This window comes from Rhinopithecus roxellana, chromosome 4 (assembly GCF_007565055.1).
Source record: "Rhinopithecus roxellana isolate Shanxi Qingling chromosome 4, ASM756505v1, whole genome shotgun sequence".
In the NCBI taxonomy this organism is placed as follows: Eukaryota; Metazoa; Chordata; class Mammalia; order Primates; family Cercopithecidae; genus Rhinopithecus; species Rhinopithecus roxellana.
Genome location: NC_044552.1, coordinates 140,877,399 through 140,949,487, shown reverse-complemented (window position 1 = coordinate 140,949,487; position 72,089 = coordinate 140,877,399). Strand labels below are relative to the sequence as shown.

Here is a 72,089-nt window from a genome sequence, read left to right as displayed (position 1 = left end):
AAACCTGAAAAGAGAAAGCTTTATGATGGTATAATTTATGTGCTTTCTTTAAAAGTTAACAAAGCTTATTTGTTTAAGCAATCTGTTTACCATGTAAAATTGTCCTTAGTCTGGGAAAAAATCACTCTTCTGAAAGAAAGGCTGACAGGAGTGCTGGAACATGAACTTAACGTGATCCAAATGCATGCATCTGTTTAGGGTCATCTGAGCTATTAGGGGTCGTAGGAGCTTGGCTAAGACTTCTCAGTGAATGTCGAAACACTGAGAAGGGAGGTCAAAAGATGATTGTGATAAATGAATGGGGGAGGTGGGGGCTTTTGAGAATTATTACACTAAATGTCAAAATCTGATTTTACCTCAGGCAAGGCCTTCAGAGAAAGCTTTCAGCCAGCAGGAAGTTAAAGGGTAGCATGTGTCTTTATCTGTAGGGACATAGCTGGATTATCCAATTCTCTGGGATACAGTCCTGGATTAGAGGGGTCTGGGGTTTTGAAAATTGGCACCACCTGAGGAGTTTGACCCTGTGCATTCCCATTCTTCAGATGGATTTTGGGCTTCTCTCAGGGTTTTGCCTCTAGACCGCAGTGGATGGTCACACCAGTAACCGCAGGCTCCGCTCCATACAGCTCAAGGCCTGTCTGCTTCTGTTGCTGAAACTGAAGAAGCCGATCAACAGGGCCTCAGCCCCTTACAGTGGAGTGACGGCCCTTCCCACATCTCCAGGAGGGTCTCTCTGCTGAAGGCTGGAGGGGAGAATCCAAGCTGCCTTGATTGGTACTACAGATAACCCTAAGTCTCTCTCAGGCCATGGGGGAGTGCACAAGACATTGTCCGGGGAAATGGAGAACAAGAGGTTTCCAGGAGCCAGTCTGGACTTGAATAACATATGAATCAAGGAAAGTAGATACTCCTCTCCAATGCTTATTGAGGATTCCTCATTCCTGACTTAGGTTTCTGGCCACATACATTTCCTGGGAAACATCATTCTTAGTACCTGTTTCTTTAGTGCAGGGCTATATCTAATGCCTCAAATTCTTTCATATTAATGAAAGAAAAAAGTTCACTCCTCTGCTATTTTAAGCCAACAGAGTAGGAATTCTGGTAGAGGTTGGTGCTGCAAATTTTCAGGCTTGATAAGAAGTTTGAGTTGCGGTAGCTAAATAATGATCAATTTATGATGTTAAACAAAAGGCAAATATTTTATATCAAGCATCACTTGCAGCCTCCCTAATAAAAGATCTATGAATATTTTTCCTTTGCAAACAATGAAACACTCCAAAGCTCCTGAGTGTTTAGGAATTTGCCTCTCCTCTCACTAGCTGCTCAGAAGCTGAAGCACTGCCAATGGTTTCATGGGGAACAACAGGAGGGGCTTGGGCTGCCTGAGAGCCACACCTGTGCCTTGGCTTCAATAGACTAGAATAGGCCTCAGCTGGCTTAGGGGCCAGAGCTTGGCAATGCAACCGAAGTGAGCTGTGGGCAGGTGTTGAGTATTAAAGAGTAGAGAAAAGGGGATGATGCTGAGGAGCTGGAGTGGGATTGATTAATTCAACAATCCCAGTAGACTGTTGGCAGGAGAGCTGGTGTTCTGATACTTTTTGTAGGACTTCGTGGAGGTCTTTAGAAACAGGGTAAGTCCCCATGTGTCTGGAGGGTTAGTGGGAGGTCTTCCCATGGGCGTGGGTGTGGATTTGATGAACTCTCAAAGTCTTTTCAACATTCTGATTCTGTGGTCAAGATTAGACAGACACATGTGGCCACAAATGAAATAAAATAGGGATCTAATGGAATGTTTTATGTTCTGCATCTTTAGTTCCAAATGGGAGATAGTCTGTTAAGTGCTGCAAGATTGATCCTGTCCTGTTTCTGCTTCAAAAGCTGATTAGAATTGATTCTCTTCATCTTGGCCTTAACATTCTACTTTAAATACATGTAGAAACATGTATTCTGAATCTCTTTGGAAAACCCAAAGCAAAGGACCTGAGAGAATGTACCGTTCTAGGGTATTACAAATGTACTTACTTGAATCCATTTATTTAATGCCTCCTGACACCCAATTCCACCAAGCTAGTTTGGTTTTTCTGTTAACATTGAAAATTCACTCCACAAGAACTAACAAACCAAATATCCAAGTATCTTACAGAAACTGTCTTTTTCTTTGTAGGTGCTTCTTGCTTGAAACACGAGGATCTTGTGGCTTGGTAAAATGTTTGGAATATCTAAGGAGGGCCTCCTTTTGAAGGCTTGTGCAGGGCAGCCTCTCTCAAGATCTGAGTTTACTCAGAGAAGAAAGGTGAACTGCATTTGTTCCAAGTAAAATATACATCTGTATTATTCACCATCACACCCCTATTCCATTCCAAACAAATACTGACCTTGTTCTTCTGATGTGAAGCCAGAGGGAGTGTGAAATATAGCAAGGAGAACAGTCTGATGCAGAAATACGAAAGTTCCAAGCAATAGAAACACAGTACTTAAAAGGAATAGAGAAGGGCCCCAACTTGGTCTTTCTAATTCCTTCTCTGCAGCTGACCCTCGGGAAAGTAACTCAATAGTTATCAGTCGCTTTGGGGAAACTGCCTATATTAGTTCGAATTGCCAGTTGGATTTTTTCACTCTAGGATCCATGTCTTGGTAGTCTGCCTGTTTTTTCTTTTGGCCTTAAGAACTTCTCTTGAGAACTACGTGTGTGTGTGTGTGTGTGTGTGTGTGTGTGTGTGTGTATGTTTGCATGAACTTTTGACCTAAGTACTAGAAACCAGTTTCCATTTGGATGCCAAGCATGTTTCCTCCTTTTAGCAGGGCTGGGAGCTACCCCTCTGTGATTTCTCTCAGCATGATGTCCTAGGAACAGGCTTTTGAATGGTGGAGAAACTCAGCTAACATTACATTAGAAGAAAGATGGGGAACACAGTTTGGGAGAAGATGTACAAGATATGAGATTTTGATGTTCAGCGAAAACCATACTCAATGTTTTCTCGTGTAAAGTGGGGTAAGATGAGGATTAAATGAGATAATGTAGTTATTTCTCCTACAGTGCTATATACATCTTTCTAAAAAATTAATGCATTATAGAATTTCATGCAATAAAAATGATGAGGCTTCTGGGAAAAATTTCTTTGGGTGAAACACAACCCCTGTATAGTCTAGTAAGGAATACTCTTCTAAAACCCTAATAAAAGCTTTAAACATCTCAAGTCCCTAATAAAATTTAAAAAATACCATGGTACATAAGTGCTTCACCTTACAGAAAGGACAAGGTTTGCTTGGTGAGTCTTAAGTGCACAGTGGGGGATTCTGAGTTATGGAGAAGGAGGAAAATAGCAGGACAAAATGTTATTGCACTAAAGGTGCTGTCGTTTGTCCTGTTTACCTTTTACATTAATTTAAAATAGAAACACAGCATTTGTTGTTAGGCCATTTTCTCCTTTCTTTAAGAAGCTGCACGTTTGGCCTCAAGTGTGATGGGAGACTGCTAGGCACTAGGTGCTTTGCTCAGTGTGGTAAGTGTTTTCAATACCTGTGGGTGCCCATCAGCCCAATTCTAGTGGCATATTTCCCTCTGGTGACAGTTACTAGACTTTTGTCATCATGGTCTACATCATCATTAACATTATTTACTCCTTCCTCAGGCTTAATCAAGAGACGTTGCAGCTCTCACAGTTGTTCCTGCTGAATAGCTTTCTTTTATTTGTGATGTGTTGTCACCGAAGGTGCACAATATGGATTCTGTTAGATCTCTTGTTCTTGTGCTATCACAAGTTCTCTTGTATATTTGTAAATGTTTTAGTGTTTCAGAAAACTTTTTGTTGTTTTAAGCTTCTTCTCAAGACTTAAGGCTTTCCCTTCTCATTTGCTACTTGAATTCATCTACTCAAGATGCTTATTCCTGTTTGGGATGTTGCAGTAAATATTTTTAGCAAGAAAGTTTGAGAGGACAGCACTGTATACACACTCATAGGGCAAAGCCTGCAGGTCAAGTGGGGTAAGGGAGAAAAGATGAGGAGGTGTGTTTGTGTTCTCCCATGGTCATTGCATTCAAGGGGTCAGCATTTCTTCATTTACTTGGTGCTGCTAGGTGGTGTAAATCATAGTCACCTTGTAAAACATTGCATATGAGCTATCATTATTTTGTTTCTTGGGTACTGTATCTCTGATTTATCTACATAATACATTGCATGAATGAATATGCACATTACAGAGAATGTAATGGCTTGTCTTGTGTATTAGGCCATTCTTGCATTGCTATAAAGAAATACTTGAGACTGGATAATCTATAAGAAAAGAGATTTAATTGGCTCACAGTTTTGCAGGCTATACAGGAAGCATGGTGCTGGCATCTGCTTGGTTTCTAAAGAAGCCTCATGAAGTTTAAAATCGTGGCAACAGATAAAGTGGAAGCAGGCACTTCACATGGTGAAAGCAGGAGCAAGGGAGAAAGAACAGCTGGCCAGGGGGAGGTAACATGCTTTTAAACCAACAGATCTAGTGTGAACTGAGTGAAAGCTCACTTATCACCAAGGGGCCCAAGACATACATGAAGACTTACACCTCCATGATCTAAATATCTCCTGTCAGGTCCCCTCTGGTCCCCCACATTTAATGTCCTTCTCATATTGCAAAATACAATAATACCTTCCCAACAGTTTCCCAAAGTCTTAGCTAATTCCAGCATTAATTCAAAAGTCCAAAGTTCTAATTTTATATAGAGATGAGCTACTTCCACCTATGAGGCCATAAAATCAAAACAAGTTATTTACTTCTAAGATACAATGAGGGTGTAGGCATTGGGTAAACATTTTCATTCCAAAAGGGAGAAACTTTCCAAACGAAAGGGGCTAGAGGCCTGATGCAAGTTAAAAACCCAGCAGGGCAGTCATTAAATCTTAAAGCTTCAAAATAGTCTCCTTTGACTTCATGTCTCACATCTGGGGCACACTGGTGCAAGGGGTGGGTTCCAAGGCATTGGGCAGCTTCACCTCTGTGACTTTATAAGGTTCAGCCCCCAGAGCTGCCATCACAAATTAGAATTGTGTGTCTCTGGCTTTTTCAGGCACAGTGTACAAGTCACTGGTGGATCTACCATTTTGGGGTCTGGTGGAGGGTGGCCCCCTTCTCACAGCTCTACTAGTCAGTGCTCCAGTTGGGACTTTGTGTGGGGCCTCCAATCCTACATTTCACCCCCCTGCACTTCCATAGTAGAGGTTCTCTGTGAGAGCTTCACCCCTCCAGGAAGCTTCTGCCTGGACAAACAGGCTTTTTCATACATTCTCTGAAATCTAGGTAGAGGGTGCCAGGCCTTCATGCTTGCATTCTATGTGGCTTCAGGCTTAATGCAACATGGAAACCACCAAGGCTTATGGCTTGTACCCTCTGGAGCTGTGGCCTAAGCTATATTTGGGGTCCTTAAGCCACAGTTGGAGCTGGAGCAGCTAAGATGTGGGAGGCAGTGTCCTGAGGCCGTACAAGGTAGTGGAGGCCAGGGACCTGGCCCACAAAACCATTTTTCTCTCCTAGGCCGCTGGGTTTATGATAGGAGGGGCTGCTGGGAAGGTTTCTCAAATGATTTCGAGACATTTTCTCCATGGTCTTCGCTACTAGTGCTTGGCTCCCTTTTAGTTATGCATATTTCTCTAGCAAGTTGTTGCTCCATAGCCTGCCTGAATTCCTGTCTTGAAAAAAGTGTTTCTTTTCTCTGTCACATGAACAGGCTGCAAATTTTCCAGACTTTTATGCTCTGCTTCCCTTTTAAATATAAAAATCTCAACTTTAAGTCATTTCTTTGCTCCCACATCTGAACATAGGCTGTTAGAAGGAGCCAGGCCACCTCTTGAATGCTTTGCTACTTAGAAATAAATTTATTTGGCTAGATACCCTGAATCATCACTCTGAAGTTCAAACTTCCACAGATCTCTAGGGCATAAACAGAGTGCAGGCAAGCTCTTTGCTAAGGCATAACACAAATAACCTTTGTTCCAGTTCCCAATAAGTTCCTCATCTCCATGTGAGACCTCAGTAGCCTGGACTTCACTGTCCATATCACTATCAGCATTTTGGTCACAATTGTTTAACCAGTCTCTAAGGAGTTATGAACTTCCCTCATCTTCCTGTTATCTTCTGAACCCTCCAAACTCTTTCAACCTCTTCCTGTTATCCAGTTCCAAAGCTGCTTTCACATTTTCAGGTTTCTTTATACCAATGTCCCATTCCTTGCTACCAATTTTTTGCATTAGGCCATTCTTGCACTGCTATAAATAAAAACCTGAGACTGAGTAATTTATAAGAAATGATATTTAATTGGCCCATGGTTCTGTATGCTTTATAGGAAGTATGAGGCTGGCATCTACTCAGCTTCTGGAGAGTCCTCAGGAAGCTTACAATCATGGTGGAAGGTGTGAAAGCAGGCACATCACATGGTGAAAACAGGAGAAAGGGAGAGATAGTTTTGGGGGAAGGTGCCACACACTTTTGACCCACCAAATCTTGTGTGAACTCTGAGTGAGAGCTCACTTATCACCAAGGGATGGCTCAAGCCATCTGTGAGGGATCCACCCTTATGATCCAAACATCTCCCACCAGGTCCCACCTCCAACACTGGAGATTATAATTCAACATGAGATTTGGTGGGGACATACATTCAAACAATATCACCTTGTAATGAGAAGAGACAATATATGAAAAATATGATCATACCAGACATAAAATATAGTAAGTGCTCAATTAATGTAGGCTAATGGTATATTAATGAACAACCCTTTTAGATTGATAACTCAGAAGCTCTTAGTAGAATGGCTAAGGTGTGCAAGGGAAGACTTTCCATGGTGTAATTCATGAAGATAATTAGATGAACTCATGTGGAATGAAGTCTAAGGTGATGCACAAGAGCTCTGGCTTTGCCACACAGTAGCAGTGTGATTGCAAGCACACTGCTCCATATCTTCAACTCTGAAAAATGTGGAGATTTTAAAACCCACTAAAGGAATTTCTACCTGTGAATTCTAAGTAAGAAAGTGAATGGGAAAGCTCTCTGAAAACTATGAAGCACCATGGAAACATACAGAATGTTAATAGAATCTTTATTCTTAATAGAATCACTTACCTAAGAGATCACTATGTAGGAGGGTAAAAATTGTTTACAAGTACAAAAAAGCTTTTTTTTCTCATACTCACAGACACATGACTTGCTATCTCATTTCCAGCTTAGTGGGATAGCTGACCACAAGCCCTCCACAGGTTGATACGCAGTGCAAAATTTCTATGTGTGTGTGTGTGTGTGTTCCTTTTTGCTTGTGTCAGGAATGCAAAGGGGAAATCTCTACTTAGAGCCTGCTTTAAGCCAAAGCAGGGCAGATATGGTGAAACACTATAAGTTGTGTCCCCCATTTCCAAATTTAGTCCTTATAAGATTGTGGATAGTATCTGAAATTCCTCCATGAGGTTTGTTTGGTTTTTGCTTTTTAAATTTGGGCAATCAAGCAGAAGTGATGTAAGATTTTTTATCATAAAGATAGTAAAGTTTCTACATTGTCACGTGGAGCACTAACACTGGAGTGAGTGAGAAATTTGACAATCCTGAGGTTGCCATGCTGTTAGGAAGGCCCTAGCCATTAGAGAGGCTTTGTGAGGTGCTCTGGTTGACAGTCCCAGCTGAGTGCTGCATCCCAGCACAACTGCCAGGCATGTGAATAAGGGAGCTTCCAGATGATTCCTCCCCCAGCTGTCAGGTTATCCCTAGCTTTTGAGTTGCCCTAACTGAGGCCACAGACATGGAGAAAAGATAAGCATCCCTGCTGTCCCTTGTGTGAATTGCCCCTAGAATCTGTGAGCATAAACGAATGTTATTTTACACCCCCAATTTTGGAATGGTTTGTTATGTAGTAATATTAATCAGAACAGAAGGCAACCACAAGTATCCACCTCAGAAAAAGACCACCCCATCTTCTGAGCATTTTTACCTCACTCTACACACAGAAAAATTTAAAGTTGTATGTAAATAAAAATACATACATCTTTAGTCGTATATGAATGAAAATGTTAACTGAATCATGCTGTAAGGGATTAGTGCATTTATTCCTAAACCTATATGCAAACTGAACCCTGGGCAGCTATTTAAAAATAAGGATTCCAGAGGCGTCTGTTCCAAGACGGCTGAATAGGAACAGCTCTGGTCTGCAGCTCCCAGTGTGATCAATGTAGAAGACTGGTGATTTTGGCATTTCCAACTGAGGTACCTGGTTCATCTCATTGGGACTGGTTGGATGGTTGGTGCATCCCATGGAGGGTGAGAAGAAGCAGGGCAGTGCGTCGCCTCACTCGAGAAGCACAAGGGGTCAGGGAATTTCCCTTTCCTAGCCAAGGGAAGCTGTGACAGACTTGGAAAAATGGGACACTCCCACGCCTGGCTCGGTGGGTCCCACGCCCACTGAGCCTTGCTCACTGCTAGTGCAGTAATCTGAGATCAACCTGCAAGGCTGAAGTCTGGTGCGGGGAGGGGTGTCTGCCATTGCTGAGGCTTGAGTAGGTAAACAAAGTGGCCAGGAAGCTCAAACTGGGCAGAGCCCACCACAGTTCAGCAAGGCCTACTGCCTCTATAGACTCCACCTCTGTGGACAGGGCATAGCTGAACAAAAGGCAGCAGAAAATTCTGCAGACTTAAATGTCCCTGTCTGACAGCTCTGAAGAGAGCAGTGGTTCTCCTAGCATGGTGATTGAGCACTGAGAATGGGCAGACTGCCTCCTCAAGTGGGTTCCTGACCCCCGTGTAGCCTAACTGGGAGACACCTCCCAGTAGGGACTGACAGACACCTCATACAGGTGGGTACTCCTCTGAGATGAAGCTTCCAGAGGAAGGATCAGGCAGCAATGTTTGCTGTTCTACAATATTTGCTGTTCTGCAGCCACTGCTGTTCATACCCAAGAAAACAGGGTCTGGAGTGGACCTCCAGCAAACTCCAACAGACCTGCAGCTGAGGGACCTGATGGTTAGAAAGAAAACTAACAAAAAGAAAGGAATAGCATCAACATCAACAGAAAGGACATCCACACCAAACCCTATCTGTAGGTCACCAATATCAAAGATCAAAGGTAGATAAAACCACAAAGATGGAGAAAAATCAGAGCAGAAAAGCTGAAAGTTCTAAAAGCCTCAGCAATTCTTCTTCCTCTCAAGGATTGCAATTCCTCGCCAGCAACGGAACAAAGCTGGTTGAGCATGACTTTGATGAGTTGACAGAAGTAGGCTTCAGAAGGTTGGTAATAACAAACTTCTCTGAGCTAAAGGAGCATGTTCTAACCCCTCTCAAGGAAGCTAAAAACCTCGAAAAAAGGTTAGACAAATGGCTAACTAGAATTAACAGTGTAGAGAAGACCTTAAATGACCTGATGGAGCTGAAAACCATGGCATGAGAACTTTGTGACATATGCACAAGCTTCAATAGCCAATTTGATCAAGTGGAAGAAAGGGTATCAGTGATTGAAGTTCAAATTAATGAAAAAAAGTGAGAAGACAAGTTTAGAGAAAAAAGAGTAAAAGAAATGAACAAAGCCTCCAAGAAATTTGGGACTATGTGAAAAGAACAAATCTACGTTTGTTTGGTGTACCTGAAAGTGATGGGGAGAATGGAACCAAGTTGGAAAACACTCTTCAGGATATTATACAGAAGAACTTCCCCAACCTAGCAAGGCAGGCCAACATTCAAATTCAGGAAATACAGAGAACACCACAAAGATACTCCTCAAGAAGAGCAACTCCAAGACACATAATTGTCAGATTCACCAAAGTTGAAATGAAGGAAAAAACGTTAAGTGCAGTCAGAGAGAAAGGTCAGGTTATTCAGAAAGGCAAGCCCAGCAGATCTCTCGGCAGAAACTCTACAAGCCAGAAGACAGTGGGGGCCAATATTCATCATTCTTAAGAAAATATTTCAATATTATAGGCATAGCATTGTTGTTTTTCAGATGCAGTAAGTTTATTGCGGCACTATTCACAATAGCAAAGACTTGGAATCAACCCAAATGTCCATCAGTGACAGACTGGATTAAGAAAATGTGGCACATATACACCATGGAATACTATGCATCCATAAAAAAGGATGAGTTTATGTCCTTTGCAGGGACATGGATGCAGCTGGAAACCATGTTTCTGAGCAAACTATCACAAGGTCAGAAAACCAACCACCACATGTTCTCACTCACAGGTGGGAATTGAACAATGAGAATACTTGGACACAGGACGGGGAACATCACACACTGGGACTTGTCGGGGGGTGGGGGGCTTGGGGAGGGATAGCATTAGAATTACCTAATGTAAATGACAAGTTGATGGGTGCAGCAAACCAACATATCACGTGTATACCTATGTAACAAACCTACACATTTTGCACATGTACCCTAGAAGTTAACATATAATAAAAAATAAAAATAAAAAAATCATATAAGGATTCCAGAGCCCGCTCTCAGATCATGCTCACTTAGCTTGTCCTGGTGTAGGTATCAGTGTGTCAATGTTCAAAATCTCTCAGGCCACTCAAAGGCATGCTCCTGACTGAGCAACATTGAGTTAGGAATTCTACAAAAGCCATGAATATCAACATGCCGTTGGTGTCAGGCTAATAAATTATTGATGAAAATGAAAAGGTGTGAATCTTAAGGACTCATTAAAAGCTGATGTTGGCTTTGAATTCAAGCCTTTCAAAGCATATTTCAGAGATGTTCACAAATTATCATGATTCGTTGAAGTGGGAAGGAACAAGTGTGACTAATTTGGATATGTTTACTTTTCTAATGTATGCATTCTTCCTAATGTATTGAACTATTAGATTGTTATGTGTCAAAGGGTAATGGGCCCACAATCACCATAAGTAAATTGTCAACCCCCTTAAAAGATTTTGAAAATAACGTGTTAAAATTGAATTGACACAAACCACCAGTGGATCATTTGGAATCTCTCTGAGGCCCACGGCACAATCAAACACACACAGTGTAACTACTTGGAGTTGCTCTCTAAGATTCCTAATAGTTCCATCCTGAGCATTTCCTCTTCATTTGGTGGTGTGGCTGGTCACATGGAGTCCATTCACAACTGCACGTGGTCCTCATTAGCACTTCATTGCTCTCCATTGCAAAGTCTAATACTTGGTTGATTAATTGGATGCCATCAGCAGCCTTGGAGTGGACTTACTGAGAAGGTGAGACCACTAAATGAAGGTTGAAGGTGCCATGGTATAGTATAAAGGTCCTGTTTAGGATATTTCTATTTTATGATGACTAGAATTGAATGTGTGGACTTTCCCCTAGAGTAGTAGGTGCCTGTTTAATGACTCTCCCTGCTTAACATAATGGAAAAACACCTTCTCCATTTAAAATTTCACTTTTTGAGAATCGGTAGAGCCTATGGTGAAAAGGTAGAAGTTTACTTTCTTTGAGTGGTGAGTAGGGAGATGAACAAAACTATTTTTGCCATTTTTGCCACCTTCATCAATGACTTGACAGTTCATATAGATTATGAAAAATGAAGAGTTTGGAATTTGGTAAGTTTTAAATAATGTTATACAAAGGGATACTTCAGAGAGCCTATGTGGTTTAAAAGTATCTCTGGTACAGGCCGGGCGTGGTGGCTTATTCCTGTAATCCCAGCACTTTGGGAGGCCGAGGCAGGCGGATAATGAGGTCAGGAGATTGAGACAACGGTGAAACCCCGAATCTACTAAAAATACAAAAATAAGCCGGGTGAGGTGGCGGGCGCCTGTAGTCTCAGCTACTCCGGAGGCTGAGGCAGGAGAATGGCGTGAACCCAGGAGGCGGAGCTTGCAGTGAGCTGAGATGGCGCCACTGCACTCCAGCCTGGGCGACAGAGCGAGACTCCATCTCAAAAAAAAAAAAAAAAAGGTATCTCTGGTATAAAAAGGGGAATTAGATTTTCCAAATCATGGGGGTAAAGTTATGGTTTGGGGATGTAATAACCACAAGCCACACGGTGTTTGGGCACACGTGGGTACCAATGCTGTGTGCATGATGGAAAGTTTCAGGCCCCCGAGGGTGTATGTGCTGCTGGCTTCAGTGGGGGATGAGCTGGGTCTCAGATGGGACAAAAGCTTGCAGGCCTAGGTCCCCAGATGCTGTGAAAGTAAAATAAATCGAAATCTTGCATTCTCACCCCCAAGGGGGTAAATATTGGTGGTTGGTGGGCAAAAAAATTCTCCACTTCTGTTTTTAGTGCATGAAGTACAGCTATACATACAGTACATAAACGTACTGCAAATCTGTAGTATTAAAATTTCATTTCATTGGGGAGGGCATAAGAACAAAATGCTTAGAAAAGCTGATTAGGGAGGAATAATGAGAAGAAAAAGTTCAGATACATTACTTTAAATAAAGGGGAAAAGTTTTCCCTGACAACAACATCTGAATAAGTCCGGACATTTCCATTGTGTGGAATGTTCTTTCCGAGTTCATATCCAGAAAAGCAGAGGCTATGGCAGGGACATTATCAGACTCTCCTGAACAGCACTGCTGTTTCCTTCCTGGCAGCCCCAGTGACATTCTGTGTATGTGTGGACCAATGACTTGGAACGGGGTCTTCACTTAGGGCCCTTTTTGTAAAAAGTGAAGAGTATGTGCTATGCCTTTCCACCTCCCTGCATCCCAGAAGACTGTTAGAAATAGTGACAGTGTTTCTTAACCTGGAGGTTGTTAAATTAAGTTTAGCCTACTGCTGCCTCTTTATATATTTTAAATTCAGCCTAAATTCTGTATAAAATGAACTGTAATCTAACTGGATGTGTAAACAGGCTATAACCTACTATTGTGCCAATCAATGAGTTTTGACTAATCAAAGACGGCCAGCTGTTTAAACCATGTTCAAATAAGCACACACTAAGGCACACACCAAGCTATAACCAGTCTGGCTGTTTCTGTACCTTACTTCCATTTTCCGTATGTCACTTTCCTTTTTCTGTCCACAAATTTTCTTTGACCATGCAGCAGTGCTGGAATCTCTCTGAATGTATTCTGGTTTGGGGACTGCCCAATTCCTGAATGTTTTTTTGCTCAATTAAACCATGTTAAATGTAATTTGTCTAAGGTTTTCCTTTTAGCAGGTGACTGAGTGAAACCCAGAATGATGTTGCCAGGCCTCACTAGCTCCTGGCGTACAGAGGTCACAGGAACAGCCAGAATCTGTGTCTTCTGGTTCTTACTTGCACCTACTCATGAGGGACCACAGTGCCCCTCTTACCCCTTTTTAGTTGTTTCTGGGAGGCCCTAATGTGTTTCTATGTTTGTGGGACCCAAGTGTCTCATACTTTTTTCTCCAGAGACTGTGTTGATGTCCACTACTCACGGAGTAGTTAAGGGAGGGATCTTGCTCTTGCCCTCTTGCTGATATGCCCACCCCGAAGGATCACAGAGCCCCCCAGCCATTCGCTGCAGCCCCAGAGCTCCCTTAGAGAAGGAAGGTCCTCCCCTCCTCAGGGTCCAGTGGAGTCTCTAGGGTGGGACTGGAGTGGATGCTATGTCCTTCCTTACATTGTCCTTGTCTTCTCTGTCTGTCTTCCATATTCTTAATGTAAGATGACTGTCTTCTCATGGGATTCCTGTGTCCCTATGTCAATGAGCTCATCCATAAGACACTGGGTGAGGGAATACCTCTGGCTCCACACCAAGCCCCATGTCAGTTTAGGCTCCACAAGGACCATCCAGCTACAACTGCATGCTAATTATCAGTTGATGAGTAGTGTAAAAGTGGGCAGTGGTTCATGAACAGTGGCATGCTCTTTGCTTGAAGGTAACTCATCCATTTATTAACACTCAACCTCAAATTCGCAGCATTTTCATAGGTTGTTCTTGATAAATACCCTGGCACATTTAGAAACTGTAAACACCTAGATAAAAGGAAGAGGAAAATAAATATCTGGGAACTTTTAACAGAGCATGAGAGACATGTTTAAAGAGTGAGAGGGTGGAGCCTGGGTGGAAGAAGACACACCCTGGGAAGGACTGATAAAGGAAGGTGAGTTGTCAGGTGACCTCACAGTATGAGGAAAATTAACACTTCAAATGTAAAACAGGTCCATGCATCTCAGGCATTGAGCACACATGGGTCTAGAAATCTTTAGTCTCATGATTTTTAACTCTACGGCAAAGTTTATTAGAAGATTTTCTTCAATTTCATAACGAAAATTAAAAGTTGGGTTTTCTTTACAACAGTCATCTTTTGTACCAGCTCTGCTGTAATATATCTCTGTGGAAATACAGGGTTATTTATACATTGGCTTCTTACTTTCTTTAATTATGAAATTCACCTGTTTGCTTAGGAGCAGGAGAGAACTATGATGAAACTAAAGGGAATAAGGAAGTTGATGCTGGAAAGAGTGAATGTAGTTTGCCTATTTCCAAGAATGATATTATATACTTATGTATATCTCTCTATCGTTTCCATCTCTATCTATAATCATAAACAGCAAAGGCATTGACTTGTCAGAATAGATGTCTCTGTAGGTAGAAATCATTAACCTTTTATTTGCTAGATTATGGGGTTGCTGGAAAGGAAGAGGAAAACTCAGGTGGTCTAGAAATATTTCAACTTTTTAACACCTGGTACAACCATCTTAGTAAATACTAGCTTAGTACTAGCTCTGACTTTTCCTTTAATTAGCTTTGGTTTGTTTATTTTGATTTTGTAAGGAGCTGGGGGCAGGAGATGAAAATGATGACAGGTTTTGTTTTTTCTCTATACTAATATGGCTAAGGATGGAAATTTAGAGAGACCCTGGACTGGGTGAATATGGCCAGAGCCAAGGAAACTTTTGCAAGCCAAATGGCATTGCTATTGGAGGTATCCTGATTTTAAAAGTTGTTTGCAAGAGTGATTTATTTGCAAAAAGGTACTGCAGGAAAGGTTTTTAAAACATCTTTGCTGTTGTAGGCCACCCAAACAGTGTAAAATTTCCTAGGATTATGTACGATTTCCAGACTTACTGTTTAGTTATTAAAAGACTCATTGGTCTTTTTAAAAGGGTCAGTGGAATTAAAGAAAAAATGAGTAAGGCCTTTTTATGTTCTGTTTACTTCAAACAGAGCAGATATGCCAAGAAAATGTACGCAAGTCTGTATCTTACAAGATAGACAGATTTGAGCAGGCTGGACCTGTAATGTTTATCATTTTGCTGTTTTTGTGTTGCTGCCCCTCATGGTGGGCTCCTATCATCATTTTTTTCAGAGTAGTAACACAAAGCTATTTTTCATTTGTAAACTTCAATTAAATCCAATAGATTCAAAAGTATAATGATATTTCTTTTTATAGAATTGTCCTAGTCCTCAGAAATCCCATAACCTAGCATATATATGTTTTTGGTTAGAAGTAGAACAGAAGTATTATTCATGGTCCAATTAAGGTAAGAGACATTCTATTCCTTTTGCTATAGTAAGCAGCGAGGTCCAGCCTGTGAAGAACGGTTCTAGTAATAAGATTTTCTTTTGTGGGCCACCTACCCTCTTAGCATCCAATCTACATTCATACTTTTCCCCCCAAATCACCATTTCTGTCAAAAGTTAGCTTTCCGCATTTAAATTCACCCAAGTGAGTGCCCCATACTTGGAATCCCTTAAGCAAGTAGTTTGTACCATATCAAATTGTGATAATAGATTACTCAGTAGTCTTTATTTTTTAGAAATGAAACTTCCTATAGAACTTCATTTATTTATTCATTGATTCATTCAACAAGTATTTCCTGGGCATCTGTTATGTACACTATGTTTCTTACATAGGGAGGTTGAATACTCATTGGATGAATGAATTAATAAATATCATATTGTTTGTTGGTGCTGAGCATCCAGCAATAACAAGCTTACTGATCTCCTGGGGATTACAATTTAGTAGGCAAAGAAGATAGATATTAAAAACTATATATGTAATATAATTAATATTATATTTCATACTTGATTATAACTAATTAGTTATTACTGGAGGAGCTTCCAAGGAAAAGCATATAGTGTGTTAAGAATGTTGAAGAGGAGAACCTAGCCTAGTATAGGGAGTGAGGACTGGTACCTCTGAGGAGGTGTCATTTTAAGATGAGACCTGAAGATGAGTAGATGTCACATTGATAAAATGTCAGTGGGGAGCATTTACAGGTCCTTAAACATTGTGACATCTTTACATCTCCTGAGTTCAGTACAGTGCCTTGCACTACATAGACCCTCAATAATGAGAATAAATCTAAAATTTAATTTAATTTATTAATTGAAATAGCTTTCTGAGTGTTAGGCATGGGGTCAGGTGGGTGCCAAGGAAGTGGTGTCAGGGGAGGGAAGAATTTCCTACAGTATCCTCTGCAAATATCACTGGCTGTCTTCAGAGTCCTCCCTCACTATTGCCTGATTTTCTCTCAGCAGGTATCCAGATCTGCCTCTTCAGCCAAACTGAGTCCATTGGCACAAACTTCCTCAACTTCCTATGTCCACTCTGCAAACTTCCTTTCTCTGCCCTCAGCCTCCTCTGATCTTATCACTAATCCTGGAAGACAAGGCATCTCTTACCTCTCCCCAGACTGATTCCCCCACCTGTGCACTTGATCCAATCTGCTTGGCCCTCTTCAGGTCTGTGTTCAAACTGTTGAATCTAAATAAATCCTCTCTTTTGCTTATGTCTTTGGTGGAATTTGGCTCTGTTGGCCAAGTTTTATTCTAGCTTTGGAGGGTCTTTTTGTGATGACACGGATCCTTGGTCCTCCTTTAGCTGGTGAATATTCTGTTCTTCTCAGTCGCTTTTCTTGGCTTCTCCTCCCACACTTGCCCCTAACATGTTGGGAGATCACCAGGCTGTATCCTCTGCCTTATTTTCTCCATGCTCCCTTCGAGATCTTACTTATTCTTCTGTTTCAGACTGCCACTGATAAGCATCTGGCACCCCAATCCATAGCTTCAGTCTGGGCTTCATTCCTAGTCTCCAAAATGATTTATTTAACTGCCTTCTGTTTATCCTGACTTGTATTTTGTACAGTTGCTTCAAATTTGTTATGTACAAAATGGAGCTCATTTCCACCCCCCACCCCCAAACCAAATCTATTGTATTGTATCCCTTGGTATAAAACACTGCCTTATGCAACTGGAAAACTGACAGTCTTCTGTGACTCTGCCATTCTCTTTTTTTCTCCAAAACCTAATTTAAGAACAAGTCAAAATCTCTCCTTTATACCCCTCCTATTCATCTCTTCTGTTGATTTACTTTAGGCTTTCCTAATTTCATACCTGGATTATTGCAGCAGCTTCTGAGATCTCTCCCTTTAGTCTTGCAGGTCTCCAATCTATTCTCCTTGCTGCTGTTAGAGTGTTCTTTCCTAGATAGAAGTCCAGGCATGTCTCTATTACTTTAACCTCTTCCCTGAGTCTTCACAGCTAATAATAAATTCCAAACTCTTTAGATGGCTTTTAAGGTGTTTCATATCTGAACCTTACCCACTTCTCTGGTTTTACCTTTTTTTTTTTTTTAAAATGTCCCAACATATGCTGTAGTTCCTCATACCATTTTACACCTCCATGTTCCGCACCTGTGTTTTCCCCACCTGAAAAGCTGGTTTCTCTTTACCATGTAAAAAATTGGGCCCTCCTAATATTTGGTGCAAGGATCAAGCATTTCTCAGGTGGAGATACACGTGGACATCTGTATGTGTAAGATTGATATAATTCACTCATATACATCCAGGACATAAGTCACCCAACTAGTTTAAGGGTTGGGGAGGGAAATGTACATTTACAATACTTTTTAGTGTCTTTGATTATATGTATACTGTCCTTGAATTATCAGGAATAGCAACACAAGGGTCCTAACACACTGATTAGGAATGCTTTCACATAGGAGGTCTACAGTTAAAACTGATGGTTGAGCAATTGCCTGACATCAGGCTTTTATAGCTCAATGATTCAAGGGTGGGAGTGGGCTGAGAGTTGGGAGAATGCTATGCATAAAGCTGTGAGACAGGCCCCAAAGAAAAGTAAATTAAAAAATAGAAGGCTTTGGGTCTGTTGCTGATTTCCTCATTCAACGTCTTAGAATATTGGTAGAGTGCAGTGCCACCTAGCCATCAGGTATCAAATACCTGTAGTAGCAAGGCAATGAGTAGAAGCTGGGTCTTCCTGGCTAGTCTGTGTCTCTTATTTTGCAAAGTGAATCTACAGTTAAAGGGCAAGTTTATTATCTTAAAGCTATTCCTTGTTATTTCTCTTAGTGAAAATGAAAGAAAAACTGGCATGAAAAGAAAATATACATCTTCAAGTCTGAGGACATGCAGGCTCCTGGGAAAAAGTCTGTTCCATGACTGTGAGAATGACTGCTGAACCTCAAGAAAGCCCTAGAAGTATACTTGGCATTTTTTTCTAGTTGACAGAGTGAAAGGCAGTTGGGATAAAGATGAAAGCTATGTTAAATAGAATAGAAGGCTTGACTCTTTCTAAGACTAAGTATGTAGTGCAATTTGCTAATAAAACCACTTATTTATTTTAGTAAAGCCATAGGTTTAGCCAGACTTCGGTTTTATAGGTTTAACATAATTTCAGCATCATTTATTATAATCTAGCTCTTAAAGTTTTTGACCTTAAGAATCTTGAGAAGAAATAAAGTAGAAAATATATTGGACATATAAAAAGTGGAGATGAAATTTTCAGTGGAAATTTAACAATAAAGAGCAAGTTGGAGGCAGATTTCAACTTTGTTCTCAAATTAATTTTAGTCTGAGAGAGTTTTTAGAGTAACAACCTATTTTCTTGGCTGTGTAAAATGTCAAACTCTAGGCAGGCAGTCAAACTCCCTAATCCTGTTGGGTTTCCTCCCTTGAATAGAAAGGAATAAGCCAGGGGACTTGGTAAGGCTGCTCTGGAGAATAATTTTAAATTAGTGTGACTTTAAAGTAGAGCTCCTGTTGATCCTACTAAATCTCTACTAGAGGAGAATAGCCACCACCTAATTGCTGAGGTTTAAAGTGTTACACAGCAAAAATACCATTTGTTAGAATGACTTGAAAAAATCTACTCTTGCCATCAGTGTTCCTTCTTGGCAGCTCAATACTTAGATCACTTGCATCAGGGCTCTAACCTGCCCTGTTGTAGAGGTTCCGTTTAATCCATCCAGATGGAGAATCTTGCATGTCAAAGGAATCTCAGGTCCACGTAGCTTCTCTCTCAAGAATCCATTTATAGGTCAAGAAAAGCCAACTATTTCCTCATCTCTGTGCTGAAGCAATATAGGGTTTTTGAATTCTATGTTGGAGACATGAAACCACATTAAATTGATTCTATAGTTTTTTTTTGTTGAAGTTTTTTTTTTTCTCTTTTTTATTGCACTTTTAAGTTCTAGGGTATATGTGCACAACATGCAGGTTTGTTACATATGTATACATGTGCCATGTTGGTGTGCTGCACCCATTAACTCATCATTTACATTAGGTTTATCTCCTAATGCTATCCCTCCCCCCGGCCCCACCCCACAACAGGCCCCAGTGTGTGATGTTCCCCTTCCTGCGTCCAAGTATTCTCATTGTTCAATTCCCACCTATGAGTGAGAACATGCAGTCTTTGGTTTTCCATTCTTGTGATAGTTTGCTGAGAATGCTGGTTTCCAGCTGCATCCATGTCCCTACAAAGGACATGAACTCATCCTTTTTTATGGCTGCATAATATTCCATGGTGTATATGTGCCACATTTTCTTAATCCATTCTGTCATTGATGGACATTTGGGTTGGTTCCAAGTCTTTGCTGTTGTGAATAGTGCCACAATAAACATACGTGTGCATGTGTCTTTATAGCAGCATGATTATAATCCTTTGGGTATATCCCCAGTAATGGGATGGCTGGGTCAAATCGTATTTCTAGTTCTAGATCCTTGAGGAATTGCCACACTGTCTTCCACAATGGTTGAACTAGTTTACAGTCCCACCAACCGTATAAAAGTGTTCCTATTTCTCCACATCCTCACGAGCACCTGTTGTTTCCCGACTTTTTAATGATTGCTATTCTAACTGGTGTAAGATGGTATCTCATTGTGGTTTTGATTTGCATTTCTCTGATGGCCAGTGATGATGAGGATTTTTTCGTGTGTCTGTTGGCTGCATAAATGTCTTCTTTTGAGAAATGTCTGTTCATATCCTTTGCCCACTTTTTGATGGGGTTGTTTTTTTCTTGTAAATTTGTTTGAGTTTTGTAGATTCTGGATATTAGCCCTTTGTCAGATGAGTAGATAGCAAAAATTTTCTCCCATTCTGTAGGTTGCCTGTTCACTCTGATGGTAGTTTCTTTTCCTGTGAAAGAGCTCTGTAGTTTAATTAGACCCCATTTGTCAATTTTGGCTTTTGTTGCTGTTGCTTTTGGTATTTGAGACATGAAGTCCTTGCCCATGCCTATGTCCTGAATGGTATTGCCTAGGTTTTCTTCTAGGGTTTATATGGTTATATCTCTAACATTTAAGTCTTTAATCCATTATGAATTAATTTTTGTATAAGGTGTAAGGAAGGGATCTAGTTTCAGTTTTCTACATATGCTAGCCAGTTTTCCCAGCACCATTTATTAAGTAGGGAAACCTTTTCCCATTTTTTGTTTTTGTCAGGTTTGTCAAAGATCAGATGGTTGTAGATGTGTAGTGTTATTTCTGAGGACTCTGTTCTGGTCCATTGCTCTATATCTCTGTTTTGGTACCAATACCATGCTGTTTTGGTTTCTGTAGCCTTGTAGTATAGTTTGAAGTCAGGTAGCATGACACCTCCAGCTTTGTTCTTTTTGCTTAGGATTGTCTTGGCAATGCGGGCTCCTTTTTGGTTCCGTATAAACTTTAAAGTAGTTTTTTCCAATTCTGTGAAGAAAGTCATTGGTAGCTTGATGCGGATGGCATTAAATCTATAAATTACCTTGGGCAATATGTCCATTTTCACGATATTGATTCTTCCTATCCATGTGCATGGAATGTTCTTCCACTTGTTTGTGTCCTCTTGTATTTCGTTGAGCAGTGGTTTGTAGTCCCCTCCTTGAAAAGGTCCTTCACATCCCTTGTAAGTTGGATTCCTAGGTATTTTATTCTATTTGAAACAATTGTGAATGGGAGTTCACTCATGATTTGGCTCTCTGTTTGTCTTTTATTGGTGTATAAGAATGCTTGTGATTTTTGCACATTGATTTTGTATCCTGAGACTTTGCTGAAGTTGCTTATCAGGTTAAGGAGATTTTGGGCTGAGACAGTGGGGTTTTCTACATATACAATCATGTCATCTGCAAACGGACAATTTCACTTCCTCTTTTCCTAACTGAATACCTTTTATTTCTTTCTCCTGCCTGATTGCCCTGGCCAGAACTTCCAACAGTATGTTGAATAGGAGTGGTGGGAGAGGGCATCCCTGTCTTGTGCCAGTTTTCAAAGGGAATGCTTCCAGTTTTTGCCCATTCAGTATGATATTGGCTGTGGATTTGTCATAAACAGCTCTTATTATTTTGAGATACATCCCATCAATACCTAATTTATTGAGAGTTTTTAGCATGAAGGAATGTTGAATTTTGTCAAAGGCCTTTTCTGCATCTATTGAGATTATCATGTGGTTTTTGTCTTTGGTTCTGTTTATATGCTGGATTACATTTATTGATTTGTGTATGTTGAACAAGCCTTGCATCCCAGGAATGTAGCCAACTTGATCTTGGTGGATAAGATTTTGATGTGCTGCTAGATTCGGTTTGCCAGCATTTTATTGAGGATTTTTGCATTGATGTTCGTCAGGAATATTGGTCTAAAGTTCTCTTTTTTTGTTGTGTCTCTGCCAGGCTTTGGTATCAGGATGATGCTGGCTTCATAAAATGAGTTCTGGAGGATTCTCTCTTTTTCTATTGATTGGAATAGTTTCAGAAGGAATGGTACCATCTCCTCTTTGTACCTCTGGTAGAATTCGGATGTGAATCCCTCTGGTCCTGGACTTTTTTTTGTTGGTAGGCTATTAATTATTGCCTCAATTTCAGAGCCTGTTATTGATCTATTCAGGGATTCAACTTCTTGCTGGTTTAGTCTTGGGAGGGCATATGTGTCCAGGAATTTATCCATTTCTTCTAGATTTTCTAGTTTATTTGCATAGAGGTGTTTATAGTATTCTCTGATGGTAGTTTGTATTTCTGTGGGATTGGTTGTGATATCCCCTTTATATTTTTTTTATTGCATCTATTTGATTCTTCTCTCTTTTCTTCTTTATTAGTCTTGCTAGCAGTCTAGCAATTTTGTTGATCTTTTCAAAAAACCAGCTCCTGGATTCATTGATTTTTTGTAGGGTTTTTTGTGTCTGTGTCTCCTTCTGTTTGGCTCTGATCTTAGTTATTTCTTGTCTTCTGCGAGCTTTTGAATGTGTTTGCTCTTGCTTCTCTAGTTCTTTTAATTGTGATGTTAGGGTGTCGATTTTAGATGTTTCCTGCTTTCTCTTGTGGGAATTTAGGGCTATAAATTTCCCTCTACACACTGCTTTAAATGTGTCCCAGTGATTCTGGTACGTTGTGTCTTTGTTCTCATTGGTTTCAAAGAACATCTTTATTTCTGCCTTCGTTTCATTTTGTACCCAGTAGTCATTCAGAAGCATGTTGTTTAGTTTCCATGTAGTTGAGTGGTTTTGAGTGAGTTTCTTAATCCTGAGTTCTAGTTTGATTGCACTGTGGTCTGAGAGACAGTTTGTTAGAATTTCTGTTCTTTTACATTTGCTGAGGAGTGCTTAACTTCCAACTATGTGGTCCATTTTGGAATAAGTGTGATGTGGTGCTGAGAAAAATGTATATTCTGTTGATTTGGGGTGAACAGTTCTGTAGATGCCTATTAGGTCTGCTTGGTGCAGAGCTGAGTTCAATTCCTGGATATCCTTGTTAACTTTCTGTCTCGTTGATCTGTCTAATGTTGACAGTGGGGTGTTAACATTTCCCATTATTATTTTGTGGGAGTCTAAGTTTCTTTGTTGGTGTCCAAGAACTTGCTTTATGAATCTGGGTGCTCTTGTATTGAGTGCATATATATTTAGGAGAGTTAGCTCTTCTTGTTGAATTGATCCCTTTGCATCATATAATGGCCTTCTTTGTCTCTTTTGATCTTTGATGGTTTAAAGTCTGTTTTATCAGAGACTAAGATTGCAGCCCCTGCCTTTTTTTGTTTTCTATTTGCTTGGTAGATCTCCCTCCATCCCTTTGTTTTGAGTCTATGTGTTTCTCTGCACTTGAGATGGGTCTCCTGAATACAGCACACTGATGGGTCTTGACTCTTTATCCAATTTGCCAGTCTGCGTCTTTTAATTGGAGCATTTAGTTCATTTACATTTAAGGTTAATATCATTATGTGTGAATTTGATCCCATCATTATGACGTTAGCAGGTTGTTTTGCTCATTAGTTGATGTAGTTTCTTCCTAGCATTGATGGTCTTTACAATTTGGCATGTTTTTGCAGTGGCTGGTACCAGTTGTTCCTTTCCATGTTTGGTGCTTCCTTCAGGTGCTTTTGTAGGGCAGGCCTGCTGGTGACAAAATCTCTAAGCATTTGCTTGTTGTAAAGGATTTTATTTCTGCTTCACTTATGAAGCTTAGTTTGGCTGGATATGAAATTTGGGGTTGAAAATTCTTTTATTTAACAATGTTGAACATTGGCCCCCACTCTCTCTGGCTTGTAGAGTTTCTGCCGAGAGATCTGCTGTTAGTCTGATGGGCTTCCCTTTCTGAATGACCCAACCTTTTTCTCTGGCTGCCCTTAACATTTTTTCCTTCATTTCAACTTTGGTGAATCTGACAATTATGTGCCTTGGAGTTGCTCTTCTTGAGGAGTATCTTTGTTGTGTTCTCTGTATTTCCTGAATTTGAATGTTGGTCTGCCTTGCTAGGTTGGGGAAGTTCTTCTAGATAATATCCTGCAGAGAATTTTCCAACTTGGTTCCATTCTCCCCATCAATTTCAGTTTAAATCAGACATAGATTTGGTCTGTTCACATAGTCTCATATTTCTTGAAGGCTTTGTTCATTTCTTTTTACTCTTTTTCTCTAAACTTCTCTTCTCACTTCATTTCATTCATTTGATCTTCAATCACTGATACCCTTTCTTCCAGTTGATTGAATCAGCTACTGAAGCTTGTGCATTTATCATGTAGTTCTCATGCTATGGTTTTCAGCTCCCTCAGGTCATTTAAGGACTTCTCTACACTTGTTATTCTATTTAGCCATTCTTCGAATCTTTTTTCAAGGTTTTTAGCTTCTTTGTGAAAGGTTTGAACTTCCTCCTTTAGCTCAGAGAAGTCTGATCGTCTGAAGCCTTCTTCTCTCAACTCATCAAAGTCATTCTCAGTCCAGCTTTGTTCTGTTGCTGGCGAGGAGCTGCGTTCCTTTGGATGGGGAGAGGCACACTGATTTTTAGAATTTTCAGCTTTTGTGTTGTTTTTTCCCCATCTTTGTGGTTTTATCTACCTTTGGTCTTTGATGATGGTGATGTACAGAGGGGTTTTGGTGTGGATGTCCTTTCTGTTTGTTAGTTTTCCTTCTAACAGTTAGGACCCTCAGTTGCAAGTCTGTTGGAGTTTACTGGAGGTCCACTGCAGACCCTGTTTGCCTGGGTATCCCCAGCGGAGGGTGCAGAACAGCGAATACTGCAGAACAGCAAATGTTGCTGCCTGATCCTTCCTCCTGAAGTTTCATCTCAGAGGGGTATCTGGCTATGTGAGGTGTTAGTCTGCCCTACTGGGGGGTGCCTCCCAGTTAGGCTACTTGGGGGTCAGGGACCCACTTGAGGAGGCAGTCTGTCCATTCTCAGATCTCAAACTCCGTGCTGAGAGAACCACTACTCTCTTGAAAGCTGTCAGGGACATTTAAGTCTGCAGAGGTTTCTGCTGCCTTTTGTTTGGCTATGCCCTGCCCCCAGAGGTGGAGTCTAAAGTGGCAGGCAGGCCTCCTTGAACTGGTGGGCTCCACCCAGTTCGAGCTTCCAGGCTGCTTTGTTTACCTACTTAAGCCTCAGCAATGGTGGACACCCCTCCCCCTGCCTCACTGCTGCCTTGCAGTTTGATCTCAGACTGCTGTACTAGCAATGAGTGAGGCTCCGTGGGTGTGGGACCCTCTGAGCCAGGCACAGAATATAATCTCCTGGTGTGTTGTTTGCTAAGACCATTGGAAAAGTGCAGTATTAGGGTGGGAGTGACCCGATTTTCCAGTTGCCATCTGTCACAGCTTCCCTTGGCTAGAAAAGGGAATTCCCTGACCCCTTGCCCTTCGCAGGTCAGGTGATGCCTTGCCCTGCTTCAGTTCACACTCGGTGGGCTGCACCCACTGTCCAACAAGTCCCAGTGAGATGAACCCAGTACCTCAGTTGGAAATGCAGAAATCACCGATCTTCTGTGTTGTTCATGCTAGGAGCTATGGACTGGTTCTCTTCCTATTCAGCCACCTTGGAACTGCCTCCCTGGTATGTTTCTTTTTTTTTTTTTTTTTTTATTATACTTTATGTTCTAGGGTATATGTGCACAACGTGCAGGTTTGTTACATATGTATACATGTGCCATGTTGGTGTGCTGCACCCATTAACTCCTCATTTACATTAGGTATATCTCCTAATGCTATCCCCCCCACTGCTTCCGCGCCACAACAGGCCACAGTGTGTGATGTTCCCCTTCCTATGTCCAAGTGTTCTGATTGTTCAATTCCCACTTGTGAGTGAGAACATGTGGTGTTTGGTTTTCTGTTCTTGTGATAGTTTGCTGACAGTGATGGTTTCCAGCTGCATCCATGTACCTACAAAGGACATGAACTCATCCTTTTTTGTGGCTGCATAGTATTCCGTGATGTATATGTGCCACATTTTCTTAATCCAGTCTGTCATTGATGGATATTTGGGTTGGTTCCAAGTCTTTGCTATTGTGAATGGTGCTGCAATAAACATACGTGTGCATATGTTTTTATAGCAGCATGATTTACAATCCTTTGGGTATACCCGCTGGTATGTTTTGTAGCAATCTGTTGTTCATGCAAGACTTATGCTCAAAGGATTTTTTACAATGAGCCACCTAGTTCTTTTTGTACAAATTAATTTATGTCACATTTAATTTAGTGTGCATAACATCAAAACTGAGGTATTATTCCAATTTATAAAAACCATTTGCATAACTTTTATGCAAGTTTTAAAAATACAAAGTTTTCTCCCTAAAGTGGCTCAAAATAGATTGTTCATGGCTGTCTACATCTAAAATAAAAAAGATTCTAAAATAATTGAGCAGATTAGGCATACTGTTAAAGGTGTTCAAACCATTATTTGATTTGTACATCTACTCAAACCTCTTCATTGGTCTTTATTCAGCAGTACATATACACCAAATTCCATTTTAGAAATTTCCATGTCATTTTCATAGAAAACAAGTAACATTTTAACACAGCTTGGTATTCTACCACAATTGAAACTTTTTTTTCTTCTTCTTTACAGGACTCAACAAAATCTAAAATCAATTAGGCTGTAGATTTACCTCATGCAAACATCTTTATGTTATTTCTGAAAATGAAAAAGATGGCCTTTTAAGTGCATTTTACTGTTTTGTACTATTACAGCAACTTGTGTACTGCAAGACAGTCTATTTTGAGAGAAATGTATGATTTTTTTATGCAAAAACCTCTGCAAATTAATTTTGATGCTATGGACAGTTTTTCATAGCATCAAACATTCATCTGGTGCAAATGCACAGGGAAACCTTCCTGAAAACTTTCCTGACTTAAGAAGCAACTAAAAAAACGCATACTAGGTTAAAAAAAAAAGGGGGGGGAATGGGGAGAAGGAGGTGGGAAGGGGGAAATAGAAAACACAGGCTGTAGAGTAAACCAATGTCTGCTGCTAAACCAGTCTTTGTTTTCATGTCCACCGTACATTAACACTTTATGATCTCATTTTGATGATTTACTAGGTTTGTTATCAGCCCCTGAAGGTGAATCAAGCTTACATGAGTTCACACACAGCTCTACAACCAAACTCTCATACACAGTCATCCCAGGACTAGCAGTCTGCTTCATGAGGGATGAGCCCTAGATCTTAAAGATAAACCTGGCTGTCCATCACTGAGCCAGACATTCATTCAACATTGTCCATTCACACATTGCTTCATAGCAAGGCCTGGGCTCATTTTCCTTTGACTTATATGGGCAGCCTATTCTCTTTTATGCTTACAAGGTTGAAGATGACAGTACTACACTTTCCCCTCAACTGATATAAAGTAAGTCAATGTTCTTTCTCAGGCACTGATGATCTGTGACCTGTAGCCCTTTTTACTTTGAACAACCTAAATAAGCATTCATGTGAAGTTTCCATTACATTTTGCCACTCATTCTCACTTGCACCCATTCTCCATCTTGACCTCATTTGGGTATTTTCTGTGATTTCAAATGAAATCTTCACATTTTATTTCCCCATTTAATGCAGCAGCAGATCCCATGAGCCAAGATTGATGGATCAAACCTTTATATATATACACCCACATATATACACATATATATGTATATACGTATATACGTGTGTGTATATGTATCTCAGTGCTGCATTGTACCTAACTTCCACAACATCTTTCTAAAACTGGATCCCTTCTGTTGGTACACTGGCAGATGAATTGAAACCAAATGTTCCGCCCCGAATTGCCTCTGGAACAAGGCTAGGGTCTTCATCAATATCATCTGAAGAGAAGAACTGATCAGTGATCTCACAGGCCAATTTGTAGATGTCTTCATTTTCATGATTTTGAAGTTGTTTAATTTTCTCCAGCCCTCCATCTTCTTCTATAAGACTGCCCGGCTGGGCGTGGTGGCCCACGCCTGTAATCCTAGCACTTTGGGAGGCCAAGCTGGGCAGATCACGGGGTCAGAAAATCAAGACCATCCTGGCCAACATGGTGAAACCCCGTCTCTTCTAAAAATACAAAAATTAGCTGGGCATGGTGGCATGTGACTATAATCCCAGCTACTCAGGAGGCTGAGGCAGGAGAATTGCTTGAACCAGAGAGTCGGAGATTGCAGTGAGCTGAGATCGCATCACTGCACTCCGGCTTGGAGACAGAGTGAGATTCCATCTCAAATTAAATAAATAAATAAATAAATAAATAAATAAATAAATAAATAAATAATTAGTTTATGGTTTATGCCTTTTCTTTGGCCATTTTTAGTATATTACTTAGTTCATTGAGTACTACTTGCACAACTTGTGCATGTTGTTTTTTGACCTTTGAATTTTTTTTTTTTTAAATTGTACTTTAAGTTCTACGGTACAAGTACACAACATGCAGGTTTGATACATAGGTATACATGTGCCATGTTGGTTTGCTGCACCCATCAAATCGTCATTTACATTAGATATTTCTCCTAATGCTATCCTTCCCCCAGTCCCCAACCCCCTGACAGGCCCCAGTGTGTGATGTTCCCCGCCCTGTGTCCAAGTGTTCTCATTGTTCAGTTCCCACCTATGAGTGAGAACATGTGGTGTTTGGTTTTCTGTCTTTGTGATAGTTTGCTGAGGATGGTTTCCATCTTTGTGATAGTTTGCTGAGGATGGTTTCCAGCTTCATGACCTCATTCTTTTTTATAGCTGCATAGTATTCCATGGTGTATATGTGCCACATTTTCTTAATCCAGTCTATTATTGATGGGCATTTGGGTTGGTTCCAAGTCTTTGCTATTGTGAATAGTGCCGCAATAAACACACATGTGCATGTGTCTTTATAGTAGCATGATTTATAATCCTTTGGGTATATACCCAGTAATGGGATTTCTGGGTCAAATGGTATTTCTAGTTCTAGATCTTTGAGGAATCGCCACACTGTCTTCCACAATGACTGAACTAATTTACACTCCCACTAACAGTGTAAAAGTGTTCCTATTTCTCCACATCCTCTCCAGCACCTGTTGTTTCCTGACTTTTTAATAACTGGCATTCTAACTGGTGTGAGATGGTATCTCATTGTGGTTTTGATTTGCATTTCTCTGACGGCTAGTGATGATGAGCATTTTTTCTGGTCTGTTGGCTGCATAAATGTCTTCTTTTGAGAGGTGCCTGTTCATATCCTTTGTCCACTTTTTGATGAGGTTGTTTTTTTCTTGTAAATTTGTTTGAGTTCTTTGTAGGTTCTGGATATTAGCCCTTTGTCCGATGAGTAGGTTGCAAAAATTTTCTCCCATTCTGTAGGTTGCCTGTTCACTCTGATGGTAGTTTCTTTTGCTGTGCAGAAGCTCTTTAGTTTAATTAGATCCCATTTGTCAATTTTGGCTTTTGTTGCCATTGGTTTTGGTGTTTTAGTCATGAAGTCCTTGCCCATGCCTATGTCCTGAACGGTATTGCCTACGATTTCTTCTAGGGTTTTTGTGGTTTTAGGTCTAACATTTAAGTCTTTAATCCATCTTGAATTAATTTTTGGATAAGGTGTGACCTCTGAACTTTTCATTGGCCTCCTGTTCCCCAAAGGGTACCCTGCTTCTGCTGGCTTAATGTCTCAGAATTTTGGTGTCATTGTTTTCAGACACCACTTTGTCATCCACTATCTGGCGGGTGGTGGTCTTTTGGATGGTTTGCATGGAGTTATCACGAAGTTTGAAATCCTCACCATCTTCCAGCAGGCGGTGGTTGGTGGCGATCTCCAGCTTGACCTTGATGTTCAGCAGGGCCTCATACTCCTTGGCCTGGCCCTGTCCCTCTGCCTGGGTCTGTGCCAGCTCTGACTCCAGGTGCAGCAGGATCCCACTGAGTTGCTCCATCTGCAGGGTGTAGCGGGCCTCCATCTTCCTCAGGCTGTTCCCCAAGCTGGCCTTTAGATTTCTCATGCAGCCCAGGTTGATGAGACCGGGCTGTATGTCTCATCGACAAGGACTGGACTGTATGTCTCAGCTCCATGAGTGTCATCTCAGCAGCTCTAACCTCAGCAAACTGCGTGGTGACCACTGTGGTGCTCTCGTCAATCTGCTGAGACCAGTACTTGTCCAGCTTCTCTCGGTTCTTCTGAGCCAGCTTGTCATATTGGGCCCAGATGTCTGCCATAATCTTGGTGAGGTCCTGAGATTTGGGGGCATCTACCTCCACAGTCAACCTAGAGCTGGTAATCTGGGCTTGTAGGCTTTTTACTTCTTCTTCATGGTTCTTCTTCATGAAGAGCAGCTCCTCCTTGAGCCCTCGATCTCTGTCTCCAGCTGCAGCTGAGTAACATTGGTGTAATCAATGACCTTGTGGAGCTCATGGATGTCGCTCTCCACAGACTGGCACATGGTCAGCTCTGTCTCATACTTGACTATAAAGTCATCAGCAGCAAGATGGGCATTGTCAATCTATAGAACGATGTGGGCATTGTCCAAGTATTTGTGAAGATCTGAGCCCTCAGATCTTCCTCGATGGTCTTGAAGTAATGGCTCCAGTCTCTGACCTGGAGTCCCTTCTTCTCCAGGGGCTCCCGCATTTTGCTCTCCAGTTACCAATTCTTGATCTCCAGGTTCCTCACTCTGTCTATGTAGGAGGCCAGGAGGTCATTCAGGCTTTGCATGGTCACCTTCTCGTTCTGGATGCCTCCCATTCCTGTCAGACCCCCGGCCAACCCCGCAGACAGATCCCTGGACCCTATGCTGCCCTGGAAGCTGATGGAGTGGGATGGGGAGATCTGGGAACCAGAGCCCCTCGTGCGTGCATAGATACTGGCCATGCTGCTCACTGTCCAGGCATCCCAGGGACCGGTAGTTGGTGGAGAAGGTGGAGCAAGTGGTGAAGTTCATGCTCTCTGGGGAGGAGAGTGAGAGGACACGACTCAGGCTTTGCAGATGACCACTTTTGCATCTTTTACAGTCAACAAGTTGCAAAAAGGTGGGATAACATTTTGCTGGATAAGGTAAGCCACTTAATTTCCTTTCACTAATTTTTAAGTTACTTATGGCCCAAGTAGCTTCTTTCTGAATGCCTAAATCCCCTTATCCAAAAGGTGTATTATCACTGGTACAAGATTGGCATCAATTACTGCCTGTACCTGCTGCTGACTTCCTGCAGTGATTTTAGAGAGGAACCATACTGCTTCTTTATTAATTTTCTTGTTGGGATGTGTTAGGAGTGCTGGGAAGTGTGAAAGGGCATCACAGTTCAAAACTACTTGTATTTGCTTATCAGTTCCAGTAACAATGTTGCCCACAGCTCGAAGTGCAGCAGTCTAAACTTTAACTTCCTGGTGGCTGAGGAAGCCAAATGAGGAACGATTCCAGAGTCTGCTACCATCTGCATTTGTTAATTATCAGCATCAGTAAGGTAAGAGAGGATCAAGACTATATCTACCAATATATTTACGTCTGTGTGATGAACTAAAACACAAAGGGCTGGAAGAATCTCCTGAATGGTTGCCATTGGTGGTGGTGGGTCTTTGTGGCGACATAAGTTGACCATAACCCAAGTAACATTTCTTAAGAATGTTATAGGAATAGATGGACTTATGAAGGAAAGTAAAGGTTTCACAACTCCAGGACTTATGACATAATCTCTACACTGGGGCCCATCACCTATGATATTTCCCAATGCCCACACTGTTTGCTCACAGACATTCTGATGGGGTGAATGGAGAAGCCTCAGGAAAAGTGGCACAGCATTGGACTGAGCTACTGCTTGAGTTTGTTCAGAAGTTCCACATACAATGTTTGTCAAAGCCCATACAGCTTCAAACTGTGAAGAAGGATTGTCATCTCTTTCAAGACAATGGACTAAAATGGCCAATATTCCAGAATTTTTAAAGTCATCAACTGGTGGATTTCGATCACTGAATAAAAGCTTCCTGGCAGCTTGAACTGCACTTAATTGAATTCGTTGGTTATCACTTGAAGCATTTTGAACAATAGCTTCTAGAGAGTTATTTTGCACTCTATAATCACCATCTATATCAGAGTCTTCACAGATACCTTCATGTGGTACATTCCTTCTCTTTAAGAGAGGTTCATCTCTTTTATTCTTCCTTAATTTAACTATGAGCTCTGCGCGATCTGCACCAACTACTGTGCTGCACTGACACTTCCAGGAACCGGGCGCCACCTGAGCTGCTGTGTAAGCAGCACCACCGCTTCCTTCTTCCTCCGCCACTTCCTTCTTCCTCTGCCACTTCCTTCTTCCTCCATTGCGGCCTTCTCCTCTCCCCGCCTCTCTCTCCCACCCTCCCACCAGCTGAGATGGGGAGGCAGCCTCGATCTTGCCACATTTTCTTTATCCAGTCTATCATTGATGGGCATTTGTGTTGGTTCCAAGTCTTTGCTATTGTGAATAGTGCCGCACTAAACATACGTGTGCATGTATCTTTATAGTAGAATGATTTACAATCCTTTGGGTATATACCCAGTAATGGGATGGCTGGGTCAAATGGTATTTCTGGTTCTATATCCTTGAGGAATCACCACACTGTCTTCCACGATGGCTGAAGTAGTTTACACTCCCACCAGCAGTGTAGAAGCATTCCTATTTCTCCACATCCTCTCCAGGATCTGTTTCCTGACTTTTAAGTGATTGCCATTCTAACTGGCATGAGATGGTATCTCACTGTGGTTTTGATTTGCATTTCTCTAATGACTAGTGATGATTAGCTTTTTTTTCATATGTTTATTGGCCACATAAATGTCTTCTTTTGAGAAGTGTCTGTTCATAGCCTTCACCCACTTGATTCTATAGTTTTTAATCTCCCTCAGGTGTCCAGTATGGCTTGCGTTCAGTTTGAGAGGCAGAAGTCAGCACCTGAGGAGGCCTCTGGGCTAGCAGTGCTGGTTTTGCACTCAGGTAGTCCGGACATGATGAGTCTATTCCCCTGAGGCTTGCTACAGACTGATGTGTACATCACAGGTGAATTGGTTTGTTTTCAGTGAGAAATATCCCTGGGGGAGGCTGGACACCTGAAAGTTGGCAAATGCTTTCACTCCCCGAAAATTGCTTGGCAGGTATGGAAGCACAGACTCGAGATACAGAAACATAAAGAATTTTGTTTTGTTTGGAGGGCTTTTCTTTAGTCCTCAGACTTCCTTTTTTTTTTTTTATTTATTTAAATAATTCAGTTATTTTCCTCCTTAACAGGACTGAACAAACCTTGACAAATTCTTAACGTTTAATTAAAGAGTTAGCTCACATATGCTTTCTTCAGGGTACGCTGATGCCACTAACAAGATAAAAGATTTCGTTAACGTTTCATTAAGACTAAATTATTTTTTCCAGTGCTCTTCCTTTGGTTTTTGATGTGGAGATACAAGCCTTCTGCAGATTGCTGAGGTCATTTGCCATGTGTTGCTTTCAACCAGTTTAACTCTTGGAATTCAGGGATTTCTATCTCCCCATGTACTAACCATAGCCTGTCTTTGCAATATTAATTAAAGTGAATGATAGTATATTTTGTTTTGAAAATTTCACAACACAACCAGCAATAATAAGATACTAAAAACAGGCTAGAAAATATTTGCCTTAGAATAATTGTAAAATGATTTAAAAACTTTTTATTTGGGAACTCAAATGGTATATTGAAACCTGTTAGAAGATATAATGGAAACAATATTGCACTTGTAAGGGCAAAATAAGCAAAGTGTCAAAACGCAGTACATAAAAACTATAAAATATCCCGAAAAACACAAAAGTGGACTTGATCAAATGGGAATGCATATCAAGCTTTGGATAGAAAGACTAAACATCACAAAGTTGTCAATTGTAAGTTAATCTATAAATGTAATATTATTCCAATAAGAGTATCATCAGTTTCTGTAAAAAGGAACAAAGAAGGAAGAATATACAGGAAAACCCTGAAAAAGAACAATGAGAAGGATACATTCTTTCAGATATTGTTTAAAACGTAGTTAAAATATTCAAAACATATTATAAAGTTGCTATAATTAAAGTAGTGTAGTGTTTGCTCACAGAGAATGGGACAGAATATGGGTGTGGAGAATGTGATACAAGCAGCATCTGAGTTCAGTAGGAGAAAAGATAGAATTTTGTTTATTTTGTTAATTTGAAATAATTTCAAAGTTACCAGAAAAACTTGCAAGAATAGCATAAAGAACCCCCAAATAATCTTTGGCAAGATTTGCCAATTTTAAACATTTTGTCACATTTATTTTATCTCTCTGTCTCTTTCTCTCTCCACACACACACACACACACACACACACACACACACACACACACACACACACACATATTTTATGTAGTTTTGGAACCATTTGAGAATAGTTGTATACATCATGCCCCTTTACCTGTTGATATTTCAGTGTATATTTCCTAAGAGCAAGAATATTCTCATATATATTCACAGTGCAGCAAATTATCAGCTTTGGGACATTGGGACATTCAATATCGACATAGCACTTTAATATACAACCCATATACTAGTTCTGCCAATTCTCCCGACAGTGTCCTTTACAACATTTCCCCCTGCCCCCTCAAGTACAATATGGAAACTGGAGCCATATATTGCTTTCATTTGTCATATCTCTTTAGTTGCCTTTCTTTGTCTTTTTCCATTCCTATATTGCTATATTTTGGAAAATGCAGGCCAGATGGCACATCCAGACTATAGAATGTTATTCAACACCAAAAAATGAGCTATCAAGCCATGAAAAGACATGGGGGAAACTTAAAGGCATATTACTAAGGGAAAGAAGCCAATTTGAATAGGATACATACTGTATGATTCCAAGTATATGGCATTCTAGAAAAGCAAAACTATGGAGACAATAAAAAGATTAGTTGTTGCCATGGATTGGGATGGGGGAGGGATAAATAGAGCACACAGGATTTTTAGAGGAGTGGTAATGCTCTGAATGATACTGCAATGATGAATACATGTCATTATTCATTTGTTCAAGATCATGGAATATAAAACACTAATAAGGTTTGGCTCTGTGTCCACACCCAAATCTCATGTTGATTTGTAATCCCCATGTGTCAGGGGAGGGACCTAGTGGGAGGTAATTGGATCATGGTGGGACAAATTTCCCCCATGCTGTTATGGTGATAGTGATGAAGTTCTCTTGAGATCTCTGATGGTTTAAAAGTATGGCACATTCCCCCTTACTCTCTCTTTCTCTCTCTCCTGCTCCACCTTTGTAAACAGGTAGGTGCTTCCCTTTGCCTTCTGCCATGATTGTAAGTTTCCTGAGGCCTTCCAGTCATGGTTCCTGTTAAGCCTACAGAACTGTGAGTGAATTAAACCTCTTTTCTTTATAAATTACCTAGTCTTAGGTAGCTATTTATAGCAATGTGAGAATGGACTAATGCAAATGCCAAGAGTGAACTCTAATCTAAAAATATGGACTTTGGGTGGTAATGATGTGTCAATGTAGATTCATCTATTCTAACCATGTACCACTCTGAAGGGAGAGGGTCTGTTGATACTAGGGGAGGCTAGGCATGTGTGGGGGCACAGGGTATAAAGAAAATCTCTATACCTCTCTCTCAATTTTGCTGTGAACATAAAATAGCTCTTAAAAATAAAGTTTTTAATTTTTTAAAAATTTTTTTTATTTTGAGAGGGAGTCTCGCTCTGTTGCCCAGGCTGGAGTGCAGTGGCGCAATCTTGGCTCACTGCAAGCTCCGCCTCCCAGGTTCAGGCCATTCTCCTGCCTCAGCCTCCCGAGTAGCTGGGACTACAGGCACCCGCCACCTCACCCGGCTTACTTTTTTTTTTTTTTTTTTTTAGTAGAGACGGGGTTTCACCATGTTAGCCAGGATGGTCTCAACCTCCTGACCTCGTGATCTGCCTGCCTCAGCCTCCCAAAGTGCTGGGATTACAGGCATGAGCCACCGCGCCTGGCCAAAAATAAAGTTTTTTTAATGTAAAAATATACATGACAGTAATTTTAAAGAATGACCCTCAAGTTTTGGTTTCTATGATGTTTCCTCATGATTAGATTTAGTTTTTACTTTATTTTGGTGGGAGATGAAATCCAAAATAGACAAGTATTAGGATAACAGGGTAGCCATGTGGAAAAAGATACACATCAGGATAAATTCTAAAGGTATTTGAGATTTGCCATAAAAATGAACCTATACAATTATCAGATAAAAACATGGATGAATTTCTCTATAACTTAGGAATGAGAAAAAAATTTTATGTTGATTCAAAATATATAAGCAATATAAGTTGATAAACATGGAACAAAAAATTGTTTTTGTGCCCCTGCCCCCCAGATAAAGTAAAACGGCAAGCTGGCACAATATTTGCAACTTCTAGCACAGATAAAGGTTTAATATTCTATTATTTCAAGGGCTTCTAAATACAAAAAGAGACCAGCAATTATACAGAAAAACAAATGACATATTGATAACTCACAGCAATTTAAATAGCCTTTAGAAATGTGAAAAGATAGTCTTATTTATAATAAAAGAAATGTAAATTAAAACTATACTAAGATATAACCTCAGCTATCACGTTGGCAACAATTCAAAAGTTTTACTTTAAATTCTGTCAGTTTGTGGAGAAATAAGTACTCAGGCATTTTGAGTGGAAATGCAAACTATTGCAGACTTTTGACAATATCTAGCAAAATTATGTATGTACTTATTTTTTGGCCAAGCAATTTCACCTCTAGAAATCTATCCTGAAGACAAAAACGAGCTACCCAAATGTGGCACAAAACAATTTGTTAATGTAATGTTTGCAACCAAAAGGTTAGAAACAACCTGTGTCCATAACAGAGGACTGGTTGGATAAATTTTGAAGCAGTCACTCAGTGGAGTGCTATGTAGTTACACAAATAAATGAGGAGCGCTATACAACTAAAACAAGCTATAAAGTAAGTGAGTATGTTTATATACTTTCATGATCACTAGGATATATTGTTAATATATTTTTAAGTGAAAGAAGCAAAGATAAGAAAAGTGATCAAAGAAAGGAATATATATATACACACATATAGTCTAATATAAATTCGAATAATAGGATACTCAAAAATGAAAAAAGTCACTTAAATTATGTTTGAATCTGTAGATTTGACTGTGAAACTATGTATATATTTTATGTAGTTATGAAATAAAGTAAAATTTAAAAACAAATCTATAAAATAGCAAATAAAAAGTAAAACCAATGAATCCAATTGAGTATCAAGTTGATGACATCACCACATCAAGGTCTATTCCAAGAGACTTACAAACCCAATACTTTACAATATATCCCTAGTGGTATATACACTTAAGGACTATAAGGATCCATACAAAATCTAGGCTATGTTACTGTGTTCTTAATAATAGTATTGTTATTCTGAAACTCTTATGCATGTAGATTATAGAACAAAGAGAATAATTACGTAAATGTTTATGGTTAACTAGTATTTTTTAGCATAAGAGAAAAGAGATATAAATATAAAATCAAAGAAGTTAAGTAAAAACCCTATTATTGTACATTTAAATACAAAATATCAGTATTCAGCCTAGGAAACATTGTGGGACCCCCACCCTTATTTAAAAATTATTAGCCAGGTAGGGTGGTGCTGCTCTGGAGGCTGAGGCAAGAGGATCACTTGAGCCTGAGATGTTGAGGCTGCAGCGAGCCATGATAGCACCACTGCACTCCAACTTGGGTGACAGGGTGAGACCCTATCTCAAAAAAAAAAAAAAAAAAACATTGTGTAGGGGCTGGGCACAGTGACTCATGACTGTAATCCTAGCACTTTGGGAAACTGAGGCAGGAGGACTGCTTGAGCCCAGGGGGGTTCAAGGCCAGCCTGGGCAAATTGGAGAAATCCCACCTCTACAAAAATCAAAAAATAGCAGAGTATGGTGGTATGTATCTGTAGCTCTAGCTACTTGGGAGGCTGAAGCAGAAGGATTTCTTGAGGCCAGGAGATAGAGGCTGCAGTGAGCCTCATTCACACCACTGCACCCCAGTTTGGGTGACATAGCAAGACTTTATCTCAAAAAGCATATTTTCTAGCTTTGTCTGTTGAGAATCTCAAGAAAAAATGACCAATCCAGTAGCACGGAGAAAGCTAGCCCTCACATTGTGGGTTCTGAATACCTTTACCAGTGAAAAGAACTAGGGTTCTTTAGATAACTATCTAACTCCAGGTCTGTAATAGAAAATGTACAAGATGAGCCTGAAACATATTATAGCATAAAGCAAGGGATTAATTAAAGAATATGGGATCCTGAGAAAAGAACTCAAGAGACAACTTGAAGAGATTGTCATTGGTTAAAAATGGGACAATTTGAGCACCAATAAATGGTAAACTAATAACTGAAATAAATCAAATTATACAAAATGCTTTAAAATTCATGAGTTCATAATGATACTTAGAAATAAAAACAAAAAATCCTTTTGAGGATGCTAGGGAACTAACTCATTGTTTTGAAAAGTGATAAAGGGAAATAATTGACAATTTTATCTTCTTTTCTTCACAAGCCATATCTCAGGATAATCAAATAGCTGATGATGAAACATATCTCTTTAATTATTCATAACAGAAAAAGAAAGGATAGATGGAGAAAATCACCATTTTGCAATCATTAATGAGACAATCCAGGAAGATCTTCAATGGCTACTAACATCACAAAAAGAGAGACAACCAGATATAAAGTGCCCCCTGAGCCCCATGTTAACCACTCATGAAGTATCTTGTCAGAAAGTCAGACCTGAATGTAATCAAGCTTCTATACATAACAAATAGTTTTCAGGAAAAAACAGGGGAGGAGGGACATATTAAATGACACCACAAAGATACAGCCAGCAAAATCCTGTATGTGAACAATTACTCAGGAAAAAAGCCTGGTTTCTTCAATGACAAATTGCGTATGTGTGTGTGTGTGGGGGGGCAGGTAGGCAGAGATAGGGGAAGAAAGAACACTATAGATTGAGATGTGAGACGTGTCAGTTGCAATACACGGATTTTGATTTGAACAAACAATGAAAAATATGGGACAGGGAAGTTTGATTACTGACTGGATATCTGTTGGTGTTGCAGAATTATTTTTCAGTTTTTATTTATGTTAATGGCCATGTTAAAAAAGAGCCCTTATCCTTCAAAGATGCAGTTGGAAATAGTTACAGATTGAAATATTTACAGATGAGATTATGTGATGTCTGAGATTTGCCTTAGGGAAGCCAGTATTGGCAGAGGGGAGTGTGCAAGGTTTGAGAAGAAATGTGTTTGGCCATTATTTGATAATTGTTGAAGCTAGGTAATAAATGAAAAGTTCATTGTATTAGTCTCCCTATTTTTGCTCATGTTTGGTGTTTTCTATTAAAAAAGGGGAATACTGAGAGATAAGACTTTCTTTCATCCTAGTTAAACTAGGGAATAAACTGACCTTTTAAAAAATTATTAAATGGGAAGCTTAACTGATATTTTGGAATTTTCAAAGTACAATGAAGAGGGCAGGTATATCCCTAGAAACTACACCATAGGTCTTCTTGGAGGTGTGACATGTTCTTGATGACTTCTAGTTCATTTTTGCTAAAATGTGTTCCCTCTAGGACACTGAGAGGAGTGCTTGTGATTTCGGATCTGAGATCAGCTCTTGCAACTCTTTCCCATAGGGCTGCACCAACAGAGTGTGCAGAGTTGAGGGGCTCTGCTGTGTGTTGTCTGTTAACTCTGAGTGCGAAGGCTGTGCAACTCTCTTTGGTTCCTTTCCAAAAGTATTTCTGACTCCCCAAGTGCAGAATGGGGGTCAGGTGGACCTCTTATCAGGAGCCATGCTGAGATCTCCATCTCATTTTGCTCAGTGAGACTGTCAACTGGAATTGTTTTCCTGAAGGGAAAAGTGTATTTCCTTTTACTATTGCCAGAGCCAGTTGTTCCCACCAATGGTATTTTAATTGCATACCAAGCAGCCGTCTACATATTTTGTTGCCCAACATGTCTAAATTTGTCACAAAATGATTCCAGTGTATTTTCCTTTTTGAGCAATGAAATAGGGTATTTTAAAGGAGGATGTGTTGTACAGATATATATCAGGGTGAGGTCCCTAATTGGCTGGAATTTGATACAATGAGTAACTTATTTTGACATAAAAAATGAAATGTCTTGAAATGGTACGGTCTCTTCTTTCACACATTTGGAAGCAATATTAAGATTACAGGATGTATAAATCATTGCTATGGTACAGTTGAGAAAATTTGTCAACTTTAGACTATTTCTGTTTTGACGATATAGTCTAGAAATAAAACTGGGTATATTTGTCTTGCCCCATTTTATTACCTATTCCCATGGGTATCTGTGGGCATATTCCCACAAATAGAGGTTCTCAAAATGTCCTCTGGGCCTGACTTAACTTGAGAAATAAGGCTCAAAGCTATTGGATTATCATTGGGGTTGGGGCCAGGGATCTAGTTCAGAACCAGCATCCAGATCTTTTCCATACTTGCCCTGGTTAAATATGTTGATGTTGGCCTATGCTTGCCAGTTGCTCTGTCACTCTGTCACACATTCAGAGCTTTTTAACCTGAGCACGTATGTCCAGAAGGTGCAATTAATGTCAAATGCAGGACAATGGCCTGACCCAAGTGTGTGAGTGGTGACGTGGCAACACCTAGTGTCTTGATTTGAGGTCAGAGTTGAGCCTGATGAAGTGTCTGGAATTCCATTCTGAGCCCATGTAATTTCTGGATTTTCTGGCTTAAATGCATCATTTCATCTTGGAGAAGGAATATTTAGAAAGAAATCTTCATTTATTTTTAAACACTGTGTCATCGAGATGGGACAAACATATCATCAAATTGATTCAAAAATTTGATTAAAAAACCAAAAACAAAACAGAATTTTATAGTTGAAAGTAATTAAATTGATATAAATTAGCACATTCATTTATTCATGTACAGAGTGGAGGCTCTGACACTTTTCAACATTGGGCCAAGTGTAGGGAAACTGTGAGGAAGACAGTTTCTCTCTTCAAAGAATTATTACCATAGGAAACCTAACAGAGATACAGCCGCACCTTTGGTGTTCATGGTTTTGACTCTTCTCCTGTTATCCTCAAGACCTGGCATGAAGCCATTTAGAATTTTGCAGAGGGACAGAGCATGGTGTGTGGAGGTGGGGGGGGGGGGTCACAGAAGTGACTTCACTCTGCAGACTCTTCCTCCACCCCTATACATACACACTAGTCATGTTAGAACTCAGTTTTGTTATTATCTACTCCAGTACAAATTTTATAGTGGACAATCTATTATATTTGGGGCTTTGGGGGTATTTGAAGATTTCAGGAATGCAAAGCTGGGAGTGGGACAGGTAAGGGCACTGCAGCAGCTGGTAGGAAGATCACTGATCCTGCCTGGGTGGGTCAGAGAAGGCCCTGTGGAAGACAAAATGCTCATGCTAAGCCCTGGAGAACTGACAGGATTGGGCCAGGGAAATACACAGTAGGCAGTCACTGAATACCTGGAATGAATTTTGAAATCCATGCAGAGGAAACAGCATATTGAGAGAACCAGAGGGTGAACAGCATGGCAAATTTTGGAAGAGAGTAAGTAGTTCAGCCATTCAACACTTGATAAATATTTATTGAGCATCTACTATGTGCTGGATTCTGTTGTAGGGATTGGAGATATAATGGTGAACAACATAGTAAAGCTCCTGTTTTTACAGAGCTTGCGGAGAAGAACTGTACTAAACTAAGTAAACAAGAAAATTTCAGACAGATAGAATTATAAGAGGATGTGCCAGAGTGATTAGGAGTAAAGCTAATAACTTACTGGCTATTAAGTATTATTAAAAGCCATGACTTTTACATTAAAAAGTGATTATTTATTTGGAGGACTGAATGTCTAATTATATTTTAGAGGAACTTTTATGTTATGGCAGAAGAGTTCTTTTGGCTGTCCCTCAAATTGCCAAAAGTAAGACTGATCTTGCCCATGGGAATGAGTGGGAGCATAGGCAGGTGATAAGAGGAAAGAAGGTGTCAAAGAAAGGAAGAAGAGGGAGAGAGTGGTAGAAAGAGTGAGTAAAAAGATCACAGTGCATATTGTGGAGTGGATTATTAATAATAACTGCTGGTGTTTTTCTGAGTGCTCATGATTAGCCAGGCACTGTGCTAAGTGAATTAGATCTATTAATTCACCTTATTTTCAGCACAACGCTGTGAGGTAGTTACTATTATCATCTTCAGTTTATGGGTAAGAAAACTGAGATGGACTATGCAAAAAATTGAAACTGGACCCCTTCATTATACCATATACAAAAATCAACTCAAGGTGGATTAAAAACTTAAATGTAAAACTGAGAACTATAAAAACCCTGGAAGACAGCCTAGGCAACACTATTCTGGACATAGGACCTGGCAAAGATTTCATAACAAGGACTCCAAAAACAATTGCAACAAAAACAAAAATTGACCAGTGGGACTTAACTAAAGAGCTTCTACCCAGTGAAAGAAACTATCAACAGAGTAAACAGACAACCTACAGAATGGGAGAAAATATTTGCAAACTATGCATCCGACAAAGGTCTAAAATCCAGAATCTATAAGAAACTAAAACAAATTTACAAACAAAACACAACCCCATTAAAAAGAGGGCAAAGGTGCTGGGCATGGTGGCTCACGCCTGTAATCCCAGCACTTTGGGAGGCTGAGATAGGCAGATCACGAGGTCAGGAGATAGAGACCCTCCTGGCTAACACGGTGAAACCCCGTCTCTACTAAAAATACAAAAAATTAGCTAGGCATGGTGGCGGGCACCTGTAGTCCGAGCTACTCGGGAGGCTGAGGCAGGAGAATGGCGTGAACCTGGGAGGTGGAGCTTTCAGTGAGCCGAGATTATGCCACTGTACTCTAGCCTGGACAACAGAGCGAGACTGTCTAAAAAAAAATAAAATAAAAAAGAGGGCAGAGGACATGAACACTTCTCAAAAGACACACACGTGGCCAACAAGCATATGAAAAAATGTTCAACATCACTAATCAGAGAAATGCAAATCGAAGCCACAATGAGGTACCATCTCACACCAGTCAGAATGGCTATTAATAAAAAGTCAAAAACAGATACTGGCGAGGTTGCAGAGAAAAGAGAAAAAATGCTGCTGGCAGGAATGTAAATTAGTTCAACCATCATGCAAAGCAGTTTGAGGGTTTCTCAAAGAACTCAAAGCACAGTTACCATTTGACTCATCAATTCCATTACTGGCTATATACCCAAAGGAATATAAATCATTTTATCATAAAGACATATGCACACATATGTTCATCACAGTACTATTCACAATAGCAAAGATGTAGAGTCAACCTAAACACCCATCAATAGTAGAATGGACAAAAAAAATCGTGGTGCATATATACCATGGAATACTATGCAGCCATAAACAAAACAAGATCATGTCCTTTGCAGCAACATGATGTAGCCATTATCCTAAGTGAAATAATGCAGAAAGAGAAAACCAAATACCACATATTATCACTTATAAGTAGCAGTTAAACATTGAGTACATATGGACACAAAGAGCAAACAATAGACACCAGGGCCTACATGAGGGTGGAGGTTGGGAGGAGGGTGAGAACTGAAAAACTACCTATTGGGTACCACACTTATTATGTGGGTGTTGAAACAATCTGTACCTGAAACCTCCATGGCATGCAATTTAGGTATACAACAAACCTGCACATGTTCCCCTGAATCTAAAAATAAAAAAGAAAACTGAGTCAGAGAGAGGTTTGATGAGTTGCCCAGAGGCATAAAGCCAAAGGCGAGACTCAAAACCAGACATCCTGTTTCTGCAGTCTAAAGTCCTCCCCATGAATCTCATGGCTGCCCTCAGTGGCTTTGGTATGCCTCAGTGGCTTCTCTGTCCTGTGTTCATTTACTGTGCCCACAGAACTAGGAGACTCATTTTTGGAGTTTCAGTGTCAGCTCACGCTTGTGATTTTACAAAAGCAAGTTAAGCCTTCCTGGTGTCAAAGCTTTGAACTCAACCTTCTGTTGCCTTCTAGGGATGTCACCCAGGTCGACTATGAGGATTTTGAGACAAAGGTGAAATTCAATACAGGATATTTTCAGAATCTCTTTTCTGCCCAAGAGATGAAGCTCCCACCAGGCTGCAGATGGTCCCTCTGATGTATTTTTCAGCCCATCCCTGGACCTCTAGGATAGCCTATGAAAATCCTGGTGGTTTAGTGTCATAGAATTGAAGCCTGGCAAGGAAATACCAGGGTTTCCTTCAGTGATGTCACATTGATGAGAATCTGGAAACAGATTTTAATGACCTTCAGAAAAGGTGAGTTCATGGCATTACTGGGTCATCCATTCTGATGTTTAACCACCCTGTGATCAGCACATTGTTTTCCTCTTGTACTTACTGTGACTCCATTGCACGTAAAAAACCCTTTCCCACCTTTTATGTACTTGAAATCTCTCCAGAGTTTTCAATTATCTAGGCGCAATGCCTAATATTTAAATTAAATCTAAATTCTAACACAGAGCTTATTCCAGACTCTCTATGAGAATTGTATACTGTTACCTCAAACCTAAGCAGAATGGGGAGGATTATGTGATGACATAAATTTTCTTTGACTGTCTTACTGAATTTACAAAGTATTTCTGGAATTGCAATGTGATGCTTATAATATTGATTACTGCAAAATGATTTCTTTGCATGTAAATGAACATTGATTTGGATGATGGGAGACAATTAAAACCATAATATTATTACTGATATAATGCTATACAGAGGACAGAGCTGGGTTTGGGCAGCAGAGGCCTGAATCCTGGCTCCATGACTCACTGGCCGACCTTGAACCAGTCACTTAAATGTTCCACAGCTCAAGTTACTTAGCTGAGAGCGGAAGGTTTATTAGATGGCTTTTAAGTTCTTTCCAGTTTTAAAAGCCAGGGACTCCAAACCATTAGAAGCAGAAAGTAGAATGGACTGGGAAGTGGGGGCAAAGGAAAGTTGTTAGTGGGTGTAGAGTTTTAGTTTTGCAAGATGAAAAAGTTCTAGCAATCTGTTGAACAACAATGTGCATATAGTTACCACTACTGTACTGTTTACTTAAAAATGGTTAAGATGGTAAATTTTATGTTATGTGTTTTTACCAAATTAAAAAATCAGGGACCCCAGTGGTCTTCCTTTTTTTTGGCATCTCAGTGAAAATAATCTTAATACAAAGTGGTACACTGAAATTTTAAGTCATATTTATCTTGAGGTCTACATGAACTCTGACTCCCTACTCCAGAACACACACACACACACACACACACACACACACACGGTTTCTGGGGAATCACTGTAGAAATGCCCCCTTTAAAGTGCATTTTAATGGCGAGGAAGTTGTCATAGTGTTCCTAACGTGAAGATTGTTTGGCTGGATTTATTTATCATTAGGACTTTTTCCTTCATGATGGCCTGGAAGAATTTAGACTTTATCTACAACATGGGGAATGTTATCCAGCAACGGTCTTCCTTAAAGCTTATCCTCAAAGCCAAGGAGTTGGCAAAGACTCACATTTGGTGTCTGAGCAAAGAGAGCTGAAGTGATTGCTCCCGCTGTTCCCAAACTATGCCTGAAGGAGGTCTCCACACTGCTTTTCAACACTTGGTTGGATCCCCAGTGTTGACATGGTGACTCGGAGAAGAGCTGAGCAGCTTTGTGAACATCAGAGCATCAAGATCTAGCGGGGTTGGGGGGCGCTTCGAGGTGGGCCGGCTTGAATGTTGTGAGCAGGAGCAGATGTTCCCAGCAACCTCCCACCCCACCCCTTTCCCTAAATAGTCCTTATTTATGTATTTGGTGCCAGTAATATTTTTCCATTGTGCATGTTGATATAGAATTCAGTTAGTGCTGCTGAAGCTCCAGAAAGTTGTAGAAAGAAAAATCTGAACAGTCTTCTCCTGAACATTTAGAAAAATCAAACCCATTGCCTGCCAAAAAGAAAAAGAGGCACAAATGCCCTTAGCAAAGGAGAAGTGCTCTGGGCTGCTGTTCCTATTGGGATGTTGCCAACCCCACCTTATCACCTTGTAGATTGTGGAAAGCTGTGGACTAACTTGAGGCACAAATTGACTCCACGTGTTTTCTCCCATGGTGAACTCTTGCTTTCTGATCACTTCAGGGCAGGAGAAGAGAGGCAGTGCTTGGAGGGCATGTGGCTTTCTGCTAGTGGGGTGGGGTGGATTCTCCAGCTGAAACCAATAAAATTCACTCAGAAGAATTCTTCACAAAGTTAGATGGGAGTTTGACAGTCCCAGAATGCTCACACAATTTCTGCAGCTGTGCAGTTCTTAAAAAACAAAACAAAACCCCAAACAACAACGACAACAAAAAGTCTTAGAAAAAAGGACAGTGTTTCTAAATTTCTCTTCCCACAGGCACTCTATGCCTGCCTCTGGGCACGTCATCAGAAAAGCTCACTTCTCAGTGGTGTTAATTCATCAATCATTGGAAATACCTCTGTTCAATCATGTCTGAAGCTGGTCACAACAGTTTTCTGCTTCTTGGTAGAAGTGTGGTCAGTTTCATCCCCACTGATTTTATCTGGGCAAATGAGCTCCCCTTTAAGTGTGTTGAGGTGTGAATATCTTGTCCTAGAGTTTTCTAATTTTGTATATGGCTAAGAAACCATTCAGGTTTTCTCCTGTCCTGTGTTTGGGCCATCTTTTAAGTTTGTACCACTGCACATGCTACAACTTGTAGAAGAATGGGTGCTGAGTTGCTGTCTTAAAAATGTGTTTTCCTTTCTTTTAAGGATCACAATAAATGGTGTTCTTCTCAGAAACTAGTATACAGTGTTTACAGCAGCATTATTCAACAACCTGTGTCCATCAGTAGATAAATGAATAAACAAAATGTTAGTACATATATACAATGGAATAATGATCTAGTCATAAAAAGGAGTGAAGGGTGGGCATGGTGGCTCATGCGTGTAATCCCAGCACTTTAGGAGGCCGAGGCAGGCAGATCACCTGAGGTTGGGAATTTGAGACCAGCCTGACCAATTGGAGAAACCCCGTTTCTACTAAAAATACAAAATTAGCCAGGCATGTTGGTGCTTGCTTGTAATCCCAGCTACTTGGGAGGCTGAGGCAGGTGAATCGCTTGAACCCGGGAGGCAGAGGTTGCAGTGAGCCGAGATCACGCCATTGCACTCCAGCCTGGGCAACAAGGGCAAAACTCTGACTCAAAAAAAAAAAAAAAAAAAAAGAGTGAAGTACGGATACATCATACAATTTGGATGACTCTTGAAAACATGATGCTAACACATTAAAATATTATAAAAAAAAGATATGAAAGAAGCCAGACACAAAAGATCACATACTGTATATTCATTTTATATGATAAATCTGGAATAGGCAAATCTATGGAGTCAGAGAGCAGATTAGTGGCTCCTTGGGGACGCGGGAAAGGGAGAATGATATGGTATGTTTTTCTGGGGTGATGAAAAAGTTCTCAAGCTAGAGAGAGGGAGTGGTTGTATAACATTACAAGTGCACTAAATGTCACTGAATTGTGTACTTTAAAATGGTTAATTGTATGTTACATGAATTTAATCTAAAAACTTTTTTTTTTTTTAAAGAGGTATGTTGTTTGATTTTTTAGAGGTGTCCTATTTTAGTTTGGGTGTGTGTCTTTCCTTCTATGCCAGCCCAGAGAGGCTTATTCTTCACATTCTATCTAAACGATCCGTTTCAGGCCCTTGAACTATGTACAGTTGATATTTAGCCTATCTTCTTATATTCTCCCCCAGAAATTTATACATCCACAGCATTTCTCAATTTGCGTCTTTTTCTTAGTGACAAATATACCCTTTTCAGAATCTATGCTCAAGACTAACCCTGATTGCAGGTGAGAGGAACTCTGGAAAATTGGTAGCTCAAGATGAATAATTTGTTAGCTTTTCAAAGCTTTGGAAGTCAGGGTGCAACAAGTGGAGCTTTAAAAAACAAACAAACTGGCTGGGCGCGGTGGCTCATGCCTGTAATCCCAGCACTTCGGCAATCTGAGGTGGGCGGATCACGAGGTCAGGAGATCCATCTGAGACCATCCTGGCTAACATGGTGAAACCCCGTGTCTACTAAAAATACAAAAACAAAATTAGCCAGGCGTGGTGGCAGGCGCCTGTAGTCCCAACTACTCGGGAGGCTGAGACCGGAGAATGGAGTGAACCCAGGAGGCGGAGCTTGCAGTGAGCCGAGATCATGCCACTGCACTCCACTCTGGGCAACAGAGTGAGACTGCAGTCTCAAAAACGAAAATGTGGCACATATACACCATGGAATACTATGCAGCCATAAAAAAGGATGAGTTTGCGTCCTTTGTAGGGACATGGATGCAGCTGGAAACCATCATTCTTAGCAAACTGTCACAAGAAGAGAAAACCAAACACCGCATGTTCTCACTCATAGGTGGGAACTGAACAATGAGATCACTTGGACTCGGGAAGGGGAACATCACACACTGGGGCCTATCATGGGGAGGAGGGAGGGGGGAGGGATTGCATTGGGAGTTATACATGATATAAATGATGAATTGATGGGTGCTGACGAGTTGATGGGTGCAGCACACCAACATGGCACAAATATACATATGTAACAAACCTGCACGTTATGCACATGTACCCTAGAACTTAAAGTATAATAATAAAAAATAAATAAATAAAAACGAAAACAAAACAAAACGATAACCAAAACAAACAAACTGAATACCTCCTTTGCTTCTGGTCTTTTATGAAATTTCTTTCGCTGACTTTTCTCTGTGAAATGTTCTAATAAAGGAAAGTATTTTCCTCCTGCCTATTTCTATGTTAAAGCCTCAAAGTATTAGAAGATGCTAAAATGATCCTATCGGTAAAAGTAGATAACCCTATAAATCCAGTAGTCATTGGGCAATTGTAATTCATATTCTGGGAGTGGGAGCCCCTGACTAGGAAGAGACCCATGACTGAGAGGAGGCAGCAGAGGAGGATGGAGTGAATGAGCAGGGAGTCAACTGGGCCCATTAGAAGCAGAGGAAAAGAAATGAGGATGGGTGTTTACAGCCTGGAGATTTTGCATGCATGGTGAGGCAAGACATACTTAGGATTACTGCTCCTCTGCTTCTATTGATGATGCTACAAGAGCCTCTAGATAGAATTGTTCTTCAGTTTGATAATCCGGTTCTTTGTTCATGTCTCTTATCCTCAGGAAACAAGGACAGCAGTTTTCCTATTTAAGCCAAGAAAAACTGACTTTATGAATAAACTTAGTGTTGAATCCCTGAGGGACCCAGATTGACAAGACAAGCTCAAGTGGAGGAACTACTGGAGTCAAGTTCCATGTACCAAGGGTAAAAATCAATCTTCTTGTTCAACAAGAAAGGACTGCAATAGCTTTTTAAAACAGCTCTCTGGACTTCAGATAACTAGTCAATATTCAGATAAGCTAAGTGATAGTTAATCAAAAGCACACATTGAATTTATCTTGAAGTTCATGGGTTTTAAGATGACGGAGATTAGTTATCATAAGTTTGAGGAAGTTCAGCAAATGCTCCTGGGGTTGAGTTTGTAGACACAGAAATTCTTTAGGTAAGAGTTCAGATGACTCAGAAGATTCTGCATCTGATCATTCATTGTTTACAAGCCCTTCTCAGTGGCATTAAAAAAGTGTTCCTTTCATAAGAGTTTCAAAACAAAACCAAGATGGGCAATTCTTAAGAGAATACATTTTGGAACTAAAAACATTACTGTTTTTGAAGTAAAATATAAAATTAAGACAACAGAAGAATAATTTGATCTATTCTTATATGAGAGGTTCTCCATTTTCTCCTAGTGATACCCTCTTCTTAGTGCCTGGAACACACACAGCCAGGAAAGAGTCCTCCTATCCACAGGTGATTAGATTGGGGTGGGCAAGAGACTTAAGATGGACCAATCAGATCTTGTCACCTGGAGGAATATGGAACCTGGGCATGGAGACTGTATCAGTTCATTCTGAGTATCTAAGGCATCATGTTGCCCTTAGTATATGAATGACTAAGTTGAGAAGCTGGTCTATAGAGAGAAGAGAATTAAGTATATGTGCAGAGAGAAGCAGTCATAAGAGCACACTTGGTCCCAGAGAGAGAGAGGGAAAGGAAGGGCAAAGGTACCTGGTGACTTTCTGGGTTCCCTAAGACCAGCTCTGGTTCCTCTGTTTGGCCTCTTTGAGATTCCTTTGTGTGTGTCTTCATGATGTACTCTTTTTGTTCATATTGACTTGAGTGCGTTTCAGTTTCTCACACTCCCGAAATGATCCCTAAATAGTTCAGTTCTCTGCTCACCACCTAGTGCCAGCCCCTCCAGGGCAAATGGTGATCTCCTCCATTTTAAAAGCTTTTCAGGGATGGGGATTCCAACTCTCATAAAACCCTATTCCAGTGTTTAGAAACCTTTAATTAGAGTCTTTCTTATTCCACACCAAACTGTTACATAAATGATATTCCGTTTTTCTTCCTTTTTTTTTTTTTTGTCCTGTGAGATAGGTAATAATTTTCTTACTTGAAGACTTTAGATCTTTTATTAGTATTTCTTACTAATGAACTTACCTCATTATAAGAATCAGATAGGAAGTGTGTGTTAAAAATTCAGATTCCCTGTCTCCTCTGGATCTGATCCAGAGATCTAGGGTGGAGCTAGGAATCTGTATTTTTAACAAGCACCCCTAGCGATTTATATAATCAGGGAAGTTGAGAAAGAATGTATTTAACAATAGTTAACAAGTTACCCCTTGTGATTTACTGTCTCCAGAAAAATGTGTCACTTCTAATTGCCTCCCCACCTAAGTCTACAAGTTTAAACTCTTCATTCTTTCCAAGGCTCAGAACAAATGCCAGTGTTTTCATGATCCCACAGCTGGGGAAATCTCGTCCTCTATTTTGAGTTTGAGAAAATGGTGACTTAGCAGCACTTGGTACAGGACAATCTAACTTTGATCTTTGTCTCTGACTTCCTTATGGAATTTCTTCTATTTTTTTCTATTATGGTTATTCAGTGACTTGTCTGGTATTCCCTGGTATACCATCCACACAGGAATTCTTTGCAGCATGCCACAGAGGGCTGTGTAAGGAATAAGTTCATGCAGGGTGTGTGTAGGGCCTTTTGGTGATCTACCCTGGAGGCCATCCTGCTGTGGCTAAGGGGTTATAGGAGAGCCCACCCTATTGAGAACAACTGTGGAATTCTCTAGGGCCAAATCCAAAGAGGGCTTACCTCCCAATGTGTGTCCCCCACCCTACCCCATTGAGAGTGGCATAACAATTAAGGCCTTTATTAAGAAAAGGTCTACCAGGGTGAGTGGGGGAAGAAGCTGACTTTGGGGGAAATGCAGTTTGTCCAGTGGCAATGGTATCTTCTTCCTCTTTTTGCCTTGGGGAAGAGAAGGTATTTGTTTTGTTCCTTCTACTTTCTACAAGATTGAGGGGTTTAGTCTATTCTTCTCTCTGTAGTTAGAAACACAGTTTATTCTCTGAAAGTTACTGTGCTCCTAAACCTGAAACCATCAGAATGTGCAGCACTGCATGTGAGGGGAAGGAGTTAGAGAGAGATGGCAGAAGTAAGAGGGTGCTGGTGTGGGGCAGGAGACAGTCTACTTTCATAGTGTTTGAAACCCAAGGGATAGGGTGTTCCCTGTGGTCAAGGTAAGACTGCCAATGGGGGCAGGGCTTAAGTTATCTTGCTAGGAGCTTCCAAGAGCAATGTCTCTTTGGGTGAGGGAACCTTAGACATAACAAGGTGTGGATGGGCCATCGTTTTAGTGGATAAGGGTGTTTAGTGGATAAGGGTGGTGAGGAAGAGGCAGGGCCTCTGAACCTCAGTGACTTTCCATGTGGCATGTACTATGCAGGAAGAGGTTCCTGAGTGATATGGTTTGGCTGTGTCCCCACCCAAATCTCATCTTGAATTCTCACGTGTTGTGGGAGGGACCATGGTGGGAGGTAATTGAATCATAGAGGCAGGTCTTTCCTGTGCTGTTCTCGTGATAATAAGTCTCATAAGACCTGATGGTTTTAAAAAGGGGAATTTCCCTGCACAAGCTCTCTTCTCTTGTCCTCTGCCATGTGAGACATGCCTTTCACCTTCCACCATGACTGTGAGGCCTCCCCAGCCACATGGTACTGTAAGTCCATTAAACCTCTTTCTTTCGTAAATTGCCCAGTCTCAGATAAGTCTTTATCAGCAGTGTGAAAATGGACTAATACACCGAGCATCCTCTGGAAGGCAGCAAATATATCCCCTTGAGACAGGCAGCATTTAGGTTCCTGCCACAGGAAGAGGTACAGCAACAAAGAACAGACAAAGGGAGAATAGACTTGCCACCCATGACTTATGGCTACTGAAGCAAGAGGATGCCATCTCTCTCACCCACTGCTCACCACTGAAACTTTTGTGAGGAGCATGTGTGTGTTGGGGGGTGGTAAAGAAGAATGAAAGGAGGGAGCAAGAGAGCAGAGTGGGAGAGCAGACCTCTCCCCATCTTCCCAACCCAGGCAGTTTGAACCAACGGCTCAGCTAAAGGTGAAGAAAAAAGAGAAAGCTTTGCACAGTGCATAAGATGGCTTTAATCACCAAAGAAGATGAAAAAAAGAATGGGACTCAAATTGAGATTTTGTTAAGGGAGGTGGCTACCCAGAAGAAAGGGGATTTTGAAAGGGTGAAATTAATAGCCATTATTTAGACAATTAAAATCATTCCATGCTTGTACTTCTTAGGGAAACCAACATATGCAATGAACAGATTCTCTATTCAATTTCGTTATATCATTTTTCAGATATGAATCCTGGACTAACCTCTGTACTTGAGTAAAGGTAAGACCAGGACTGTTATAATGGAAAGATTACTTGCAGCTCCTGCACAACAATATCATGTTGCCTTTCTAACAATGCCTTTAAAGAGATGATGTATAGATGTGCTAAGCTATCCATTATCATGCCCATTCTTTACGTTATTTGTAATTTTCTCCTTAAGTTCTATTTTGTGCAAGTGCTTTTATAGTTTTATTGAGGTATAATCAACATATAATAAATTACATATATTCAATATGTATAGTTTTATAAGTTTCAACATATGTATGAAACAATGAAACCATCAACACACTCAAGATGATGAACATAGCCACCACTCCCAAAAGTGTCTTCATGTTCTTTTATTTTTATTTACTTATTTTATTTTATTATTTTTTTTGAGACAGGGTCTTGTTCTGTTGCTCAGGCTGAAGTGCCGTGGCATGATCATGGCTCACTGCAGCCTCGACCTCCTTGAGCTCAAGCCATTCTCCTGAGTAGCTGAGACTGCAGGTATGCAACACCATACCCAGCTAATTTTTTGTAGAGACGAGGTCTCACTATGTTGTCTAGGCTCTTCTTGAACCCCTGAGTTCAAGTAATCCTCTAGCCTTGGCCTTCCAAGGTGTTGGGATTATAGGCATGAGACACCATGCCAGGGACCTCATTTCCTTTTTTTTTTTTTTTTGAGACAGAGTCTCGCTCTGTCGCCCAGGCTGGAGTGCAGTGGCCAGATCTCAGCTCACTGCAAGCTCCGCCTCCCGGGTTTACACCATTCTTCTACCTCAGCCTCCCAAGCAGCTGGGACTACAGGCGTCCGCCACCTTGCCCAGCTAGTTTTCTGTATTTTTTAGTAGAGATGGGGTTTCACCGTGTTAGCCAGGATCCTCATTTCCTTTTATCTCTTTCTCCTACTGCCTCTTCCTATCCTCCTCATGCCCTCACTCCCCCAACCCTGAAATCCTCAGGCAACTTCTGATATGCTCCCTGTCATTTTTTGGATTAGTTTACATTTCCTAGAATTTTATGTAAATGGAATTATTCAATATGAATTCCTTTCTTTTTCTGGCTCCTTTCACTTGGAATTATTTTGCCGTTCATCAGAGTTGTACTTTGTATCAATGGTGCACTCTTTTGTATTGCTAAATAGTGTTCCATTGTATGTATATACCACAATTTATTTATTCATTCACCTGTTAATGGATAGTTGGGTTATTTACAGTTTTTGTCTGTTACGAATAAAGTTGCTATAGACATTTGTGTACAAATCTTTGTATGAATGTATGCTTTTATTTTTCTTGGGTAAATCTGTAGGAAGTAGAATGGATGGATCATGTTGTTACTGGAAAGGGGTCCCAATCTAGACCCCAAGAGAAAGTTCTTGAACCTCACATAATAAATAATTTTGGGCATGTCCTTAGGGTAAACTGAAAGCAAGTTTATTCAGAAAGTAAAGGAATAAAACAATGGTTACTCTATAGGCAGAGCAGTGGCATGGGCTGCTCAACTGATTATACTTGCAGTTATTTCTTTATTGTAAGTTAAACAAGGGGTGAGTTAATTATGAATTTTCTGGGAAAGGGGTGGGCAATTGAGGGTTTCTCCCCTTTTTAGAGCATATAGGGTAACTTCTGAATGTTGCCGTTTCATTTGTAAACTGTCGTGCTGCTGGTAGGAGTATCTTTCAGGATGCTAATGTATTATAATTAGCACATAATGAGCAGTGAAGATGGCCAGAGGTCACTTTCCTCGCCATCTTGGTTTTGGTGGGTTTTGGCCTGCTTCTTTACTACATTCTTTTATTAGGAAGGTCTTTGTGACCTGTACCTTGTGCAGACCTACCTGTTTTATCCTGTGACTAAGAATGCCTTACTGGGAATGCAGCCCAGCATGTCTCAGCCTTATTTTACCTGGCCCTTATTCAAAATGGAGTGACTCTAGTTCAAATGTCTCTGACAATATGTAGATGTATGTTTAACTTTTAAAGAAATTGCTAAATTGTTTCCCAAAGTAGATATAGCATTTTGTGCCCCCACTAGCAGTATTTGAGGCTCCATTTCACCTATGTCTTTACAAACACCTTCTGTGATTAGTCTTTCTAATTTTACACATTCTAATCAGTATGTACTGCCACCTCATTGTGATTTTAGTTTGCATTTCTTTAATGACTAATGGCATTGACCATAATCATTCCTAAAGAACATCATTTTGATTTTAGTCCAATATACTAAGATCACTAAATTCTGTTCCCCCTTTTTATAGTAGTCCTTTTCTGCCCAGGTTGTTGCTGAGCATTCCAGTGACATTGTGCTACATCCTGTTGGCTAAGCTGGTGATAAAGCCACTAATAAATGCCAACCATCTGATTCAACGACATCCCTTATATTGGTGCTGATTATAACCAAATTTTGGGTCTCATATTCTAGTTGATGTGTACTTAGACATGAGAAACAGGTTCTAGACCCTGTATTTTTTATTTATTGATAAGATGTTAGATTTGGGGAAATCAGATTCCTTGGAATTATTGTTTTTTCCCCTTTCAGCATGATCCGTCTGTTGAAGACACTGAAATTGACCTGGCCTAGTACAAGTTACGTATCCCTTACCTGAAATGCTTGGGACCAGAAATGTTTAAATACTGCATGTTTTCCAGATTTTAAAATATTTGCATGTACATAATGAGATATCTTGGAGATTAGGCCCAAGTCTAAACAAGAAATTCATTTTTGTTTCATATAAACCTTACACATATAGTCCGAATGTAATTCTATATAATATTTTAAATAATTGTATATGTTTTAATCACACGAGGTCAGGTGATATGGTTTGACTGTGTCCCCACCCAAATCTCACCTTGAACTGTAATAATCCCCACATATCAAGGGCAGGGCTAGTGGAGATAATTGAATAATGGGTGTGCTTTCCCCGATACTGTTCTTGTGGTAGAGAATAAGTCTCAAGAGATCTGATGGTTTTATAAGTGGGAATTCTCCTGCACAAACTCTCTTGTCTGCTGCCATGTAAGATGTGCCTTTGCTTCTTCTTTGCCTTTTGCCATGATTATGAGGCCTCCCCAGCCATGGGGAACTGTGAGTCCATGAAATCTCTTTCCTTTATAATTTTCCAGTCTCCAGTATGTCTTTATTAGCAGTATGAGAACAGACTTATACATTAGGTGTAAAATTTTCCACTGTGGTATCATGTTGGTGCTTAAAAAGTTTCAGATTTTGGAGCATTTTGGATTTCAGATTTTTATATCAGTAAATCTGACCTGTATAATTCTTCTGCTGGACAACCAAGCATTTTACATAACCTTCCATTAATGTATCTATCTCTTAGGCTCCCTAACCTAAAGACTCATCTACACTAAACACACATAAAAAGTGGCATAAATGAGTACATTTTCAGATACAGGGTGACTATTAGATACCCTCTGAACTTCTTCTAGATATTAGTCAAATTGATTTTATTTTTTGTAGCATTTTTCTCTTTTATTTTTATTGAAGGAAGCACATGATTACTTTTTCCACTTTATCACTCTTTCGGGTCCTCTGCTGAATTCAGAACTCTTCCCCTGACTTCTTCTCACCAGGTTTGGATACAGTTCCCTTTCCATCATGAGGAATTCACCACCCTACTAGTCTTTTATAGTTCAGGTTGTCATAAATCTTTTATTTATATCTCACAATCACTCTTCCTGGGTGTCTTGCTTCCAGCACCACATATGTTTTAGAACAAAGTTGACTCATATGATTTTCAATTATAATTTAACATGCTTCCCTTTGTATTTCCTGCCTGGCTGTTTTTCATAAGATTTCCAATTCTTATCTCTCTCTTCCTTGACATATTAGCTCTGTTAGAAAGGCTCAGACTTACTGACTTTGTAGAACAATTAGTCATGATTCTTCTATGCATCTGTCCACTATCTTGCTACAAAGATGCTGATTTTCTTGACATACCAATTTGTCAGTATGAAATTGTGAAATATATTATGTGAGCCCTCTCTGTGGCCCCTTTAGAAAATTTGGATATTTGAAAGTGTATTTTTGTATTCATCTTAACTCTGATCTTAACAGTCCTAGAAGATTCTAGTTTTGAGAAGTGTTTATGTGTGTGTGTATTTATATATACCCCCAATGCATTCTTAAAAGAAATGTCTTTAGCTGATTCATGAATATTCACTGATTTTATTCAGTGATGAATAAATCTAGTATTTGATAACTGTTAAGCCAGCATGATTTGGACTCTTCTTCTACCTACTTTTCCTGGAGTCACCACTGTGATTATACTAGCTTTGAAGAGAGAAGTTTGGATTGATTTGAAGTAACATATGAAAATGTGGTTGAGGTTCCTTACAGTCTCTAGTGGAAATCTGTCCACATCAGAGAACCTCTGCATGAGGTGGCATGATTGGTTTTATGTGTTCCAGGGAGGCCTAGTATTTGACAAGCTGGGAATGTTTTGGATTAAAATGGAAGCACATTGGCAGAGTGATGTGGGGAAGCTTGCATAATGTATAATGCCTGTCAGCACCCTGCCTTGATGGAGCTGGTGCTTACAAGTCCCTCAATTTAATGAGTCCAATATACACCTATGAGTTTTTATAAGCTAACACCAAAGCAAGTTAGAAAAAGTTGAAACACATATGTTTTTTGACCAACTGTGATATTTTCAGGTACTCACCCATGAGGCTTTAAAATGCCTATAAAATTTTCTATTGGAAGCAGTTTCTGGAAGCAATAGTGTACTTGGGGTCTAAATTTACACAGTCCCTTGAAGGTGCATCACCTTCATGATCCAAAGATCTGCCTTGTAGCAATTCCTTCTTCTTCATTCTTCTATAGTTTTGCACTCATATATTTTGACCAGAAACTAAAATTTTTTGCTTACTCTAATGCCCTTTGATCCATAGAGTTATTCAAATTTTAAAAAGTCTTGAAACTACCAAAAGGGTTACTAAATGGTATAGTTGGGGGAGGAGAGAGGTGATTGTAATGGAATTATCTGAGTAACAAAGATTTGACAATAAATCTATTTTATTTCCTACCTTATTGATGAAAATCTTTGTAACTTTTTTTTAACCTTAGTAAGTTCAATATAGTAAGCATAATGTAACTTTTCTCTAATGATTGAGAATGCTGTTGTACCCGAGGCTTACAGTTTTGAACATTGACTGTCATTGGGAATAGTTCCTTGCATACAATAGATGCTCAGTAAATATTTACTGGAAAAACAATGAACGAATTGCACAGTACTACCATTCCAGAAATGAGAGAGAAGGACTTAAGTCTTCATCGACCCCAGGGATACATTGCCTATTTTTCTATAAAAGATTGTCTTTTACTCTTTATTTTCTAAATTATTTTGTAAAATGTGGAACACAAAAAGGGCCATTCAACTGAGTGTTAAGTTTAGATGGGTTCTGATTAACTGAGCCTTAACAAAATATTTTTTAAAATTTTGTCTTTTGTAGAGAAAATGTTGAAAAACACTGACAGTATTAGTAAGAAACAGGTTTGCTCAGATGTAGCTTAAGACACTGTAAAGCTGTCTTGAGCATTCAAGAATGTAGTGGGTTTTGTGTGTGCCAAAACCCTTTAGCTTATACCATCCCAATGCTAAGATCAGAAAGTTCGACGATCCACGGAGTCAAAAGGAGCACAGCTCAAGCCAAAAAGCATGACAGGATGAACAGTATATGTTGTATATTGCCCTCTTTTAAGATTTGCTTTTTCAAAGAAGACATGAAATGAGTATTCCCTAGCCAGATTCTCTACTCTCTTCATTACAGCATAATTGGCACTATGGTTTCCCTGACATCTGTACCAAAGATGTTGCTGATTGCTGAATGCATGATATTGGCAGTGGTTGTCAGCTGTTCTGGGTTAGTGCAGCTGATGTAATCACCAAAGTTTCATTCATAACAAGAGCTCGTCTTATAAGGCCCCTTAACCACTCAAATATGGATTTGTGCTGTACGGTCAAAGATCGAGCATGTATGCAGCACGAAGAAGTCCAGAACATTCTGGTAGATATTTTATTTGCCAACAATATTTCTTTCAGTTGTGTCCAATAAAAATAGTTTGAGTGGATGAATGGTGTGGAGAGACAAGGTTCTTATACCTAGAGGTCTCTCTGATCTTTCATCTTTCCCCCTGAGATCTCTGCTCCACTTTTCATCAAAAGCGCCAGAGACACGCTCCTTCAGGATTGATTCTCATGCTGGTTTCACAGGGATTGATGATGTGTGTTTTTCTTGTGTAGCCATGTGGATGGAGTAACTGATCTTCCTTGTTGAGCAGTTAATGAGTGCTTTTCTTTGCCTGGCAGGCTTCTATTTCTCTTTTAAAACTTGGCTCAGGCATCTTCTCTGCAAGGGTTATTTCTTGACACTCCCCCCCACCCCCAGCAACTCTGCTTCTGCTCTCATAATATCATGTGTTTATGTCTGTCAAAGCACTCACAACACTGTATTGAAATTTTGTGTTGTACATCTGTCATCCTTTCTAAAGTGTAAGCTTCTCTAGGGCAATGGCTGGGTCTTACTCATCTATGTATATCCTGTCCTGAAGCATCGGATAGCAAAGAAGTATCTTTCTCAAACTGTAATGTTTGCAGACAACTTTATCTGGTGCAGGGATTGATTTTAAGTATTACATGGACCTAGCACTCAGTTACATTCAACTACGTATAAGAATGTTATTCCTCTTTATAATTTTTTTCCAATTCTTCTGATAATGACAAGAGGAAATTCTTACTTGGTTCTAACATGTTATTAATGTGTCCCCAACTTTGCTAAGGCTTTATTTTAATTGACTTTGGGGCTTAGAGTCTTTAACAGACAACTGTATCCACCCAGAATGTCATAATATTGTTTGTTTTTCATAGAGTTTATTTATTTTTTGGCCATCTTCTATTTATGGCAAGGGATACTGGTTTTTCTTTGTTGTTGTGATATGCAATTTCCTGATAAATTTTAATTTATTTCAATTAAAATGAGTCAAATATTAATAAAAAGATGTAAGATGATATGTGAAGGTGGCTTCACTGTCAGATTATCATGTAGTGCATAACCCTGAGCAAGTTAACAAGCCTCTGTAGACCTCAGTGTTCTTCAACAGTAGAAGGGAATGGAGTTAATCATCACATTAATACGAATATGTAAGGTCAACCATAAGATTACAAAGAAATCTTTTATGGAAACTTTCTCTTGTTTCTTGAGGAGGATATTTACTTTCCTCTCCCATTATCAGTCTTTGTGCGGAAAAGACTGAGAAGTATCAATGAATGTAAAAGTGTTTTGTTCAAAACAAGGGCTGTAATAACTGAATAATCATATCATTTACACAGTAATACATTATAGAGGCTTTACGAACATTGCCTGTCATCCTTAAAAACAAGCAATCCTTAACAGGCACTCTCAGCCCTACTTCCCTGCCAGACAACACAGAAATTTAGTGGCTTCCTCAGATTTCAGTTCCAATTTTTCTGATTCTAAAACCCACAAGCTCTTCGTCCTTTGTTACACTTGCATTACAAAGTGAAGCCACGAGGGCCTGAGATTCAGAAATCTGTAATGACAATGCATTTAAACATGCACATAGTATCTACACAATTGTACATAATAACATCCTTTTTTTAAAAGAGAAACTGGTTGGTATCTGAGGGCTCTAGAAATCATCTATCGGAGGCCAAAATCGTGTAATAGTTGACCATTCAGTATCTGAAGCTTCACATTGTGTGCGTGATCTTTGTGTAGAGGTGGGTTGGCTAGAAAGCTTAGAATCTGTGCTTCCCCTTTTGTGTTTTTCATGGTTTTTGTAAGAAGATGGGAATCTTAAATGGTCTTCAAAGTGGAAAGAATAATATTGGTTCAAAAGGGGCAACAGAGATCCCACAATGTTTGGAATGTAGGAAGGTTTCACATCTTCCTTCTGATAGCTGTCAGGAGTAAATACCACTAACTGGCCTCAGATAATCTACCCAAGATGCTTAATTCCTCTCCTGAGCAGAGGATAGCAACACTTCAAAGATAATCCTCATTTTTTTATTTGCAAAAGTTTATTCGCAAATTTTTTTTTGCAAAAGTTGTTTTTGCAAAAGTTTTTTTTTGCAAAAGTTGAAGAGTAGGTAATCCCAACTTTCCATATTTGTAGCGCTCACAAATCAGTTAACAAACCAACTCTTAACTCCTTTTCCAGATATGCTTGCATTAACAAAAGTGGAGATATTTAGATAGATTTGCTCCATTAGCTGGATCCATTACATATACTACTTGTTATACTATTCCCTAGTGGTTTGTATATGCCACTATAGTGAGATTCAAAAAAATTTTCCAACCTATATTTGTAATATAAAATGTATATTTGGTCTTAGTCCCCATTTCTGGATATACAAGTCTTAAAATCCTTAGAATCTACAAAGTGATGTATTTTTGTATGCTAATAAGTTGACTGATGGCTGGCAGTCTCTAGGTAGCTTCAGGATGGCTTCTAGTCACAGAAAGGAAGGCAGGATTGGAGGTTTGGGACTTTCAGCCCCTCTACCCAACCTCCAGGGAGGGGAGAAGGGCTCAAGTTTAAGGCGATCACCAATGGCCAGTGATGTAATCAATTATGTCCATGCAATGAACCCTCCATAAAAACCCAGAAGGACAGGTTTTGGAGAGCTTCCAGAACAGCTGAACATGTGGAGGTTCCTGGAAGGGAGTTCACCGAAGGAGGACATGGAAACTCCTGGCCTCTTGCTCCATACCTTCTCCTATGCATTTCTTCATTAGCATTGTTGGTAAAAGTCTTTATAATAAATTGGTAAATGTAAGTATATCTCTCTGGGTTCTGTCAACCATGCTAGCAAATTAATACATCCAAGGAGAGGGTTGTGTCACCTCTAATTTATAGCCAATTGATCAGAATTACAGATAAAACAACCTCTTGTGATTGGCATCTAAAAAGCGAGGGGCAGTCTTGGGGACTGAGCCCTCAGCTTGTGGGATATGACACTATCTTCAGATAGATAGTGTCAGAATTGAACAGTTAGAGGATACCCAGCTGTGGCCACTGCAGGAATGATTGCTTGCTTTTTGTGTGTGGAAAAACCTTCACACATTTGGTCACAGAAGTGGTCTGTGATGATTGTTGTGGTGTGAGAGCAGAGGAAAAACAGTCTGTGTCTTTTTCTACTCAAAATGTTATAAGTGCAAATGTCTTAGTCAAATTCAAAACTGTCTTTATTTTTCTGACTTCATCTTATCTCCATTTGCCATCCACATTAGAAAATAAAATCTTAGAAAATCTCTGGCAAACATGATAATTTTAGGTTACAACCCAGTTTACTTGAGGCTTTCCTTGTGTCTCTTTTTCTTGTCCCAGGCAATCGTGCCGTTTTCCAGGGTTCCACACAGGAACTTGTGGACCTGCAAACTTACTGGGGCATTCGATACCCCCACTCACTGGAGCAAAGGGCACGGGGACACAGCATCAAAGGTGCTGTCTAAGAAGGTGTCTTTGTATCTTATTCTTGCTGCCCTGATAATTCTGCTCCAAAGATTCCTTTGTCTTATGGAATCTTTATTGAGTCTGGACAAAAACCTTTAATTTTTTTGGTAGTTTTAAAACTTTATTTGATGTATTTGATGATCAGCAGCTGGTTCTTATTCACATTGGCTGTAGATTTTTGAAAGTGGTAACAGGTACAGAGGTGACCAACGTATAGAGCTTGTTTAGTGAATCTTCATCCTCATTATGTTTTCTGGACAACAACACAGACATGGTATTGGACATTACTTATTTCTTTGGCCCGGACAGCTTTGTTGAGCCTCGCATTAATGGACACATCTGGAGTATCCATCTCTTTCATGGCAAATTTCTGGTTCTCTTGGAGTGCCTGAGGGGCATGCTTCTTGAAGCCCACTCCACTGATGCGCTTGTAAATGTCATTGATGGGGTAGTCTTGAGTCACCACCTCTTGATGGAAGAAGAGCCCTTCTTCTCACCACCCTTTTTTGTGGGAGCCATGCTGCCAGGCCTAAGTTGGAAAGGAAGAGCGAGGAGGATTCCCAACAAACTTATTATAACCACATTGCTTGCTTCTGTTCTTATTGTTTAAGCTAGGACCCAAACAATGCAATCGCAGCTTGAAAGCCTTCCTCACAAGGCTATTGTCTCTTTAAAAGATTCAAAATTGTATTTTGAACCTCAAAACTGAGCTTGGACCAGTTTTGGGTTGGGCATATTGCAGTTTATTTTATTATAACTCTCTTATGGCTTATACAGACATTTTATATATATAATGTTCCATGTGTGAAATATTTAAGAAAACCAACACGAGTAGTGACATTTTGCATTTCTGCAGTAACAGCTTGACTCTGAGGGCATGAAACTGGAGTATCCCAGCTGCCTGGGCTGGTAGCAGGCACCCTGGGGAACATGGGTGTGCAGGAGATGGAGGCTGTGTATTGTAAATTCTTCAAATCACTGTCCTTCCATATATATGAAACTATTCATTTTTATAAGCCCGACGGAGCATTAAATGTTTTGTTGCTTCTAAATCTCACTGTAATGAAAACTTATTCCTGCAGTCTACTGAAGGGTTCAATCAATGTTTTTCTCTTAATATTTCTATATCCTTCCCTGCATGATAGAGTCAGTAACTATGACCCGTCAGATGTGAAAGAGAATAAATAAATTCTTAAGTCCTTCATCAGAAACTACACTTAAATAAAACAATTTTAATTGTACACATTTGTCATATATGTTGTTCTTTTGAGATGAAGGTATATTTTGGAGGGGAGTAGAGTTAAAGGGCTTTATAACTAGTGGAATTTAGGCTAAAACTGTCAAGTAATATTGCAAGTGTCTAGCAGGTGGCAGCTGTTACCCTGGTTCCTGCATGGCAGGCCCTTGAGCCCTGAGTAGTGCAGAGGTTCTGGAGTCAGGTTACTTGATTCCACAGCCTAGCTTTTTTCTTGATGAGTTTCCTCAGGCCCACTCTGTGCATCAGCATCCTGTTCCATGAGGTGGCAAAGATAAACCTATCTCAGAGGGTTGCTATGGGGACACAATGAGTTAAAGTATGTGAAGTCAGGCCAGGATGTGAAATCTTAACCTTCAAACCTTGCCTTCTATGCAAATCCAAACACACATTTTTTTCCTCATAAAGGTGATGTCTAATAGATGTTGTCCAGTTACATCGTTGGGAAATTATTTGATATTTACCATGTATAAAGTGCTGTACTGTTGTGGACAGCAGGAATGTGAAATGGCTTAAAACATGGTCTGCCCCCAGGAAATTTAGAAATGTGGCAATAAAATGGGGACATAAAAAGGTAGTTTTCAGAGCAAGATAGTTTATGCAAAGGGTCAGTTGAAACCATAATTCTTCAGGGACTATTAGCTCAAGCTGACATAGGCTGGGGGCCCAGGACTTTGTGTGTGGTATTCCATTTCATGCTTCTTTTGTTAGAAAGGTGTCTTTCTTCTCCAGGAACTTTCCCTGGACCCATTTCTAACCTCTGAGATTACTGGGCAAAGAATGGGGAGGGAATTTCATGCAGGAAGAATATCACAGAAAATGAATGGACTAGAGAGCACAGAGGGCCTATGTGAATTTGATTCTGTGAAAATATAAAATGTATCATGGGAAATAGTGGGGATGTTGCTGAGACAGGCAGGTGATGGGAGCCATCAGTAGCAATTGGGCAAGGGGTTGGAATAAGCAGACTTTATGTGTTAGGGAACATCCAATGGCATTGTGGAGGATGGAGTCCCTAGGGGCAGGACTGAGTCAGGGAAATCATTAGGAGGCTATCATAATAGTCCAGGTGAGGGTGGTTGTTGGGACCTATAGCTTAGTACATTTAGAGAGGATGGGGTGGATTCATGAACTATTTGGGAGAAAAATCTGGTGAATTTTCTGACTGGAGATCAAGGGTGGTATGGGTGATTTGGACTCACGAGAAGGAAGTGCAGGAGAAGAGGCAGGGTCAGCTTGGGAGAAAATCATGAGTGCGAGGAGCCTGTGCAACATACAGATGGAGTGTCCTGTAGAGGCTGGATGTAAGTTGGGAGCTCAAGGGAGAGATCAGGGTTGAGAGAGATATTGTAGCATTACTGGCATATGTAGTTGAACTGTGTTAAGGAGGTTGTGGAGCAGGGAGAGAGCAGGTTCAAGATGGGTCCTGAGAAGCACTTAAAGGTAGGAGGAGGAAGAGCAACCATAAAGGAGTATGCGAAAGAATGAAGATGAGGGCAGGAACCAGAGTGCAGGGAGCAGGAAGTAAATAGGAGAAAACCCATGTGGATTACCTTTATAAAGCTTGGTAGTTAAGATCTGGGGAAAGAAACAATAATTAGAAGAAAATGCAGTGAAAGTTGTGTACTGCTGGGATGATCTGGCCACAGGGTTGTGACTGCATGAACCAGGTTGATGACAAGCAATAGGAGGTAAGAAAAAAAATACCAGGAGACTAGGCAGGAAGGCTCCCCAAGGCTGGGAGACTAGACAGATGGGGCTGCCATTGTCAGGAATAAGGTCGTTTGTAGTCACACTGTTTCCAGGGACATGTGTTTCTAGGTTGATCATGGAATGGAAATTTTAAAGTAGAATAGGATGTGGTGGTGGTATTATTTAAACTAAGATTTTACTTATATGTACTAGCAAAAAAATGCCAGAATGTTTTTTTAATGAACACCTACTTTTTATTTAAATGTGCTGAGGTTGTGCCTAAAAATTACATATTATATTAATTTGCATTTCTTAGTTGGAAGACAGGCAGTATCTTATAATGTGTAAGTACTCAGACTACTAGTTCTCGCTTGTTAAACGTGGGGATAAATAGAATACCATCTTGAAGAGGTTGTTTTGATGACTAAATGAGATCAGCATGTATATAAGCATAGGGGTCAGCACATAATAAGCACTGAAAGAAGGTTATCTGTTATTTTTATTTTGATAGTCACTCCTGAATATGATTTTTATGCAAATTGCAGTTTATTGAACAGGGTTTCAGTCATTTAAAACTTATGATAATTATATATAAGCTTATATTTACTTCTGAGCTACAAGAATGAGATATTCTTACCTAAATAAAATTACAGAAATTCTTAGAAGAAAATATGTACCTACTTAAGAGAGCTGTTTTTCTTCCCACCATTTTAGATGCACATGATTTAATTCCATGTAAACTAAAGCTAACAGGTAGACACTTTGGGCACTTTACAAGTTATTGAAATCCGTTTGCAAATGCAGAAGGTCTATTAAATAACATTTAACCCAATGCATCCACCACAGAACTTAGTCTTCAAATTCTATTTGTTTAAGTATATTCTACAGAAGAAAAAATTGTACTGAATTCAGAAAACATCTCTTTCCGATATGTCAAAGTTACTTGGGGGTTTTGATAATTTTTATTTGTGTGAATGTGTGAATGTGTGTGTGTGTGTGTGTGCACGTGCTGAGACTAACTAGAAAGGACTTAATCTTACGTCCCTTTTAAATGTGACTTTCTCTGGGATGGTATTTTGGATATTATAGATACTCAACAAATATTTCTAGTATGCCTACAAGAACACAATATAATTTTTGTAATATTCTAAAATTGGTTCATTATTTGATGCAGATATTCGATTTTGTGTTTACTTTAATCACCTCATATCAGGATGGGAAGGTATCTCATGTCAGTTAATGGTATGCTTTTCTTCTGAAATGTATATCTATAGATTATTTCCCTTTCTTTCCCAGGTAATAGAATAATTCACTGTGGATTGAGTTCCTAGGAAATTTGATGTCCGTCAGGCTGAGATTACTATATCCAGGAGCAACACAGGTCAGGTTTCTTTTCTCATGGAGGATCTGGGTTTCATATCAAGAAATATTCATTTATTTCATTTCCTCCACAAAATTCTGTGAGATATGGTATGCTTTAAATTTAATCTGAAATACACAGATTTGTAGCAGTCTTCAAATAAAATTAATTCTTAAAAAGGGTTTTTAACTAACAATTACTTTGACTTTCCACAACTGTGGTGTAGGCTTTCCTTATAAAATGAGGAAAAGGGACAACCTTGTGCTAGGGTGCCTGTCAGAAGCTCACTTGTAAATAGGGAAATGCCAGATTATTCATTGCACAGAGCGAAATTCAGACTTGCTTGAGTTAAATGAATTTCTCACTTCTATTCAGTGTGGTATTGCCCGTTGGTCTTGACCAAGGGGTTTTGTTGTTTTTGTCTGTGTTTTTTTTTTTTTTTTTTTTTTTTTTTTAAATTTTTTCCTAATTTGACTAGCTCTGTTTCCTTTCTTTGGAGAAAAAGATACCTTTTCAGAAATGAATCTGAAGTGATTTCAGCATGGTCAATGTGGTCTAATTTGGCTGGAGGTAGAGGTTCATGATTAAGGGAAAGCATGGAAGCTAAGGGCAAACCTGACTAGGTTTATCAACCTTTATCCTGCTTCACTTGCTTTTAGTTGATTTAGCTATTCAAAAAAATTACTTACCCTGAGTATCACTTAGCTAAGCAATATATCACAAGACTCCCTTCATTTTCTGTATGGTAATGGTTGCCTAAATGGTTTTCAAATGACCATCCTGAAACTGAAGGGAGTCTTCAATTTAGGGAGACTTCAGTTTCACAATGATAAAGATTGCCTGAACTGATTTTCAGAAACTTAGAGTCTACTCTTGTTCAGTTTGAGTCACTTGAGAGCACTGACTCTTCAACTGGGCCTGTGTAAATGTCCAGTGGGTGACCTTTTGACATCAGAGGGCCATGAGCTCCACCCTCAGATCATGCTAATATTGCCATTTTGCAAACATACATCCTATGAAGAACCATGAATCTTGACTAATTCTTGCACAGAACATAGATTACCACACTTTTCCTTACCCCCACTCACTTTTCTCTGCCTCACACCACTCTGCTCCGCTATTCCAAAAGGATTCCCAGTCCCCATCTTTGGGGAGGTGGGTTTGAGACCTGCTTTCCCATCTCTTGGTTTGGCTGCCACATAAATAAATGCTTTCTCTGCTGCAAATCTCGTTGTCTTGGTGATTGGCATACTGCATCATGGGCAAAACAGGTCTAGTTCAGCAACAGCATCATTGCTTGGAAAGGAGGAGATCTCTAAGATTCCAAAGTTTCATCTAGACAATGTTTTGGGTCTTTCTTTTTTGAAATCTCTAAAATATGAATTTCAGTGGATTGTATCATATTTATAAGACAGTCTACATTGTTTACAGTGTTTCACTAAATCCTATAGTTTATACATGTCTAAAGCTTTATGTCTACCAATTAGTGAAATGACATAAACTTCAGTGGTGAAGACAGGAAAATATAGGTCTTCTCAATCATTGTTTAGTTTCTCTATTTTGAGATATGCATTGAAAAATGGGTAATATTTACCCAGAGCAAAACAAACAAACAAACAAAAAACACTTTTTGGAGCCTGATGCTTGATGGGATGTGACAAAAAAAGAAAAAAAAAAAAAAAAGAAAAAAAAAAAAGAAAAAAAAGAAATCTTCCACTAGATTCTGTGGTTATAAGGCTAAGGAGGCACTAAAGCTAATGTTTCAGCAGCGTGCAATTAAAAACACTTTTGGTAAAGTCTTTTTTCTTAAACATATTGTGGATTTTCCAGTCTCTCTTTCTGTATCTATTTTATATATTCACCAAATTCCTTCAATAACCAGAGAAAACCTTTTTTGTTTTCCAATTACAGGTAAATGTTCAAGTGCAAATAGAGTGTGGGGTTTGAGTAATTCAATTTCACATTAAAGTGCAAATGACTAACACCAGAGTCCTTCCTCAAAGTAAGGATCCTTTGCTACTGAACTGGAAGGCCTGAAACTGTTCTGTTCTGTGAGCAGGCATAATGCAACTTGGATCTGTTGCTTACTATTTCTTCTTTTTCTGTGTGACTCTGTTGTTTTGAATCAACAGATTGATTCTGTAGGACCAATAACGCATTCATTACTTCTGCATGTTATCTCTTGGCCTTTGGATAATATGTGGCATTGGAATAATTATAACTGAGACTGTTGTGTCATAGATTAAAAACATATGATTTGAAGCAAACGTACCTTTGGAAAAAGACGACATTTGGAACTTGTTATCTTTGTATGCATAACTTTTTTTTTTTTTAAAGACAATTGTATGGGGTTCAAATGCTTTGACTGACCTAACAGAGAGCAGTAAAGAGTTTAATGCATTTCTTTCCTCACACAGCTTTCCTGGCCAGAGCTATGATCTGAATGATTGGCAAGCCCTGTAACTGAGTTCCCAGGAAAACAAATGACCTCACGGATGGAGTGGCTCCACATTAGGAAGTGCAACAAAAGTTATGAAATGTGGTCACAGCAGGGAAAGAAGTTTGTTTGCACTTGGATGGTGACCTTTTGTTTCTAAGGTGCCATAGGGTGGGTCACGCTATTAAGTGCCTTTACCTTGGTCCTGGGGGAAAATGTTGGGTCTCTCTTCTCCCCTCTTCTCTCCATTCTTTTTGATCTCAGTTTTTGGCAGCACCTTCTAACCATGTTATATGTTTGAGGCTATCAGGTGAGAATGCTTTTTGGCTTGTATTTGATTCCAGGGAGCAGAGCTTCCTGATTCCTGGCTCTTTTAGAAAATTCATTCCCATAGCACTCTCAGTGGTTTGTCATCATTTGTCTGTGTTGAAGTGTTGCATATTCTTTCCAATATTGTTATAGGAATTCAACAAGAGCTTAACTAGTACACCCTTTACATCTTTGATATGTTCAAGAAGCTATAGATGAGTGGGAGAGGTGGAAGCTTTGCCTCTGGAGAAGGGCTTGTTCTGGGATGGGATCTGGAGCTAGGAAGGAGACATCTCAGGAGTATTTTGGTCACCAACACGTATCTGTCAACACGGATACTCAGTTCTTTTCTCAACCCTTGTCTGAGTGGCCCCTAGCAATCTAGCTGACCATGTACCTGACTGAATTCTCTTGCTATCTGAAGATTCTGCACTTATCTTTTCATTGTTACCTCCTTAAGTGCTATCCTAGATACCTTGGGCTCGGAAGATTGTAAGCCGAGAAGACTCTTCTTCCTCTGTCTTCCTAGTCTTGATCTTTTGCCTATCCTGATGATTTTTCCTTTTTTAAATAGACTATTCTTTTTTTTTTTTTTTTTTTTTTTTTTTTTAGTTACAATCTAATAACAGGCGTACTATAGTTTTTATTTTGGAATACAATCACCTCTATTTCTACAAAAGATACAGTAAGTCTAATTTGTTTGCAAAATAAGCTTAATATCATCAAACTTGGCTTGATTATTTTTTTTCTTTTTTTTCTTTTTTATCAGTATATGATAATTTTATTTCTTTTTATTTTTAATTTATTTTTATTATACTTCAAGTTCTAGGGTACATGTGCATAACGTGCAGGTTTGTTACATATGTATACTTGTGCCATGTTGGTGTGCTGCACCCATCAACTCGTCAGCACCCATCAATTCATCATTTATATCATGTATAATTCCCCAGTGCAATCCCTCCCCCCTCCCCCCTCCCCATGATAGGCCCCAGTGTGTGATGTTCTTCTTCCCGAGTCCAAGTGATCTCATTGTTCAGTTCCCACCTATGAGTGAGAACATGCGGTGTTTGGTTTTCTGTTCTTGTGATAGTTTGCTAAGAATGATGGTTTCCAGCTGCATCCATGTCCCTACAAAGGACGCAAACTCATCCTTTTTTATGGCTGCATAGTATTCCATGGTGTATATGTGCCACATTTTCTTAATCCAGTCTGTCACAGATGGACATTTGGGTTGATTCCAAGTCTTTGCTATTGTGAATAGTGCTGCAATAAACATACGTGTACATGTGTCTTTGTAGTAGAATAATTTATAATCCTTTGGGTATATACCCAGTAGTGGGATGGCTGGGTCATATGGTACATCTAGTTCTAGATCCTTGAGGAATTGCCATACTGTTTTCCACAATGGTTGAACTAGTTTACAATCCCACCAACAGTGTAAAAGTGTTCCTATTTCTCCACATCCTCTCCAGCACCTGTTGTTGCCTGACTTTTTAATGATTGCCATTCTAACTGGTGTGAGATGGTATCTCATTGTGGTTTTGATTTGCATTTCTCTGATGGCCAGTGATGATGAGCATTTTTTCATGTGTCTGTTGGCTGTATGAATGTCTTCTTTTGAGAAATGTCTGTTCATATCCTTTGCCCACTTTTTGATGGGGTTGTTTGTTTTTTTCTTGTATATTTGTTTGAGTTCTTTGTAGATTCTGGATATTAGCCCTTTGTCAGATGAGTAGATTGCAAAAATTTTCTCCCATTCTGTAGGTTGCCTGTTCACTCTGATGGTAGTTTATTTTGCTGTGCAGAAGCTCTTTAGTTTAATGAGATCCCATTGGTCAATTTTGGCTTTTGCTGCTGTTGCTTTTGGTGTTTTAGACATGAAGTCCTTGCCCATGCCTATGTCCTGAATGGTACTACCTAGATTTTCTTCTAGAGTTTTTATGGTATTAGGTCTAACATTTAAGTCTCTAATCCATCTTGAATTAATTTTCGTATAAGGAGTAAGGAAAGGATCCAGTTTCAGCTTTCTACTTATGGCTAGCCAATTTTCCCAGCACCATTTATTAAATAGGGAATCCTTTCCCCATTTCTTGTTTCTCTCAGGTTTGTCAAAGATCAGATGGCTGTAGATGTGTGGTATTATTTCTGAGGACTCTGTTCTGTTCCATTGGTCTATATCTCTGTTTTGGTACCAGTACCATGCTGTTTTGTTTACTGTAGCCTTGTAGTATAGTTTGAAGTCAGGTAGCGTGACGCCTCCAGCTTTGTCCTTTTGACTTAGGATTGTCTTGGCAATGTGGGCTCTTTTCTGGTTCCATATGAACTTTAAAGCAGTTTTTTCCAATTCTGTGAAGAAAGTCATTGGTAGCTTGATGGGGATGGCATTGAATCTATAAATAACCTTGGGCAGTATGGCCATTTTCACGATGTTGATTCTTCCTATCCATGAGCATGGCATGTTCTTCCATTTGTTTGTGTCCTCTTTGATTTCACTGAGCAGTGGTTTGTAGTTCTCCTTGAAGAGGTCCTTGACATCCCTTGTAAGTTGGATTCCTAGGTATTTTATTCTCTTTGAAGCAATTGTGAATGGAAGTTCATTCATGATTTGGCTCTCTGTTTGTCTGTTACTGGTGTATAAGAATGCTTGTGATTTTTGCACATTAATTTTGTATCCTGAGACTTTGCTGAAGTTGCTTATCAGCTTCAGGAGATTTTGGGCTGAGACAATGGGGTTTTCTAAATATACAATCATGTCATCTGCAAACAGGGACAATTTGACTTCTTCTTTTCCTAACTGGATACGCTTTATTTCTTTCTCTTGCCTGATTGCCCTAGCCAGAACTTCCAACA

General features: G+C 39.8%; 1 pseudogene across 1 annotated transcript; it reads right to left on the bottom strand.

The window, feature by feature from the left end:
* Nucleotides 1-27,571: 27,571 nt before the first annotated feature.
* Nucleotides 27,572-62,538, bottom strand: LOC104678647 (annotated as a pseudogene). Its single transcript, XR_004056986.1, has 6 exons — nt 62,475-62,538; nt 62,025-62,140; nt 60,195-60,260; nt 30,806-32,014; nt 28,128-28,204; nt 27,572-27,790 (listed from the first exon to the last, which is right to left on the bottom strand). The product of XR_004056986.1 is annotated as an importin subunit alpha-3-like (transcript).
* Between the last annotated feature and the right edge of the window lie 9,551 nt (nt 62,539-72,089).